At 37.4% G+C, this 72,089-nt stretch overlaps 2 protein-coding genes across 4 annotated transcripts in view; one reads left to right on the forward strand and one right to left on the reverse strand.

Moving 5' to 3' along the window:
* Window positions 1-3,439: 3,439 nt before the first annotated feature.
* LOC131572651 (interleukin-31 receptor subunit alpha-like) lies at window positions 3,440-33,438 on the forward strand. The gene is given in 15 exon segments (XM_058825899.1): window positions 3,440-3,472; window positions 3,932-4,065; window positions 7,266-7,432; window positions 8,494-8,633; window positions 13,431-13,572; window positions 13,735-13,817; window positions 15,047-15,257; window positions 17,364-17,522; window positions 18,569-18,691; window positions 19,244-19,396; window positions 21,638-21,781; window positions 24,747-24,843; window positions 26,803-26,866; window positions 30,805-31,078; window positions 31,081-33,438. Coding segments are annotated over 15 exon segments (2,124 nt in total). The 3' UTR covers window positions 31,281-33,438.
* Window positions 33,439-41,455: 8,017 nt separating this feature from the next.
* Window positions 41,456-72,089, reverse strand: part of SREK1 (splicing regulatory glutamic acid and lysine rich protein 1) — a 36,219-nt gene continuing 5,585 nt past the window's right edge. Inside the window, exons 1-12 of one of the 3 annotated variants that reach the window (XM_058864592.1) lie at window positions 71,920-72,054; window positions 64,823-64,946; window positions 64,420-64,535; window positions 62,977-63,141; window positions 61,816-61,994; window positions 61,081-61,211; window positions 59,542-59,656; window positions 56,609-56,728; window positions 53,812-54,327; window positions 49,098-49,193; window positions 48,498-48,633; window positions 41,456-47,277 (exon numbers count right to left, since the gene is read on the reverse strand). In XM_058864592.1, coding sequence (XP_058720575.1) covers window positions 47,125-47,277; window positions 48,498-48,633; window positions 49,098-49,193; window positions 53,812-54,327; window positions 56,609-56,728; window positions 59,542-59,656; window positions 61,081-61,211; window positions 61,816-61,994; window positions 62,977-63,141; window positions 64,420-64,482 — 1,674 coding nt within the window. In that variant the 5' untranslated portion in view covers window positions 64,483-64,535; window positions 64,823-64,946; window positions 71,920-72,054 and the 3' untranslated portion in view covers window positions 41,456-47,124. Of the gene's footprint in view, window positions 47,278-48,497; window positions 48,634-49,097; window positions 49,194-53,811; window positions 54,328-56,608; window positions 56,729-59,541; window positions 59,657-61,080; window positions 61,212-61,815; window positions 61,995-62,976; window positions 63,142-64,419; window positions 64,536-64,822; window positions 69,189-71,919; window positions 72,055-72,089 lie in introns of those variants that run through there. The other 2 variants (XM_058864591.1, XM_058864590.1) reach the window with 2 other exon arrangements.

Raw genomic sequence — 72,089 nt, forward strand, 5'->3', positions numbered from 1 at the left:
GCCAATTGTTGGATCTCTCAGATAATAGGGGTTGTGATCCTGTACACATACTTTGTATCTGTACCCCCTCAGCATTTTGGAGCTTACTCCCAAGGCCAGTGAATTTGTCACTAGGAAACCCCCTGTAGCACTCAGAATTCCTTGATCACTTGCCTTTCATGACTGCCCTTCATAAAATCTGATAATACATGGTTGTTACATTAGTCACTCACCTCTACCGTGCTGAGAAGCATGCCTCTCTCTTTAGGAAAGTGATTAATTTTAGGCATTTTTTTTTTTTTTTCTGTTCAATACTCAACCTGAAATATACCATGGTTGCCAAGATAAGTTAATAATTTGCCTATCTCCAGGTAGGTCTGGATCCAATCTCTGATAGCAGCTGTCTAAGCCCAGAAGGGAAATTTCCCACAGTAACAAAATTTTCTGAAAATTTCCCTTTACTGCTGTAACAGTAACAGCTGTTATGCCTCTGCTGAGTTCTGTGTTCAGAATGTTCTCTGAATTAATGGTGTGGAGCAAACTTCTGACTTATGCTATGGTGATTTTTGTCTGTATTAGGGCCCCAGTGTGGGTACCAACAATGTAGGTATAGCATCCTCATGGTAGGGAAATTACACTGAAAGATGAAAGATGTCAGAAAGTGAAGACAAAGTCAGGGTCTTCAGCTGCTATTATTTCTACTATTTCATATTAGACTCAGTCAAACACCTTGACTTCCTTTTCACTAGTGTGAATATCACTAATTTGCAGTGAGATTAGGGTTTTCAAAGGAATTTGAATTACCTATAAGTTTAGTTCAGTTTGCACTGCTCTCATACTGCTGACATTGTCAAGAATCTCACTGTGAGTGCTTACACACTCCTGTTTTCCAGAAGAGTTTTTAGGATTTTGTAAGTATAATTAGTAACACAGAACTCAAGTGTCCTTGTCATTGTCATTAATAAACTTATTACTTTTGTTCAGCCAGTAGCAGTATAGGTGCTAGAATGAATAGGAAGTTTGAAGAGGAAGTGTGAAAAATAGACTGAAGACAGCGTAATGTTGATGGTAATCATTATGCTTCTTTACAGAGAAGATGAAGAACTCTCTGCTGGCAGCTATCTTTTTACTTGTTAGAGGTGAGTTTTCATATACTGCACAGCCTACTGCTGCTTATGAACAGTCAAAATTCTTAATGCTACTCAAGGATGAGGCCGTATGAACAAAATCATGACCAAAGTAAATTCTGTGGGTAGGAGAAACAACCACCAGCAGCATTTTTCTTACTTCTTTTGCGGTTGTCTTGACCAACAATTCCTTTTTTTTTTTTTTCTCTTCCTTTTTGTGCTGCCCAGACTCCTGCCTCTGCACAGACTGGGACTCTCCGTTCTGCCGGCAGCTGCCAGGTGGGTGGAACGCTCGGGTCCCGGCGCGGTGCCCGGGCTCCGCGGGCGCTGAGGGCTGCTGACAGCCAGGGACCGCAGGCTCTCGGGAAACACGGCCCCTAAAAGCATTTCCCGAGGGGAACACCGGGCCGGAGCAGCACGGGCAGGTGTGCCTGTGTGACTGCAGGGCGCAGGGCTAACCCGGGCGCTGTGAGTGAAGCCCGCTGAGAGCCGCCGTTGCAAAAGACCGCTGATGCTCTAATGTTCCTGTGTGATGGCTATCTCTGCTTTCCATTTAACTGGGAACTTACTGATGATGGCGAGAAGGAACAGTACAACACATTTTGATAGAGAGTATTACAGAGCAGTGGGTGGTCATCTGATGTACTTTGTGCAGGATTTATTACAGGCAGGAACATCCTGCCTGCTAGCAGACACAGCGGAGATGACAGGTTCTTGAGTACACGGTGACACCGGGCCAGACATCTGCAGGAGGACTATGTTCTTCTGAAATTAGCCATGGATAATTATCTAGTCCTTGCAATTAACCTGCCAGACTAAGCTCCACTAAATCATTAGTGAGAAAACCAGATGCTCAGGAAGAAAAACAGAAAGTTCTAGAGTGAAAAAAATTAAAGGTGGGTGGTTTGGGGTTTGGTTTGTTTGTTGGTTTGTGTTTGTTTTTTTATTTTTTACTGGAGAAACTGAACTGTGTTTTCAAAGGAAGAAAAAAATAGATTTTTTTCTTTCTTTGTATAACTCTTGGAGCACAGTCATGATACAATTGTAGTACTATACTAGTCTTTATATTATATTATATTATACTATACTATACTTTATATTAATGCATAATAAGCATGTTAAGGTGGGACAGTAAAACAAAGAAAGCACTAGAATAAAAATGAATGTGCATGTGGACACTAATATCCACAAACAACACAAGTGAATATAAAAGTGTGCAAGATTCATTATACTCATCTGGAGAAGGTAATATAGAACTTCAGTATATTGGGGGTGGGAGGATGCTTTGGGGTGTTACTTGAGCTAATACACTAGTTCCACACACAAAATCTACTATTTTTCCTTTGTCTGCTCTAATACCATAATCTCATAGAGAAAGACAAGGGGATATTTTGAAACTTAGAGCATGAGGAACAGTACAACCCCAGCTCCTCTGTAAGTAGAGACAGATCTACAATATGGTAGACATTATGTGAATCTGAGTTAAGAGAATTCTTATTTCAAATAGTTTCAGGAGCAGTGTATTACCAATGCATTGACACAAAGTAGTACAGCAGTTCCAAAAAGGTTTTGTTTTCAGATGTTTCTTCAAAATGAAAATAAAAAACTAAGTGTAAGGCTTAATTCAGAGTAAATCAGGAGAACAATGTGAGAGCCGTTACTGTTTTCCCTGCTGCTGACAGACATATTGTTCATGGGTGAGGAGGCCAAGATATGGTTTGGTGGCCAGACTAGAAAAGCAAAGAATTCTGTAATGCTTCACATTGCTATGGAAATAAGGGAGCCATGATCTCTACCTTTCTGAAAGGAACCTGTACACACCTGAACTGAGGCAGCATAACTTTATTAAAAAAGCATTATTTATTTAGTATGGGAGAAGTGTCATAAGGTGAGGTTATTCAAGTCAGTGCTATACTCACTTGACACAATTTTTTTCCAAAAGACTTTTCAGCCTAAATATGCATTTGCCATCTCAATGATGAAAAGAATGCCAAGGATACTTTGTAACTCAGGTTGTGGGAAGAAATGAGGAAAAGAGAACTGATCTTTTAACTCATAACCTAGGTTATGAGATAGCATAACTATCCTACAACACCAGCTCCAGACATATTCATATTTACTTACCACACAGAAAAACTTTCTTATTTAAGATTGATAGGCCTATTGGCAACTTGTTAAACCCAACAGGTATGAAGAATGTGTGACTCTACACGTCAGGAAAAATTCACCTTAAGCATCCCATGCCTGTTGAGGTCCTTGTCTACTTTTCTGAACAACAGCAACAGAAAAATCTGAGTCTTTTTGAAAAGTCCTTTAGGTGGTACTTTGAGACCATGGCTGATTCTTCTGAACTGATAGTTCAGACAGTAAGACACAAAGCAAAAGAAGAACAAAGGTCGTATTTTATCATTAGCATTTCTGATAAGAGATTTTTAAAATACTGACATAAATTTAACCACTAATGACAAAAAACAAGTTCCTTTAATAACGTCATCAGTGTTTACTTTCACATCAACTGAAAAAAGGGCATGTTCAGTTGCAAAAAATAGCCCCATATTTCTCTTTAAGAAATTAGTAACAACTAATTTTATACGTAAACTGATGCCCATCCTGTTTTATAATTCATTCTTTATAAAGCTACCAGTATAAAAGTAATATTGTTTATACCCAGCAATAATGTGTAGTTCTGAACTTCAGATACAGATTGATAGTTTTGAAGCAATTCTGGGGTCTAGTTGACCAGTTCTGGCCTGGTTTATATCTGGTTTCGTTACTCATAGCCCCTTTGAGTCAGTTAATGGTTGTCTATGATGGGTCTTTTCCAGTGCACATGTTTTCATCTTCCAGATTGGGACAATGAATTGGTGTGTTACAAAGAATTAAATGAGGATCTAACCTGTACCTGGCTGCCACTACCTCGTGCTGCAAATACAGTTAATTACACTGTATACTTAAAATGGTAAGTCTGAAAAGTAATCGCAGAAAACAAAAGGCTGTTATTGCTGTTAGATGTGATTCCCACCATCTGCCAGAGTTATACTCTGGTGCATTTCATCAAGTTATAGATTGTTACACAATGCTGGTCAATATGTTTCATCACTTCTCATCAATACCTATTGATTTGTAAGAGCTTGGTAAGAGAATGAGTGGTAGGTTGATTTTGGCTAGACACCACAAAACCTGTTCTATCCCTCCCCTCCTCAGCCCAACAGGGCAGAGAAAATATGACAAAGGATCATGGATCGAGATAAGGACAGGAAGACAGCTCTCAGCAATTACTGTCAAGGGCAAAACAGACCTGACTTGGGAAAATTAATTTAATTCATTAACATTCAGATCAGAGTAGAGTAATGAGAAATAGAGCTATAACTTGAAACACCTTCCCCTTCTCTGTCCCTCCACCCCTCCCCCTGGTTTTTCTTCTTACTGGGCTTAATTTTTCTCCTGAATTCTCTACCTACTCCACCCCAGCATTGTGGGGGGATGGGAAATGAGATTGTGGTCAGTCCATCACATGTTGTGCCAGTCACTTCTTTTCTTCTGGCTCTTCCTCTGGTCCAGCATGGGAATCCTCCCACAGGGGACAGTCCATCGTGAGATCCTCCAGCATGAATTGTTCCCAAGGGACTGTATTTCTTCATAACCTGCTGCAGTGTAGGTCTCTTCCATGGGGTGCCAGCCCTTCAAGAGCAGCCTGCTCCAAAGCAGGTCCCTCATGGGTTCACAAGCCCTGCAAACCTGCTCCAGTTTGGGCTCTCTGCTGCTCCCATATGCTCCCATTCCTCTCTGCCAGCTGCTGTTGTGCCTTGGTCAGCAGCAGATCTATCCTGAAGTCAGCTGGAACTGGCTTTGTTGGACATGGGGAAAGCTTATTGCAGCTTCTCATGGAAGCCACCTCTGCAGCAATCTGCTCCCCTGCTCCAGAAAACTTGCCATGCAAACCCAGTACGAAGTCTTTATACATTTTACTGTGCCTCCAACACACTCTTTAAAGCATTATTGACAAAGATCAGCTTACTCAATTGCCTTTATTTGCAGCTGTTGACTTTTATTGACTATTCAACACAGATTTATTCAAAGTAAAAAAAAAAATTAAACCAAAAATGCAAACATAAACAGACATTAAGCTTTCATTTTATGCAGTATATATTTTGTTATAACATGTACACAAGGACTTGTCAAATGTAGCATGCTTTCTGGCAATTCTGAATTATCAAGTAGTGGTTTAACAGATGGAATGAACTTGAAGGGTTAATTTTGAACTGATTACCTCAAATACGGTATCTTCAGTTGCAGCTGCATTATAAAATTGAATTTCTTCATTTTATATCTAGATATTTGGAATCTCCCATGAGATTAAGGGTGTGTTCAGAAATAGAGACATGAGATCAGAAAACCTGATCTTTGCCATGAGACTGTATCATGGGGTACATTGAGTACAACACTGTATGCCGTTGGTATTTTGATATTCATTGCTGATTATTTTGCCACGGAACCACCCCTTGTCATTAAAAATAAGCTGTGGTTAGAAACATCTCCTAAAACTGAGAAAATGTCACCACACTGGGAAATTCCCCTGGGTGATCATCTTCACATTGCAGAGGAGTAAAGCAACCACCTAAAGGCTGAGGTTACTCCCTCATCACCTTCAATATTTTCTCACTGGAGGTAGCAGCAGGCATCAATTTGCAACAAGCACCACATTTCACTGCATTTTCTGTCTTGCCTCTTGGGACTTCAAGGAATCCAAATCTTTTGGGAAGGCAGAAACATCTGTGAGGCAGCTTTGTTTCTGAAGAGATGTTATCAGTTGAAATATTTGTAAGATAGTTGCTCTTGAAGTCCTAGGCCAGAACCAGACTGTGCTGTTCCCAAGCTGCATGGTTGATGTCATGAACAGGCAAGGCAGAAAAAAGAATGGAATAGGATGTCATTGATGGAAGAGGGAGACAATTCCCTGGCAGAGGTGTTGATGTTTTCATCAAGTCAGAGTCAGGACTTTAACCTCAGTCTCCTAAGCTTCCACTCAGTGGTCTTGAAGATAAACCTCCTATCTCTTCCTCTACTGTGTTAAAAGGAAAATAAAAAAAAAAACACATGTGAAAGGGCTTTTAACTTGCCTAGAAGAGGGTATCACCCCTTCCTGCGTGTAACATCAGTTTGATGTTGTAATAGTTCCTTTCCTTGCTTCTTATGATTTAATTGTCAGGAAGAAAAAGATTAAAGATAAACACATCCACAGAGAAGTTCCAGCCAAGAATTCAAAATCATGCTTTGAAATTTTAATGGCTGATTCACAACTAGCCTGAAGCAGAAGGCAGGAAAACCTTCAAGTAGTTTTGCTCAGGTATTAAATATTGAATCATGATGTGTATAATTTAATATTTGAAATGCATAGCTAGGCAATTAGTATGCTAGTCCATCTCCTTAAGAACACTGAACTTCCACAATTTTAACCTTGGAAAAACCTGTCCTGTGTGTGGCAGAGACTAAATGAGAGAGACAGGAAAAAAAAATAGGCAGCAAAGTTGTAAGGCATTAAACCTTTTGGACTTCCTGTGCTGTGTGTATCAGATATACCAGGAGAAATCTACAGGGCTGAGGACTCAGGTGACATTTAAATATCTCTGTAAAACTGATGATTGGCAGGAACAGAAGCCAGAAGGTAGGCATATAACTCATAAGAGGTTTTTCATAACTTTATGGTAATTTAGATTCATGTAACTGGGAGATTTTTTCTGCTCAAAAGGAATTTGGGTGCCCTTGTGATAGGAGACAAGGTTTTATGAAGTAATATCTAACCTAATTTTATATCTTCAAAATGCTCTATATAGCCCACTGTAAGTACAAAGAAGGTCATATGGATTTTTTGTATCATGCTATGCCTTAAAAGTTTAAGGGATTCAACAGTTCTCCACCACACAACACAAGGATTTGCAAATTTAAATTTACTGGGGTTACTGGGGTGCTGGAATTCATCTTGCTGCTTCAAGCTGCTCAAGGTGAACCTGCATGATTTCCAGAAGTGTAAGTATGTGTAGTGGTACCTGGAAAGCTATCAATTACTGTAATTTTGCTTTCTTGCTTTCTTGTGCAGGAGAGGAAAGAATAACTATAATCCAATCAAATATTTTTCATTCTGCTTCCTTTTCTCTGCAGGAACAAAATACGAAAACTTTTTCAGCAAAAAACATCATCACCTTCCATCACAATAGAACGGAAGAATCTCTACATTGAGAGATTTGCATCCATTTGGGTAGCAGTGAATTATGCTCATGACACCTGTGCAAAAGGAAAGAATATCTCAATTTTACCAAGCAAAGCAGGTACAGCATTTTTAGAAGTTGTGCTTCTGCAGTGCCCAGCTAAATCTGTAGTCTGTAAAGATTATTTCCAAAATTTCAGCTCCCAAAATACTCTTGTTATTTTTACTGATTCAGAGAGCTAAGTTGCTGTTTGACTTCCTTGAATGAAGTTAATAATGAAGTTAATGTGATGAAGTCTATCACATTTTATGGGAGGAGGGTTTTATGTTAAATATTTTGCTGGAGTATTTAATATTCATATCCAGAAAAACATACAGTAATATTTGTGTACTGTACCTAACCAGCTTTCTGTGCTCTCTTTGATGGTTTTTCTGAATTTCTTTGTATTGGTTTATAAAGAGCAGGTTGACTCAGCACTGTGCACCTAGGCAATCCTTGATATTGAGCATTCGAATTTTGAGAAAATTTTCAAAATTCAACTCTTTTCTAAGGCCACTTATCCATTACACAGTGCTACAAAATTATATGAAAAAACAGCCCTATTAGATGATTATTTAAAGTTTCCCTACCTATTTGGTCACTGAACTAATGTTAAGAACTTTGCAAAACTTCACCTTCTCAGACTAATCATGGTCCAAGAAAAAACAATGCTTCTCACTGCTGGGGGTTACTACCGGTACACCCCAAATTATCAGTATAACCTTTACTGCAGACTTTTGGCCACATTGTCTTTATTGGAGAGGTATATTTATTGGAAAGTATATTTGCACTTACTGAAATGTAAAGCTATTCTGGATATTTTCTGTACTATTCACTATTACAGGTGCTCCTGACATTTTGATTTTGCCTTCCAGCCTTACTCAGAATAGTAACTGCTTAGAAAAAGAGTGTTCCTGAAATCAGTAGAGGCATTCACAAAAAAAAGGCAAGAGGAACAACAGTATTTTGTTGATACCATAAAGATATAGTAATTATTCATTTCCAGGGTTTTTTGAAGTCTCACATTGTTCAGTATTCTGTGCCAAGTCTTTTTATTTTTATAGACCACACTCAACAGACATAATTACCAAAGCTTTCCTGCTTCTCTTGCATTTTTAACAGCTGTATATCCCCCATTTTAGGAAAGTGCTTGTCACCATCTAACATAAATGCTTATCAGATCACAAACCAATTGATAATAAAGTGGGACCTGACAACAGCTCATGCACAGTATGAGCTGAGATACAGAGAGGCACTCACAGAATCTGCTCCATGGACACTGGTAAGTACTTCCAGATGACAATCTCATGAGAACATAAGGTGCCTCAATAACAGCTCAGCTGCACATGTTACATTCAGCACAAACATTATAAGGAGGCACAGCAAGGAGTCACTTTGTAGGCAGATCCCACTAAGGCACCTTTTTGGTTCTAACAAATCATGAAATGTTTGGGAAAGAAGGAATAGTAGCTTTAAACAAAGTAAAACAGAGTAGCATGTTGTCTGGTTCATTAACCTATCAGTGAGCCACTACAACTACCAGTGATGCAAAAGCTGAATATCAGAAATGCCATGTAAACTCAGATCTAAATCATGCTTTCAGTGATTTACAATATTGCTTTTTAGCTGGTATCATTAGATTTTCAAACAGATCAGGTTGCTTTGTTTTTTAAGGTATTAATTCATACTTTACAAACTTTTGGTTTGTGTAAGTATTCCAGATTATCTTCTTCGAAATAAGATAAATAATTTCCCTGTAATAGAGTCATAGAATCATAGAATAGTTTGAGTTGGAAGGGACCTTGAAGATCATCTAGTTCCAACCAGCCCTGACATGTGCAGGGCCACATTCTAGTAGACCAGGATGCCCTATCCAAACTGGTCTTAAACACTTCCAGAGATGGAGCATCCACAACTTCCCTGTTCCAGTGCCTCACCACCCTCACAGAGAAGAATTTCTTCCTACTAACTAATCTAAACCTACTCTCTTTCAGTCTACAGCCATTGCACCTTGTCCTGTCACTACGTGTTCTTGTTTATAGTCTTGTCCCTTCTTTCCTGTAAGTTCTCTTGAGGTACTGGAAGGCAGTAATAAGGCCTACCCAAAGCCACCTCTTTTCCAGACTGAACAATCCCAGTTCTCTCAGCCCTTCCTCACAGGAGAGGTACTCCATCCCACTGATCTATTTGGTGGTCCTCCTTTGGATTCATTCCAACCAGTCCATATCCTGCCTCTGCTGGGGTCTCTGTCCCTGAAAACTGGGAAATATACTCTCCATCAAATTCATTAGATTAGGAAGCCACTGTTATTTCATTAGCAGTGCTGAATGCATGGATGATTCTCTTCAAAGCATGCATGTCCAGAAACTTAAGAGACCAGGTTAAGTTCCTGAAACGATTGTATTTTCATGTTTCCTGAACACACACATATATGCTAATTATTTCCACTTGTTTGGCTATGGTTCCAGATCTTCTGACAAATCTTTTCTCCTTGGGACTATCTCAAATATGTCATCAGGTCATAATGTACTCCTCTTATCATTCTTTGCTCTGACACACAATCCTTGTTCTCAAAACTGAGATATTAGTTAGTACATATTAAATCACTGATAGAAGTAAACAAGAAAGCATTAACTGGAACAAGTTTATTAGTCACAGATGTAGGGAGTTACATCTGTGCACAAGGCCACATCAATCTCTGGTATTTGTACTAAGCACTGTATGTACAAAATTAAGCACTAACAACAAATATGGGGGTCATGCTCTATTGTGCTGAAGTTAAAAGGATTTCCAGCACCTTCCTCCACAGCTGTATATACGTTGCCTTACAGGTATGTTCAGTAACAACTCCAATGCTGATGCAGCCCTGCAGGTGGGGTGTCAGCAGAGCAGAGCAGAGGGGCAGAATCCCCTCCCTGGCCCTGCTGCCCACGCTGCTCTGGATGCAGCCCAGGGCACATTTGGCTCTCTGGGCTGGGAGTGCCCATGGCTGGGTCATGTCCAGCCTCTCACCCACCAGCACCCCCAAGCCCCTCTGGGCAGGGCTGCTGTGATCTGTCCATCCCCCAGCCTGTGCTGGTACCAGGGCTGCTCTGACACAGGTGCAGCATCTTGCACTTGGTCTTGTTAAACCACATGAGGTTCCCATGGTCCACCTGTGGAGCTTGTCCAGGTATCTCTGAATGGCATCCCATCCTTCAGGAGTGCCAACAGCACCACTCAGCTTGAGGTCATCTGCAAATTCGCAAAGGGTGCACTGGACCCCTCTAAGATATTCCTGAAGATATTTGATAACATTGGTCACACCCACTATGGACCCCTGGTGAACACGTCTTGTCACTGATGTCCACTGGCATTCTGAGCCACTGACCACTACCCTCTGGATGTGACCATCCAGCCACTTCCTAATCCACATAACAGTTTGCCCATCAAATCCATCACTATCCAATTTGGAGAGAAGGATGTTGTGGGATACAAGATCAGTTCCAGATGCATTTTAGGATATGCAATATGGCACAGCAACAGGGCAGTACAAAACTAAAGGGAATACATAAGAGATGAAAAATTAGTCATAATTTCAATAATGTCTGCATGTAGCAGCAATGACTGCTTACCCTGCCCCTTCCTATCCAGCATATCAAGCAAATGCCTCTCCAGCAGGCAGGCATGTATGCATGATTTGTATCACTAAGTCTCTGAAATTGTCTGTTTTTCAAGCTCTGTTATTTTTATATTTGTTAATCAGGTTTTAAATATGCATTTATCAAGTGAAACATAACCTCAAAAAGAAAACTATTCCACTTCTTGGGAAACTGCTCACCCAGGAGCCTCTTTGCTTTCTTTTTATTACAAAAATCTCCCTTGTTCTTCCTTTTGTCTCAGAAGACCGTTCCCACTTCTCTTGTAGCTGACTGCCAGTTTATTTAGTCACTTCAGAAGAGGTACTTTGAGAGGCCCACGTACGAAATGTTTTGTCTCAGTACAAAGAACACGCTGGTCTTGGGAAGGTCCCCTCGTTCGCTTGCATACAAGTCCTAGGGTAGCCAGTCACCCTTGCACAGCCCATCCAGTAGTGCAATAGATAGAAAACCATGTGCAGACAGTCTGGTATGTGGCATGTGGAAGAGCAGACAGGGGATTAAAAGCAGTACAAATGCATTTTGTACGGGGGAGATGTAAGATTCACATGAGTACTGTAAAGGACGATTAGAGACAGCCACACTGAGTGACATGAATGAGTGAAGACTACAAGTCATAAATATTCATTTTCTCCCAGGTCCCAACTGATTCTATGAATTTAGGCTATAATCTCTTCCTGATGGTATAAACAGGCTACACTTGCAGATGAGCAAGTGAGTATGGCCATACATGCACAGAGGATGTATAAAGCTGGTGTTTATCAAGAGTAAGATAGCGGTACCTGTAATGTAATTTAACATTTGGATTTTAAATCTATTCCACTTCCTTCTTATTCTGTAGAGATATGGAGTCTTTCTGTAATATTGTGGGTAGTGGGATTTATTTTGCAACCAAGCATTTTTTATTAGCAAAGTTGTATGAAATTGTCATGGACAGAGTAATACCCTTCACTCGTAAGAAAGAAGTTGCTATACGTTTATTGATATAAAACAGAAATCTAACAAAGTTTGATAGTAAATGTGACAGGGGTTTAACAATAGGAGATGGCAAGGAGCACTTGATTACTTCATAGAGAATAGAGTCAGACAGAACTGTGAGGGACACCTTTTACTTGGGTCATGATACTTGAAAAAGGCTCCCCTTGCATTCTAAAATTCTTCTTAGAGCCCCTGCCAGTCTAGTTGCTTCTAAATCCATACTTAGTCCCAGACCTGGTCAACAGTTTATGTCTAAAGGATTATACGTGCACAATCAATCCTTTGTATAACTTAACTGAGATTTAAAATTTTCAGTGTGTTAATTTCCAATTGACTTATCAAGTATCTGATGAGATGAATACTCTCATCCTTGAGGAGTAACCTTTTTAAGTTCTGTTATATAGCCCACTGAAGTGCAGGAGAGCTCAGGAGGCTGTGAGATGTCCATTATTTAATGGGTAAGACGAGAAACTTAGAGACATATATGCATGCTCACTTCAAATATTGCTTTTTTCCAAAGCTGACTTGAGTCAGATCTTAATCAGCACTATGATTAGGTGGATGAACTCTTAAAATTAACACTTGTCTTTCATGTTGTTGTCTGTCTGCCTGAGCCAGATGCTGTTCCAGACACACCTGTTATGACTGCTGATATTGGCTATCACTTGGTCAGGATTACAGGAAATAAAGATAAGGATGGAGGGGAAGTGGAGGGGAGGGAGGTGAGCACACTGTCATAGAAGTTAATTAAACATTAATTAAAAAATAAAGTACTGTAGAAATTGAAAGAGAAGAGTTAGTCACCTTACAGTGGGCCTTTGTTGTTTTTGTGGGGTTTTAGCAAAGAGTTTAAGTGATAATAAGAGTTTTCTATTGTATTTTCTCTTATTTTCTCTGCATTTTTCAGCTCAGGGTTTTCCTTAGTCATGGTGGTGTCTTTTTTTTAAGAGAAACTCCATTCCCCTGTACAGTTACTAGGGCTCCACTGCCATCATCAGCTGCAGATAAAATATCTTCTGCAGTGCTAAGGCATATAGGCAGCCACACACTCAATCCAGCCATGCTGTTTAACACATCAGCCATGTGGATCTATTTAGACATAGTGACACTTCAAAAAATAAGGACTTTTTTTTTAATATTTCATTTACCCTTGACTTCTTGTTCTTGAGAAAGTTAACAAGGATCAGAGTTAAGTAAATTTTTATTTTTCAGTATATGTAATGTCTAATTGATTTTAAAAGTAATATTTAGACCAGGTTACTTACTGTCTTGAGTGAACAGAACAAGTTCATGACAAAGAGTGTTGCCTTGAAAGACTGAACATACCTTGACTAAAATGCGCAATAATTCCTATTTGATGACAGGAACCTCTACTTTCAGCTAAGTCAGAAGACTGGTCTTAGGCTGAGAAGACAATCTAAGATAATGTTTTACTGCTGTTACAAAAATTTAATTTTTTTTAGGTGCCTGTAGGAAGCAATGTTGTCAATGTCACCATTTCAAATTTAAATGCTATATCTTCATACATTGTTCAGCTCAGATGCGTAAACAAGGATGGCCTCAACTGTGTTTGTGTTTGGAGCAGAGAGATTTTGGTCCCTCACAGTAAGTGAAATGTAGTTTCATCCTATTGGTAGTAAGTATGAATGTAAAAGCTTTTCCAAATTCTGTGCCATATCGAGTAGCATTTTCAGATAACTCTTGAGAATATGAACATCAGAATTATTCACCTGTGTGCCTGTCTCCAACTTTCTCCATGTTTACCAGAACTCATGAACAAGCCCAGAATATCATATAATGTAACTACACAAGTCTCTGCAGGAAGAAGAAGTGTTCTTCTGAGATGGGAGGTAAGGTTCACTTGGAGTCTGGATACCTTCTGTTATGTATATGCTATTTATCTATTGTGTTGAAGGCAAAAACAGACTTTCTCATTGTATTAAGTCTACACTTGAAATGTGAAAGGCACTAAATATTGTATACTTGCTGCAGAATTCATTGCATCTATAAGCTAATGATTCAGGTGCTAGAAACTAACAAGGAAAAATTAAATTAATTTATAATCTTGAAAATTTACTAAAACTTCCCTTCTTTTCCAGGGAAAAACATGTTTTCATTTTAAGAGCTTCCAGCTTCATCTGAAATTACTCACAAGACATGTGTGTCTGCCTTTTAAATTATTGAATGTCTTCCTGTCTATGTTACTCCAAAAGTGTCCAATTATTTCATTAAGATAACCCAGCCTCACAGCATCATGGTGTCTCCACACTATTAATTTTAATGCCAGAAGTAACAGATAATCTTGATATTGGAAATAATCCTCGAAGAATTCACAGGCTTTCATGTATTAAGTTTCTGTCTATATTGCAGTAATTTCAATTTCTGTGCACTCATTTTCCAATCTCTTATTAAAATTAGTACTGTAAAATAATGAGTGAACCACAACCAGAAATTTCTACCAATGGATATTTAACACATTCCAAATTTGTAGGATAATTACTAGCAGTTCTCTTTAAAGAGACACCTAACCAAACCCTAGCAGATGAGGATCCCCAGAGGCATAAATTTCAATTAAACACCTCTCATTAACTTTCAAGCTCCTGATAATGAGGGATATGTTCCACTGAAATGTAGAGAACATTACAGCTGCTTCACTGCTGTTATTACTAATTGCATACCCATAACTAAGATCTCAATTAAGGAAAATTCTTAATCCTTTACTGAAATCCTCTCAATTTAAGCACGCTCTTAATTTTAAGGAAATGCTTTGCTTCATTGATTCCTAAGGACCTAATTAAAACAGTATGATTTTATCCCCATCATTATAGGCTACATGTTTATACTATTAAATTCCTCTTAATTTTCTGCGCAGGACATAACAGCATTTAAATAATAATAATAATAATAATAATAATAATAATAAGAATAAGAATAAGAATAAGAATAAGAATAAGAATAAGAATAAGAATAAGAATAAGAATAAGAATAAGAATAATGATAATAATAACTATACTATTACTTTTACTATTACTATTACTAATACTAGTACTAGTACTAATAATGTTTTTCCTCTTGCTAGGTAGCACAAAGTGAGAACGTCCTTGGATATTTTGTTAATGTGGAAAGAATACCCAACAGCTGCAATCACCCACCAAATCACATCTCTCTCAAAGACAGAAAAATTCTTGTTAATCTCTCTATGGCTTACTATAGAGTTAATATTTCTGCCTATAATGAAGCAGGAGAATCTCCACAAGCCATCTACATTGTCCCAGAATTCTCTGTAGCAGGTACTTACCTTATCATCTATTCATCATAATGGTGGGGAAGTTTTATAACTCTAAGGTACCTTTTGATAGACTTTGGGATAGGTGAAAGTATTCTCTTGAATATTTATTAGGCTAATATTTTCATATATTAGGAGTCAGAATTGTTTCTTAAGAAGATACTTCAGTAGAAGTTAACAGACTAGTAATTTAATATTCATTTTAGCACTTCTATTTTTGTCAAGCTGAAGAAAGTACCATGTGCTGGATCTACTTAGGAAAATGGTTTATGTACTGTCCTCAATATCAAGTAGTGTCAATGATTCAGTAAAACATCACAGAACTATGTGCAAGTCTAAGTTCTTGAGCTAAATAACTATTAAGAGACCTGCTACCGTCCTTTATTTCTATTATTGTAACTGGCACATAGGAAAAGAAATAGATGTACATGTCACATTCTAATGAAGATGTAAGCTTTTCTGAGACTTAAATAGACAGTCTTCTCATTTAAATAATAAAACTTATTGTGTAATGTCTTCCTTAGCTAGTTTCATGCATCTGGAGGCATATTTACTGCAAAATTAATAACATATTCAATACGTCTGGAGGCGTATTTACTGCAAAATAAGAAGAACCTCTCTTACAAACTAAGATATTTTTTAAATTAAGCTATAGCATTCACAATAAAGAAGCATGCAAGTACCCTTGTTGGTCTTCAGATAGCTGAAAATGATTGCTTATCCAGAATTTTCTAACACTCCCCTCATGCTGCTCTCTTTTTCCTTGCAAAGAGGCAACAGCTTAACTTTGTCCTTACATTTCAGTCTCTTAGCTCTCTTCTGTTAAATATATCCTATCAGTTAAAGCCACTTTTTGACTGACAATTAGCTGTCTACTGAACCTCTAAGCCTGTATTTCATGGCTCTCTACAGATGCCAGTTTCCATTTCACTGTACTTCAGTGCAGCTTTTCTGTACCTGTCATGAATTACTGAGAGGATACTTACATTAAGTGAATTCTTAAGGTAAATTCCTTCTCAGCATACACAACTTTTTCTCAGCCAGTACAGTCATTTTTTTTACAGAATCACTTCTTTACAGAATCAGCTGGTTTGGAAAATAGCTCTGAAATAATTGAGTCCAATTTATGACCTAACACTATTCTGCCAACAAGACCATTGCACTAAAGTGACACATCCACTTAAACATCTCCAGGAACAGTGACTCTACCACCCTCCTGCACAGCCCATTCCAACACCCAATCTCTCTTTCTGTGAAAAAATTTCTTCTAATGTTGAGCCTAAGCCTCCCCTGGCATGGCTTAAGACAGCGCCTCTTGTCCTGTGGCTCATCGCTTGGGAGAAGAGACTGACTCCACCTGGCTACATCCTCCTTTCAGATAGTTGTAGAGAGTGATAAGGTCTCCCCTGAGCCTCCTCTTCTCCAGGCTAAACAACCCCAGCCATCTCAGACAGCCCCAGCTCCCTCAGAATTAATTTGCCTTTCTTGTATCCAGTCAGGGAACAAAATGGAGAATGTTTATGTCTCTCACAAGTTCCACTTCTTACCTCATAATGGCAGGCTGTCCTTTTCCCTCCTTGGTGTCAGTCAGAGGTCCTCCCTAATTTGATAACCTGTCTTTCAAATAACCAAAATCAAAGATCCTTTCAGAAAATTCAAAATGTATGAAATTTGGAATCACCTAGCTATGATCTATCATTAGCCCCTTCTCCTCCACCCCTGCTCAGACAAGCACTATCTCAGAGTTACTCTATGTATAGCAGCTACTAGTGGCTCACAGGAGGTTATTCAACAGCAGCAGACTTCTTCCTGTGGCTTTGAACAGCCACATAATTTCAAACAATCAGAAATCAGGAAAAGTCTTGAACAGCAACCAACAGTGTAGCCCACCACTGCAAAGTAGTAAATGCTAAGTTTCCTCTACTGAAATACTAGTGTAAACCTTACTGTGATAAGTAAGTCACTTACTATGATAGCTGCTTAATGAATAATAATGAATAATAGCTGCTTAATGAATAATCTTTAAAAAACAGAGCAAAAGGGAGAAAGAACAATAGGGGAGAAAACTGCTTTCCTGTTTATTGACCTTTAATTGTATATTTTTTCACAGACTTGCCTGGTAAAATCCATGTCAAAAGCCAGGGAACTAATGCAGTCGTCACATGGACTCCAGAATACAATCCAAAATGTTTTGTGGTTGACTGGGGCACTGGTAAAGAGGATATGCACATGAAAATAATAAACACACCTACCAGAAATTTCACATTAGGTAACAGCAACCACTACACTTCATATGGAGGCACCCTTTCATTTCTTGGTTATTTTTGGTTGGGCAGAGTAGGATTTTTGTTCTGTTTTTAAGAGTAAACTGAAGATCCTTCCAGATAAGTACAGCTCTTAATACTTGTCCAGTACTGAGTCATCATCCAATGCTTAGCAACATTAAGGCAGATAAAAAGCAGCATTTTCATGAGGGTTCTTCTGGATACTGTTGGGCTAGAAATGCAGCTAAGCTACTGGTACAATGTCTCTCCTTGCCCACATTCCAGGCAGACCTATACACTACTGGCTTCAAAAAAACTTTTCATCTTGTACCTAGGTAAGCTGATCTTTCAATAAAAACTGCTCTGTTGCAGAATCCCTAAGATTAATTTCTATTTTTATACCAATGTCTATACTTGTCAAAGCCTAAGTTCTCAACTCCAGTATTCTGCTTACCATGCTAGACATGATGGACTTCAGTCAGGGATTTCTTTATGGAAGAGATATTGAAAATCTTGATTAAAATCATATAACTCTTACAAGGGCCATTCAGCACTGTTTTTTATGTACAATAGAGAACATTTAGCTTCAGAGTTCTACAAAGACTTCTAGAGAGTGCATTGTTTACCTTGGTCTTTCTGCAAAATCTGTAGTGTCTCATTACATCTAGGTTTTTTGCTTGGGTTTATATATTCTAGCTGAGTGGGCAATAGCTATACCTACGTAACTACAGATAACTACAGCCATTTTAGTTCCCAATTTCTCCTTCAACAGATAAAGTCTCCCATAGGGACACTATAAACACATCTGTTATCTTTTGAAAACCCAGGTTATGTCCCATTCTGGCTTTGAAATAATTTGCATAAAGCATCTAGAGACACTGAAGAAGGATGTACATATTTTGTACTCAATGTAAAGCACTATACACTCATGCTGTGCTCTGAGTCTCAGCAAGAACTGTACAGAAAATCTATGAAGTTGCTGCCTTTCCTATTCTTCTTTATAATTCATAACTTTTCAGTAAATCTTGACATACCTTTCTTTATTTTCCAGACAATTTTCAGCCATATAAGTTGTACAAAGTAATGGTACATGCATCTGATGTGTGTCAGTGTGAAAGTTTCGTAAGACATGAAAAGACTTTTGGAGTGACCCACTTTTACTCCATTGAAGGAGGTATTCCTCCCCTTTGTATTACCCCTATTTGCAGAAATAAAAGGAGGACTACACAAAATTTATTTTCTAGGTGACTGAACAGCTTTCTCCAGTTAACATTACCTTTATTCTTAGATGTTATGTCCTGGCAGTGAATGACCTGAATGCTGTTCCTTACTGACAAGTCCACAGAAATATTTTTATTATGTGTGACATTACCAAAAATAACAGAGACAGAGTCTGAGACCCATGTGGCTCAAGTTTAAATTAAATGAGATTTTCCAATCCCAATAACATAGCATTTGCAAGTTATTGCAAGTTGAAATGAGTATGGCTGTTGCTATTGAAGTACAATATTCATAATGATGCAGTCACAATTTCTACCTACTTTGGTATCGTTTAAGATGAGGGGGTTTTTACTTTGTGGGATTTTGCCTTTCTCTTGCACCCTTTACATTGTATTTATAGCATCTAGACTCTGACAAGAACTCTCTTGGAAACAGCTAGGTTTCAGTCTTGTATGTCCATTGCACAGGCATTGATGCAGAACTCAAATGTTTATGTTTTTTTAAGTTCCTAGGACTGGTCCCGCTAATGTGACAATTCTGAATATAACAAAGCATTCTGCACTTGTAAAGTGGAGTGAAATAGCTGCAGAAGATCGTTTGGGCTTTCTCCAGGGATACAGGATCAGTTACACAGATTCATCAAGGAAAAACTCTCCAGGTAAGTCACCATTGCCAGAACAAAGCAGCGCCTCAGAGTCATGGTAGAAAAAATTCATTTGGACCAATAAGTCTACTGAGTAATTTACAATTTCAGTGCAAGTTGAGTGCTCTGCTCTTAAAGGTCAACTCCTAGTTAGACTTTTAATGCTCACACAAACACTTAGAATATTCTAGATATTATCTCAAATTAGATATTGCTATTTCATTAAAAATTACATTTCTAAGACTACAGCAGAATTCTCTAGGAACACTTAAAGACATACATTTTCACTTCAGTCACAACACTCATGTTTCATTGCACCTCATCCAAGATTGAGTCTGAGCCTTTCTATAAGATGTAAGACATTTTATATTTCATTTTTCAACTCAATTAGCAGTTTGTATTTCTTATCTGTTTCCAAAGATACCATTATAAATTTAACTTTGGAAACATTATCTTAAATTTGTAGTTTTTATGTCTAAGTTTGGACTTGATAACCTTAAAGGACTGTTTCAGCCTTAACAAATTACGAATTATGAAACTTCTACACTTTGGAATAAATTAATAGTCGTGAATTCAAACTACTTGAGTTTTCAATTTTAAAAAATCCCCATATTATTTTGATAAACATTTTCTTTCTGGTCTAGAGTGGAAAGTCTCTTTGTCATAAGTGATAATACATTAACTTTGTACATACTGACTTTCAAATAAAATTGAAGACATGGTAGGGAAGATAAATATCACCTGATATTTATGACAACTGGAGTGAGAGTAAAGTATATGATAAGGGCTACTCCTAATGTTAACTGTTACAGTCAAGATAAAAACAACTGTTCGGCATGTTAGATTTATTTTCCTCACATGAAGTATACACAGCCTTCTGTATTCATCACCCATGATGGTTGGACCCTGGCTGTATACCAGAGCCACTGGATGCCAGAGCCACTCTATCCCCTCTGCAAGTGGACAGGGAAGAGAAAATGTAACGGAACATTCACAGGTTGAGATAAGGACTAGGAGAGATCACAAATTACCATAGGGGCAAAATGGACTTGACTTGGGGAAATTAATGGAATTTATTGCCAATGAAATTCAGAGCAGGATAATGACAAGTAAAACAAACCTTTAAAATACCTTTCTCCACCACTCCCTCCTTCCCGGGCTCTAGCTCTTCCCCACCAGCAGCACAGGAAGACACAGACTGGGAGTTACAGTCAGTTCATCACAGATTGTTTCTGCCATTGCTCAGGAAGAAGAGCCCTTCTCCTGCTCCAGCATGGGTTACCTCCCATGGGAGACAGTTCCCCAACATGAGCTTCTCCAACATGAGTCCATCCCATGGGCTACAGTTCTTCACTAACTGCTCCAGCATCCACAGTGTTCACTTCCTCCAGGATGAAGTCCTTCAAGCACAGCCTGCTCCAGCATAAATCTCCCACAGGGTCACAAATCCTACCAGGAAACCTGCTCCAGCACGGGCTCCTCTCTCCGTGGGTCTGGAGGTCCCTGCCAGGGCCCTGCTCCAGCACGGGCCTCCCATGGGTTCACAGCCCCCTCTCAGGCACCCACCTGCTGTGGCCTGGGTCTCCTCCAGGGGCTGCAGGTGGATCTCTGCATCCCCAGGGACCTCCAGGGACTGCAGGTGGATCTCTGCATCCCCAGGGACCTCCAGGGGCTGCAGGGCCACAGCTGCCTCACCATGGTCTGCACCAGGGGCTGCAGGGGAACCTCAGCTCTGATGCCTGGAGCGCCTCCTGTCCCTCCTTCACCAGCTTTGGTGTCTGCAGGGCTGTTCCTCTCACAAATTGTCACTCTGCTCTTATATTTGCACAGTAACATTTTTTCCTTCTTAAATCTTTTGTCACAGAGGCATTACCACCATTTCTAATTGTCTCAGCCTTGGCCAGCAGCACATCCATCCTGAGGCCAGCTGGGATTGGATCTGTTGGACATGGGAAGCTTTTGACAGCTTCTCACAGAAGCCACCCCTGTAGCACCCCTGCTACCGAAACCTCACATACAAACCCAATACAGCCTTGGTGTGTTAAAAGCTCATGTTTTTAACCTCTGGATTCAAAATGCACATAAATATTTTGGAGAAGTCTTATACCCATCCAAAGAACATCAGCACAGTCTGGCTTCCTCCAGATGAGCACTGGGGCATTAAAATTTTGCCTTTTCCCCAGTCAGCTACACTGACACATGCTCAGCCATGAGACTTCATCTAATCATCTCCTCCTAAAACCTCTTGCATTTCAGCTGTTACTCTCAACTCTTCTATCACAAGTTACCATCTTACTGGACTGAAGGAAAAGACCACCTATCGTGTGCAGATTTCAGGATTCACTAATGCTGGAGAAGGACCTCTGACTCTTTCACAATCTTTCAGCACTCCAAAATATGGTATTGTGGAACCTCTGTGCATTACCTGGCATGAATCTTTGCTTTATGCTTTCTCTGTGCTCACTCTTAAGATTTATTATTCAATCCTCAGTTACTGAGAGCAAACACAAAATTGTTCCTCTGCAAGAGGTAAACTTTGTTTCACAGAACAACTCTGCCTGTGTTTCATTATCTAGTATACAGGGAAGCCTTAGCTAGGATTCTTAATCTCTGAAATCTTTGCTGACCTTTTTCTGCTAGCTGTGTCTTTATTTATTGACAATTACTGTCTAGATTTCAACAGTTGAAATTTCTGCCTGTGACTAGTAATGTTCAGTCATCTGCTCTTGGCAAAATCCTGAGCAATCACGTAAAATTGGCTTCCTGAGCCATTAACTGCAAAAATAAAAGATTAAGTACCTTTCAATTGCTCCTAGTGTGGGTGAATACTAATCAAAGTATATTTTGCTTTCTGATAATTTAAGTACATTCTAAATAACAGGTCCTTTAGGTCACTGGCAAAGATTTGCTTTTCTCAGAAGTGCCTGGATAGGCTAAGACTCATACAGTTATATTTAAAAAGTCTAAAAAACTTAAAATCATATAGGGTTGGCTAAACTTAGTCTTTCAAACATGTTAAATATCTCATCAGTTAAACTAAAACTAACACTGCAACAGACTTTTTTTTTGTTTGACCACAGCTTCCCTTAATTAAGATTTCTAAATAGCAAAGGAAAAGAACATGCTAAGATGGTATCAGTAACCTGTGATATTCAGAGACAGAAGTACACAAATGGTTTCTCCTCATAGCAGCTTTTTTGTATTAAGTGAAGGAGGTATAAAACCATACAACTGAATAGTCAAAAGTGTAAAGCAGAGATAAAAAAATGAGAAATTTTAAATCTTCTTCAAAATCAACAGGATTTGCACCCCTCTTCCCCCCCTCAACTGAAAACTTTCCCCTCTCAACACAAAATATTAAAGTCGCTCCCTGGAGCTTTACTTCAGACTCTATTTCACTCATCCTACCAAATACATACTTGGAGAGTATTCAATTTTTCAGTAAAGTAACAAAATTGCAGAGTGAAATTAATACAACATTTTAAAAATTCAAGGAATTACACTGAATTTAAACATTACATTCACTATTTTTGCTCTCCCCAAACATTTCACAGGTTATTTAATCCATTAGAAGAATGTCAGGTTTCTTTGCTATAAAAAACAAATTTCAGCAACAAAGCAATTCACAGCTTTCCAAATTATTTTTTTAATATTACATAGCTGTTAGGTTAAAAAAAAAAAAAAAAAAAAAAGACATTTTTGTTTGGGGGTGGGTAGGAAAAGAAAAAGCAAGTGAATTTTTTTTGCAAATATGGTTTGTCAATATCAGTAGCACAATCATGAGCTGATCACACTCTACTGACACTATTTTTAAACTTTTGATGTCTGCATCTATAAAGAAGACATCTGCACCAACTCAGTCTTAATATCACAGTCAGTTTTGCTTCCTGCGTTAGCCTGAGCATTTTATCAACTTTCATTAACCTCCCAGACACTTTCTCCTCTTTAGGTTGGTGGGATATTGATAGAAAGTATCTCGAGCAAGTATTAAGAGGCAATAGGAGATGTAGGTTTGCATCAAGGATTGACAAATGGCTGCTTGCAGATAAAAGATAAATCTTAAAAGGTAAAGTATGGACACCAACTAAATACACAAACTGTGTTATTGCTATCAGGACTAGGTATGACCTCCCAAATGAACCCTAAAACAAAACAAAACCCAACCAAATGAAAAACCCCAATCAAAAAAAACCCCAGAAAACAAAACTCAAAACCAACCAACCCAAAAAACACCCAAACACAAATAAATCCTGAAACAGATTAAAAGCTACTTTCACTCAAATAGTTTCTTATTAAGCTATGTGTGCATGAGGGTCCTGACTTGTTAAACAAGCTAGAGCTCACGTAGCAGCATGAGGTGAAAAAAAACATCTGACAAGTTGGAGAGATAGGCAGAGAAGAGCTGTCAGAAATTCAGCGAAGGCAAATACAGGGTCCTGCACCTGGGGAGAAATAACCCCAGGTACTTTGGGCTGACCTGCTGGGGTGCAGCTCTGCAGAGAAGAACCTGGGGGTCCTGGTGGACAACAGCAGTGTGTCCTGGTGGCCAAGAAGGACAATGGGACCTTGGGGGGCATTAGGAAGAGCATTGCCAGCAGGTCATGGAAGGTGATCCTGCCCCTGTACTCATCCCTGGTGAGGTCTCACCTGGAGTGCTGTGTCTGGTTCTGGGCTCCTCAGGACAAAAGAGACATGGAGCTGCTGGGGTGAGTCCAGTTGAGTGTTGCAAAGATGTTTAGGGAACTGGAACACCTTAGTAGTGAGGAAAGTCTGAGAGATCTGGGCCTTTTTATAATTGAGAAGAGGCAACAGAGAGGAGATCTAATCAATGTATACAAATACCCTATGGGCAAGTGTCAGGAGGATGGGGCCAGACTCTTTTCTGTGGTGCCCAACAACAAAACAAGAGGCAATGAGCATAAACAGAAACACAAGAATTTCCACCTGAACATGATGAAGAACTTCTTTACTGTGAGGGTGATAGAATACAGGAACAGATTGCTCAGAGAGGCTGGGAAGTCTTCTTCCCTAGAAATACTCAAAACCTGCCTGGGTGCAATCCTGTGTCACTTGCTTTAGGTGAATCTGCTTTAGCAGGGGATTAGAATAGATGATCTTCAGAGATCCCTTCCAATCCCAGCCATTCTGTGACTCTGTGATACCTCAATATCTTAAAAATATAAACCCAAAAAGCTCACACTTCCCTGAGAATATCAGGTTTAGTTTTAACTAGATTTTACTTTAATTCCAGAACATGTGTAAAGTTGGCTTTGACTTCTGTTTGAAATATTTCTCTCATGAAGTTAATAAGGTCTTTCTGTACTTAAGACCATAAATCTGATTCAAGCTTTCTGTTTCCCATCAGATAAAGGAGAACTTGAAGGTTTTGTGATTGGTCTTTGTTTCAGCATGATACTCATTCTGGTTTTTGCACCTCTCACTTGTTCTCTGATGTTTAAAAGGTAAGAACATAATATTGACTGGAGCTGTTAGCAGCACTCTTGTTTTGCTTACCTCTGAGTTTCATAGCACTGGGCTTTTATTGTCATAAAGGCAGCACAACTCAGAAAACACACAGCACAAAAGTCACCACAGTAATTTCACAGTGAGAGCAATTACAAGCCAGTATAAGCTGATTAAAATGGAAAAACAAGTTTGTAAAAAAGTTGTACAACTTAGCTTTTGATTCCTTCATTTGACTACCTCCTGTCATGAACATGCCTAGAAAGAGATGGGACCATTTCTCACATTGGGAAGCATGTTATAGATATATAAATAAAGCATGCATTTGATTATTTTTATCTAAGATGTTTCTTGCAAACACATTTGCATATTAAATGTATAAAGTATGCATATATGCACATAATAAGAAGAAGAAATACCTGAATGAGTAGGAACAACAGAAGATAACAGGGATGCCTGTAAGATCTGGCAGTGGTCCTCTTATTTTAGGAGAAATTGTTTTCTGCAGTAATAAAGTATTCACCCCCACATAATAATCTGAGGTACAATATCAGCGACATACACTGTGACTAAAAGGTTTGCATAGTAATGTGTTCTAAAATTAATTTTCTGGCAGACTTAATTGTATACAACCACTCATGTTAGTATTTGGTGTCCTAGAACACTACCCTCCCTTTTTCTCCTCTTCACAAAGCACCAGTCTCAGAAGCTGAAAGCAGAGCTGCTAAAGGACAGATGGCACAACCCGTGGCTTGAAAGTCACACAACACAACATAGCCTGCTTTAGTTTAAACTCCTGTCCTTGCCACTGGGAAACAGACTCCACATAAAGCCTCCTGTGCTCTTACCCTTTCAGGTTGTATTTTAAGTTGCATTGTGTCTGATACTGCAGTTTTGACAGGAACTTCTGAGACCTACATGGAAGTTTTGACCTAGAGCAAACTTCATTGTGTTCAATATAAGAACACTTCACACTTCATTGTCTGGGCCCAATAGGAAAGAATAGGAAAAAAAAACAAGACAGAAAACAACCAGGCAGCACACGGGAGCCCTGTGTAACACTACAAAATAGCACTTAAATTTTCACATTCATTGTAATTTTGAACACTTTGAACTGAGACAAAGGGTCCCAGTGATGCCCTCATCTCAATTCCCTTCTTGATTTGTAAGAAAGGATTCACCACCCAGCCAAACACCCATCTTCACAGGATCAGCAAGAGATCCAGTAATATTACAGACCTTACCTCCAACCACAGCCTAAAAAGAGGCAAAGTACCATAAAACTAATGAAGTCTAGATTTAATTTCGAAACTGTAAAATACTGAAGCCAACACTAAAGCAGAGTGATAGACTACTTAAACTTTCAGTCTCTCTTACAGTTTTGTTGAGGCTTTTTCTATGGAGGTGAGATACTGTATGTAATAGGTCCCAGAATAAGTCAAACTCAAAACAATCAGGAAGGAGCAGGAGTTGTATTGATCAGAGATTCTTCCAGACTACCCATGCCATTGTGCATGGGCTGAATGCAACAATATCTTGCTCTTCCTTTTCAGGGGAAAGGAAACTTCTAAATCAAAGCCCAGGGGCAAATACTTACTGAAACAAACTTCATCCTCTATGTCCCAAAGCTCTTGTGGAAGATGGAGGTTTTGTGGAAACAACAAATTAGATGTATAGAAATATTATATTAAATGTACAGAAAGACACAACATTGCCAGACTTTCACAGCTCCTTTGTCATTAAACAAAGACGCTAATCATCATTAACTCAGCATTTCACTGTAGACTACCAAGATTGGTCTTGCTTTTAATTAGCATTATGCTTAAATGTCTCTGTAGAACACCTTTTCTGATGGTTACAAAAATGTTAATATCTTATGTATGAACAGCAATTAATTTAAATGCATAGGAAATTTCAGTCATTTAACCTGATGTTAAATGTAAGATACTTTTTTACAGGCTAAAAATATCATACTGGCCCAGTGTACCGAGCCCAAGAAACAGCAGTGCACTCCAAGATATGGCAAGTACTCTTCTGATGGCATTAAAAAATACACAGGAGAGATCTTTGATTAATCATGATGCTAGTTATCTGTTCTTTCACACTTCACTGTAGAAAATGTCTAATATCAACAGCTTGGAAGCCAGAGTAATATTGAAAATATAAAATGGGGGGTGGTTGTTATTTAGGCATAGGCTGTATATAATTTTAAATTTAATAAAGGTCTCAGATTTTTTTGAGTACAATGTAGAACATTTTTAAAGGTGTGGTTCTTAAAAGAGCAAATCAAAGCTGAATGGGGTAGATGGAGACTAAAGAGAGAAATTCAGTTTTTATATGCAGTTAGTTTTAACAAACTCAAACTGATTATTAAGTACAAGTTATTCATAATATAAAGTAGTGGACTGTGGCCTAATTCCAGAGATGTATTATGACAGAGGTCATGTAACATGGTGTTTTCTGAAGTCTGCTCCTGACTCTTCAGTCCCTGCTTGCCTTTTAAGCAATCCAGGGGCTCTGACTGGCAGCTGGTAGCTGTCTGAGGAGCACCCAACAGGCACCAGCATTCAGCAGCATGCTCATGTCTTGGCCACATCTTTCCCATATGTTTTGGTAAGTATACCTAAATTTCAGCACCAAAGAAGCAGAGAAATCAGCTGTTAGGAAAAGATACAGCTACTAGAAGCAGCTTCTGGAGACCACATTATCCACTTTTGCCTATTAGTGGATTTAGTTGTATCTTCGCCTTTTTGCCTTCCCCCTTTTAATAAGATTTCTGCTGCAGTTTTGGTGACATCTGATACTAAAAGTCCTCATTTTAGAACACCCAAGTTTATCTCTTAAGTCTCAGACCACCTATGATTGTGTTTTTGTAGCAGGAGTTAGTACTGTGTTCCTTGATAAATCTCTTTTTCTGGAAGACTTGAACATAATTTGGCACTTGACAATCCAGTAGTTTCTCTCATGAGCTTTAACAAGCAGACTTCTATCTTGCCAAATTTTGGGCATTAACTAGTAAGTATCTACAAGCCAGACACTGTCCCGAGCTGGGATACAGAGTGAAATAATCAGAAAGAACATTTCAGAAAACCCTGATAGTCTGCTGATAATCAGAAGTTTTGCTGAATATCAGCATTGCTTCCTGCAACAGAGCAAGTATGGATTTTCATATTACAGATCAGGACTTCCTCTCCTGCTTTCTTCCTTTCTTCCACCTAAATATAGATAAAGAAGGTATGAGATCAGAGCTGTTATCAGGTAGCCATTTTGCAATGAAGGATTGCAAGTGAAATACACTGAGACTGCATGCAACAGAAAGGACAAGTAGGTTTTATGAACCACAGTGCCATGTTGACATAAAATGCTTGAAAGCAAAATACATGAATGTAAAATGCCTTTAGATTTTCCTGCAGAGGAAAAGCAACTGCCAAAGGAAATGAAGTCTGTATTAACCATGCCTGGTAGAATAAAATATAATGTTGATAACATGTCAGACACAGAAATACCAGACACCAGATAATGGTTTGGGAGAAAGCAGAAAAAGCACTATGTCAAGAGAAGTACAATAAACAGCTTACCAGATATATTGTCTAGAAGTAATTTGGTATTCTGAACAATTAATGAACTGTGGAGAAAGGTATTCCCCAAACAGGCATGGCAAAACAGAGGCAGGGAGCAAATTTTGCCATATTCTGTACATTCATTAGGTTTCTAGCTGTTCCAAGACTTAGCCGCACCAGTTTATTTGAGCAACGTAGCAACTCTTGACAAAAACACAAAAACAATCCCAAAAGGCGTCAAGAGATCTTGTTGTCCAGACAGGGGATTATTTAACAAAATATAAGTCAGTGGTATGTCCCATGGCACAGAGCAGCAGGAAGAACTGGAGACACTCTCATTTATAGAGACCAGGAAAATGAACTATGGAGAACTAAAATGTCGGTCAGTCACCCAAATCAGTCCCTGTTCTTCACATATAGGCAAGGTTCTTCGAAGAGGCTTCTTCTTCTTCACATATTGCCTCTCTCATACAGAATCATAGATAGCATTGCTGTGCTGTTTAGAAAAGATCTCAAGTCTAACTAACCATTAACCACCACCACTGTGTTCACCGCTAATCCATATCCCCAGGTGACACATGTAGACTTTTTCCAAACACTTTCAGGGATGGTGAATCCATCACATCCCTGCACAGTCTGACCACCCTTTTAGAGAAGAAATGCTTCCTAATATCCAACCTAAACCTTTCCTGGTGCAACTTGAGGCCAGTTCCTCTCATCTTGTCACTTGTTACCTAGGCTAAGAGACCAAGCCTCACCTGGCTACAGACTCCTTTCAGGCAGCTGTAGGGAGTGATAAGGTCTCTCCTGAGCCTCCTTTTCTCCAGAATAAACAGCCCCAGCTTCCTCAACTGCTCCTCACAGGACCTGTGCTCCTGAACCTTCCACAGCTCTGTTGCCCTTGTCTGGACTCTCTCCAGCACCTCAATGTCATTCCTAACCTGAGGGCCCAGAACTGGACACAGCACTCGAGGTGTAGCCTCACCAGTGCCCAGGATAGGGGGACAATCCCTGCCCTGCTCCTGCTGGCCACACCATTGCTGATCCAGGCCAGGATGCCATTGGCCTTCTTGGCCACCTGGGCACAGCCTGGCTCATGTTCAGCTGCTGCCACCAGCACCCCCAGCTCCTTTCCAGCCACTCTGCCCCAGCCTGTGGCACTGCCTGGGGTTGTTGTGACCCAGGGGCAGGACCCAGCTCTGGGCCTTGTTGAACCTCACACCACTGGCCTCAGCCCATGATCCAGCCTGTCCAGATCCCTCTGCAGAGCCTTCCTGCCCTCCAGCAGATCTGCACTCCCACCCAGCTTGGTGTCACCTGCAAACTGACTGAGGGTGCACCCCATGAGATCATCAGTGAAGATGCTAAACAGTACTGAGCCATGGGGAACAGCACCTGTGGCCAGCCATCAGCTGGATGTTACTCCACTCACCACCACCCTCTGGGCCTGGCCATCCAGGCAGTTGTTTACCCAGTGAACAGTGCACCTGTCTAAGCCAGGAGCAGCCTGTTTATCCAGGAGAATTCTGTGGGAAATAGTACGACAGGCTTTACTGAAGTCCAGGTAGACATAAAACCTATCTTAAATTTGGTAGCTTTGGAATTTGGGCTGCTCTTCATAAAAAAGTATGATAATGAAGGTACATATCATACAGACCTTTATTCAAAACAAGGCAGAAGTTAACCATGCAGTGATGTCTACTTATCCCATTACAAGAGAAAAATAGAGGTATTTTATTTGGTATTGCTGAGACTTCAAAAAACAACATTTTCATTTCCTGGTCAGATCACAAATTGTAAGAAGAAAGAAAATAAAAAACAATGCACACTAACTTATTTCTTGCAAAAATAAAAAAAACAGTGTAAACAATTTCAGAGCAAGTGGGGGCAGGGGAGAGAAAGAAGGAAAAAATCTAATAGCTATACCAGCCTGCCCATAATTTAAAAAACATTACGGCAAATATGGTCAAACACAGGACAATCTAGGTGGATAATAAGGAAACTTGGTGTTACCAACTGTTCTCCATTTAACCATCCAAAATTTGCAAAAACTTGTTACCCAGGTATGCTCAGATCACAACACGGCATGAAGTTTAATAACAAACTTTTCATAGCAGCTGACAGGTTAATCTTGTCTGGCTGCTGTTCAAGTTCCTGCCTTTTTATAGTAATATATTTGCTAAATATTTTGAAAGCTGTGTTCTCAGAACAGCACATTTTTATCACCATTTTTGGTCCCAAGTAAACATAAAAGCAAGAAAAACTTTGATGAAATACTATGGGACTGGAGAAGATGGTCCTTTAAATTACAGAAATAAGTATTTTTATTCGTATTTCTAGAACCAAAGATGAGATAAAATTAATTAGCATATTATTATTTTTCCTTGCTTTGTCTCACAGACTAATTGGAAACCTGTTTCAAGGTCACTGCTTCAGGCACTGTCAGACAATGATACCACCAGCCTTTTTGTCATAGAGCATGAGCCAAAGGCTCCTCTGATGCTAGACCTCCTCACAGATGGTGGAGAAGACAGCAAGCATGACATTTGCATGTCAGGAAAACCCAGCAATAACACAGACATGAGCCCAAGGAATGAAGAAATCCCTGCAGAAGCAGTTACAAGTGAAGAAGACACCATTTCCATTGAAGTACCATTCTTGAGTGACTATGCCAGCATGAGTTTAGTCAGAAAGCCCTGATGAGCCTAGCTATGAGCATGCCTGAAAGAACTGCTCATCCTCATCTGGAAATGGAACTAAGAAGTAAGCCAGCACAAACTGTGCATAAGGCTTTGTTTTCTTCCCAGGACTACCTTCAACAAAGCCAGGTGGTACTTTTGCCATCTGGACCAAATTTAATGGGACAAGCCAATTAAATCTGAAGCATCTTCACTATTTTCCTTACCATGAAATCAAGTTCTAAATCTTGTTATACTTCAGTGGAGCCACTGGGACCATATGGGAGAGTGAGCTTGTGACAATAGTTATCTCCACTATGGTAAGTTTCCTTGGTGAAGTAGACTGATTATATAATTAGATTAACTATTTCACCACAGTCATTCAGTGGAAAGTCCCACCATCTTCACACAGGCAAAATTTCAGGGACTTACATGAACAATCTTCCAGTAAAGTACCTCCTGCTTGGTATTTTTTCGCAGGGTACTCAGGAGCCATTCAAGGATCCGTTACTCACTATGACCAGTTTCAGATTTCTGATTTTCAAATCTCATAAGTTCTTCAGCAAAAAAAATTCCAGCAAAAGTATCTACCACTCCAAAGAAGCTCTCATCAAAGCTGGCTGAAGAAATCAGTGCATATCTTTCAAATTAGGAATGGAAAGTTTGTTTATTGATCTACATAAAACACCATAAATGTTTTACATTCTAGAACTTTACAACTTTAGTCATTGTAGATAAATAGTGCTGCGTAAGTGAAGATGATAATAAGTTTCATTAACAGTTTTGGAGTCATTACTTGCATTAAATTAAGGCTATTTTCCCCTACAATTACCTACACATTCAGAAAAAACCATCCATAGTTGGTGATGAGGTGTAGCTGCAGATATGTTTTCACATTGCAATGACAGTAACTGTTAAACAGACTTCAGGAGCTGAACAGATATTTCAAGCCATACCTCCAAAGATTGCATGGAACAGGAGCCACTGGAAAACCGGGGAAAAAAATATCTTCCTCAATATGCTTTCTATGCAACTCTATCAGGTATCTCCACAATGCAAGGAGTCTGAACCATTTTCTGGCTTACAAGAGTTACTCAGTCATGAACTTTGCAGGCATTAATGATCTGCACTAATTGTAGAGGACTCAGTTTATTTTTGTTGTCTCAAGTTGAAGGAATAGTTTATTAAAATTGCTTTGTGGAGAAAGTGATCACCTGTATTGTAAGCATCAGAGAATCCACAGATGGACATTCTTTAAATGTCTCATTAAAAGAGAAGATGAAGGATGATTGGCATGCACACAAATATTTCCACCCATATTAAGCAGTATGAATTATAGAATAGCCACGGTTGCAAAAACTCAGAAACTCCATATCCCCATTTCATTGATTTAGTGAGAATGCATAACAAAACCTAGTTTATTCATTTTCCTTATTTATATTCACTCTCTCTTTAGCTACATCTCTCTATATCTCTTAAGACTGCCAGGAACAAACCTGTATTTCACTGTGGGTTATGCACTGTTTTGTGTCTTAGCACTTAAAATTCATTGCCCTTCCACAAAGTAATGTGCACTCGTGGTTGTTAAATCTCATAATTTAAACAAGGGGTAAGAGAAGCACTCTGGAGAATTCACACAAGTTTGGACAGTCTTTTATATATCTTTCTTCTTTCTTTGAACTTTAATCTGGTGGCTTTGCCTGGTTTGAATTTAAGAGAATGCAAATGATCCCGCTATTGGAGCTATTGGAGTGGAGATATTTTTACTTGTAATATCTAGTAGTGGTGTTGAAATGCTGTTCCAGACAATGAAGTCCTGAAATATAATCTTTATCAAGTAGCCATAATTTGTCCATTTCCAGAATACAAGAATTATCCATGCTCCTTATTTACAGCATTTCCTTTCTGGTCAGAGGAACTTATTTTCCTGGTGCAGTTTGTACCTGCAATAGCTTTACTCCTTCCTTTAAACACTGAATTCCTCTTTTCTTACTCTGCACCTACCAAACCAATATGTATTATGCATAAAATATGTGTAAGTAGGTAGAACGAAACCAAAGGCTTGCAAGCAGTTTTAGTATATGAAACAGCCTTGATACGTGAATCTTAACTCATAGCTTGGGCTTTTAACCTGGTGATTATCAACTCCACTGTACTAGCCATTGTGTGACATCTTGCTAGAGAAAATTCATACAGCAGAACAGGAGAATTGAACTAGAAGCACCCATGGATATTAAATAGAAGGTATAAATGTATTCTACTTTCACTTATAAAGCTCACAATATTGATCTCATTAAAGCAATATTTGCACAATATCTGTAAACAGTACATTTGGGAGAATAAGAGATACATGAAAAATCCTGGTGTGGAGATTAGATATTAATTAAGAACTCCTCCCATCATGTTGTATCCTTTGACACCAAAGAAAGAACATTTTATGTGGAGAGAAATAGAAGAGTACATTTGCTAAATAGTTGCATGCAGCCGAAAAGGAAGTTTAGTTGGAATAATGTACTTGCTCTGGGACACAGGATTAGGAGACATACATACCATGCTCAGGTCTTCAGGTTAGGGAAAAATAGATTTCTCTGGGTGTTTTTGTTTGGTTGTTTTTTTTTTCGTTGGCTCTTCTGTGGAGATTTTTAGTTCAGTTAGAAGGGTCCTACAACAATCGTCTAGTTGCATTCCCTGACCTCTTCAGGCAGTTTAAAAAAATGTGTGCATATACTGGTGTGACTGCAGCAGCTTTCCTATATGGATAAACATGTAAGATAGTTCATTCTATGTGCAATAGTACTTTTCAAGTGGTTTCTGTAGTGTTCTTAGTTTCAATATATGTTATGTTAAGTGAAATTGCAGATACAAAGGCTCAGGACCACAAAAGACAAGGTATTTTATAATTAATTCTTTTCCTTTTTTTCACAGTCAGCATAGCTGTGGATGACCACTGTCAGCATTAGTGAGAATTTAGACGTGGTAAAAGCTTACACAACTGTAGACCTGGAGGCACATCAGCATAGTGATTGATAGCATGGAATATAATACTGCAAGGTTACAGAACTTCAGCATTCTATATTTACAGAGAAAGGAAAGTAATACTCAGTCTCTAATATAGTACAAAGTTAGGTTAGTACACATGTATTTTTCTGGCATCCAGAGTAGATGTTTTTTCTTGCATGGACATTAAGATTTTTTAATATTATTTTTATTTTTTTTTATATTTTTATTTAGTGCTTAAAGTCAGACTACAGTGCAGTAGCTAGCTCTCAAAATTAACACTATGTCAGAGACAAAACAAGCAAGTTCTCACTCTGGAACAGGAGATTGCAGCAATCATAGTATTGTAGAGATTTATTCTGTATTAGTTAACAAATGAATAATAATATCTACCAAATATCTAAGAATTCCCCCATAATGTAAGCCTTTGAGGTACTGTGACAACCCTTAAAGCTACTTTTATGGCACAATAGTATCTCCACTCAAGCAGAGTTGTCTGGAAAACAGAGAACCCAGGGGCATCCTATCAACCCAAGTCAGCTGCAGTTATTGCTACAAAAATTGTCAAATAATGAAGCATTTCATGAAAGACCTCTAGTTACAGAAGATAATCTTGACTCTTGTCACAGGCTCTTGGTTTGCTTGTTTCTCTCTCTCAGTGTCACTGTGTGTCTGCTGCCTGAATGATGTTAAATGTGTTTTGGTACAATGTTGATGGAATTTGTATCAACCTGGGTAATAAAGCCTGTGACATCTTACACCACTCACTTCTGAGCACTGTTTATAGAAGACTGCTAAGACAAATCACTCCATGCCAGTCGTGTTGGGATGGGAATAATCTTATCCTCATACCTATTTAATTCTACAGCAGAAGCACCATTTTGACAATAAAACTGAAATAAACCTGCTGAGCTAGAAATAGTCATTCCCATTACCCATCCTCAGAGACCCCTCCAGTGCTTCACAGAAACACAGGATCACTGAGGTTGGAAAAGACCTTTAGGATTGAGTCCAACAGCATACCTAAGACTGCCAAGCCCACCACTAGAGGCACTTATATCCTTAAGTGCCTCCTCAGATGGCAACTTAACCAGTTCCCTGGGTAGTGTGTTCCAAGGCTTCACAACTCTCCTTGTGAAGAAATGTTCCTAAATATTCAATCTAATCCTCCCCTGGGGCAATTTGGGGCCATATCCTCTCATCCTGTCACTTCTTACCTGTAAGAATATATTGATCCTCATCTCACTGCAGCATCCTCCAGGCAGTTGTAGAGAGTAATTAGATTCCCTTCCCTGAGCCTCCTTTTCTCCAGGCTAAACATCCTCAGCTCCCTCAGCCACCTCTTGTAGGACCTCTGCTCTAACTTCCTTCCACAAAGCCTTCCTCAGGCAAACTGGGCTTATTTACAGAAATGAGCGCGTGAAGGAAGTAATCTGGATTTGTTGAAGTGGTAGACACAGGAAGGACAAAGAGAAGTCCTGAAGAATGACAGGCAAAGCTACAGCCAGCACTGAGAGGGAAACAGATTAAATGGGTTCAGTTCCTTACTGGAAACACTGGGGCCTAGGCAAGCTGGAGAGTAGTAAACTTGCTATTTACATGAAAAATTACAGGCTGCAGCCAGTTTTTCATTGATTGCTAGCACAGAAGTGGATAGCAGAACAATAAAGCTCTTACAGATATTCTCTGGCCTTTCCCAAACAGTAATTTGGGGCCAGGCCCAGAGAGTGGTGCTGAATGCTGCTGCACCCAGCTGGGGGCCAGGCACCAGTGGTGCCCCTCAGGGTTCTGTGTTGGGGTCAGTTCTGTTCAGTGTCTTTTCCAATGATCCGGATGAGGGGACTGAGTCTGCCACAGCAAATTAGCAGATGACACCAAGTTGGGTGTGAGTGTTGATCACCTGGAGGGTAGAAGGGCTCTGCAGAGAGATGTGGACAGGCTGGATAGATGGGCCGAGTCCAACAATATGAGGTTTAACAAGACCAAGTGCCAGGTCCTGCACTTTGGCCACAGCAATCCCCTGCAGTGCTACAGGCTGGGGACAGAGTGGCTGGACAGCGGCCAGGCAGAAAGGGACCTGGGGGTGCTGGTGGCAGCAGCTGAACATGAGCCAGGCTGTGTCCAGGTGGCCAAGAAGGCCAATGGCATCCTGGCCTGGCTCAGCAATAGTGTGGCCAGCAGGAGCAGGGCAGGGATTGTCCCCCTGTCCTGGGCACCGGTGAGGCCACACCTCGAGTGCTGTGTCCAGTTCTGGGCCCTCAGTTTATAGGGAGGATGTTGAGGTGCTGGACCATCAAGTCCAGTGAGGGGCAGCAAGGCTGGTGAAGGGTCTGGAGCACAAGTCCTGTGAGGAGCAGTTGAGGGAGCTGGGGTTGTTTATCCTGGAGAAAAGGAGAGACTTATCACTCACTACGGGTGCCTGAAAGAAGGCTGTAGCCAGGTGAGGGTTGGTCTTTTCTCCTGGAAAACCACTGACAGAACAAAAGGACACAGCCCTAAGCTGTGCCAGAGGATAATTAGGCAACTAGAAAAAAATTCTTCATAGAAAGAGAAACTGGGCCCTGGAATGGGCTGTCAAGGGAGGTGGTGATTTGAGATCCCTCAAGGTGTTTAAAAAAAGGCTGGATGTGGCAGTCAGTGCCATGGTTTATTTCACAAGGTGGTGTTAGGTCATAGGTTGGACTTGATCTCCAAGGTCTTTTTCAACCTACTTCCTTCTGTAGTTCTCTAATTGCTACTGTTAAACTTCACTAGTAGTGGTTCAAGCCAAGGTACTCAGCAATCAGCAACCATTTCCTTTCTTCTGGGTTGTAATTAAATAACCATTCTAGCATTCATTTCATGCGTATAGCTACTGGGTATCACCAGAATCAGGATCGCTGAGACACAACAATGCCCATTTGGCATTACAGCTGTGGTTGCATTTTCAGTATCTGGTGGTCTAGTGGGTTCCATAGTCTTGAAATTAACTTGGCCACTGTGACTTCTGTGTGTTATTTTCTACTCACTTTTGGAAAGAAAGCTACATGTGTTTCTGCAACTTAATTATCATAGCTGTGTCAAAGAAGCTGTAATTGCCGATGCCCACACAACATACACAGATGAGCTATTTATCTAGGTAAAGACTTTTCAACACAACACGGGTCAGAACCTTACAGTTTAAAAAGGAATAGCATTTAGTCACATTAAAATTATAACTAGTTATGCTGGGTCATATGAATGTTCTTCCAATGCTGTAAAGTATTTATGAAAAAGATAAAATTTACATTGGATGCACTGGCTCAATGAAAATGAACAAGGATCCCACTATGAAAAAGAATACAAATATTTCCATTAATAACCAAGAGATTTTGTGGATGTCGAGAAAATCCCTAGCTCCAAAACCAGTTATAATAGTCCAGTAGCATGTGCTTCTATTCACTTTATTTCAATGTTCATTCACCTTCATCAGAAGACCCTTTGGATTTCACAAAAATGAGTAAGAAAAGCAGAAGTGTGGTAGCATACTTGAATTCACCTTATATAGTCTGTACCTCCATTGGAATGCTTAAGGAGCGTGCAGTTCCAAAAAGGGTTGTGTATGTACTCATAAATCCATTATACAATTGCTTTGAAGCCATTTGCTCTAAGAACATTTCTGACTCTGATATTTTTTAGGCATCAGAGTTTCTCCTCTCTTTTTCCATATTTGTCTAGTTGCAGCTGCAGGGTTGCAGAGAACTTTTTTAAGTCCTCAATCCACCAAGTATTTTACTGATAAATAGTCAGCCTGTTTTGTTTGTAATACTCTATGTGACTCATTTTCTGCTCTCCAGACCTGATGAAAGGACCTGATTCTAGGACACAGAGAAATAGCACTGGAGACCTACTCACAAGCACAAAAGAACATATTTTTCAACTTCTAAGGACAGTTATGTTTTGGGTTTGTTTGTTGTTTGGTTTGGGTTTTTGGGTTTTTCAGTTCAGTTTTTTTTTATAATATTGGTTGGTTATTTGAAAGCTCCAAGGGGCAAAAGAGATGGATGCAGAGAACAAAAGATCAAAGACACACTGGTTATTTCTCTTCACATCCCTACACGTGCATTGTCTATCCTTCCAGCAGCCCAATATGTCTTGTAAATACAACCAGCTGTGCTGCTCAGGTGGCCCAGTTTTGCACACTGGCATCATGGTACTCTGCCTAATGCCATGCTACAGAATCCAACTTTACAGTTCCCTTTCCTTTTCTTCACTGGCAAAACTCATTGCAATCATAAACTGCACTGCAGCAAAGACTACAGAGCGCTGATTTACTTCATTTTCTCCTCACTTAGATTAAATAAAAGCACCTTCCTGCTGTCAGGCATTCTAATTTACCTTCCTCCCTCCAAAAGAAATAGTTCAAACAACTACATTCCATCAATTAATTAGTGTTAAAGACAAACCTTCAACATACATCAGCCTTTGTCCCTGAGTGTCAGTCCAAGGCACCAGGTAATGAACTGAGCATAATATAGAAGTCAAAACAAACGTATTTTAGATATGACTAAAAAGGCCCTGCTACCTGTACATGGAGTATCTCCTGTTAATGTGTACATAGGTACATCACTTTTCAGTGGATTTCAGCAGATTACTACTGAATTAGAGTACAAAATTAGCAGTGATAGAGTACTAAAAATAGTGGTCCTTTGCAGTAGTCTTGCAACAAATCCTGTAGCACACTCAGTGTCTAAATATGCAGTATTTCAAACACTACCTGAAATCTTACTGTGATAGCTCAGGAAGGGGTGTTCCTGCACCGAGTTTTATACTGCAGGGCAGCATAGCCGTTTCCAGAAGATGCTTCTTCCTACATCAGCTGTCACATGCTTTCTGACATTCCAGGACTGATTCCGGCTTAAAATTATTTGTTTCTTCACCGTAATCCCCTCAACAACCCTTCAGGGGCTTGGAGTTTTCTTGCAAACCTCCTTTCTTGGGTCACACAACTAGCCTGTGTTCTCAGCAATAAGGGTAACACTTTAAAAATAATGTACTGCTACAGCAAACCCAAGACTGTGATCTGGAAATTTTTCTTAAGTGATACATAGAACCATATTTAAAAAGGAGGATTTCTGGCTTGATTCAAAGTATCGTACTGGAAAAGGTGTCTTTCTAAAGCAGCACAGCACAAAAGCAAGAACATCATGAGCTTTCTGAAAAGCTTGGGTTAAAGGTTATAAATTCAGAGTAATAAAGCTAAGTTTCTGTACAAGCACTAAATCAGAATCCTGCCTAAGCATCCATCTAACAGCAAGGCCTCATTGCAAATTACTTTCATTCCTCTAACACTGCAACTTCTACAGTCATTAATTCTTCATGATTTACGTATCTGGTCTTCCTATCTGAGGTCTCTAAGATACCTCAATTCATAGCTCACAATATACAAGTTCACACCTTCACAATACAAAAGGGAATGTGGAGACTGAGCTATAAACTGTACTCGCCAAAGCCAAAACTCCTCCTCCACCCAAACATTGTCACAGCTTCCAAGCAGCAGCAAGTTTACATGGTATAATTAATCATCATATCCAGAGACGTTTGATCACTAATAGTAGGCATTTTATATCCCTAAGGTCTGCTTACAAGTCAGAAGGTGAATCAACAGCGGTACCAGCAGGCTTGGACAGTTACTCCTCACCTCTTTATAATAGGAGATAGATATGAAATGAAGCTTGACTGCTTTTATGTAGCTCTTGAAAACTATGATCTGGAAGCTGACACAGCTTCTAAAATAATAATTCTTGCCTTTACGGTCTTGGTAGATCTCTAGCTGTCTCTCTTGATAAAGAGCATAAAAGCAAAACTTGCTAATCTTACATAGAGAAGATGGCAGAAGCCATGAAACATGATCACTTCAAAAGGGATATACTACTCTTTCCATTTGAAGTTATAAGCTGCTGTTGGAATAGTTACAGATCTGACAGAAGAAAGTTTTTTAAAAAGTAGTAGGATTTATTATCACCTACTGAATTACAACAGTTCTTACAACTATAAATTTCCCAAGGTACAAATGATCAAAAGGAATCTGATTTACTAGAATTTATGCAATACTTGGCTACCACTTTTCACCTAGCCATGACAGCACCACAAATGCCCATTTCTAATGCATTTAGGGCAATGCAATGCAGGTCTAACACTTCCTTCCATCAAAAGATTCTGAAGTATACTTCCAGTTAATTAATTCAGCATTGACACACTTTGGTTGAACAGAGTAGAGTACTCCAAGTTCTGATATAAAATTAGAAAAGTGAAGAACAGTGTTACAGTGACTTCCTGTGTGTCCCACATTACCTGAGAAACAGCCCTACAAAGCAGCCTCCAGCTCCCTCAGGCTCATACCATATCTAAACATAACTAAACAAATGTGTCACAATTGTGAGGATCTTAAGTGAATTAAATTCTCTCCTCACTGATACAAGTGAAATTTGGGTATGTCTATTAACATACTTGCATTTACAATTACCATGAGTACCCAAAACCAGCTTATGTAGAGGCTAGCCTGTCTCCTCTGTAATATACTTTTATATACTATATGTATATTTTATACAAAATACAATTTTGATCCATTGCAAAGTTATCTCAATGTGTTTCTCAGATCTGTTTTTCCCTGCTTTCACAGAGAGGAACAGCATGGTGAAATGCACTTCACAAGACCACAGATGTAGTGACTAAATCAACTGTGGTGACCAAATCAGTGGGAGCTAAGCCAGCCATGAGTTTCATTACAGACATGACCAACCTCAAAAATCACAAGATCAGATCACTAGTGAGCAAGTTAGTCTGTTAGAAGCACATCTCAAACTTTTGTGCGCTAATCATTGCTATTTAGATTTTTACCAACTATACAAAGCAATTGAGAAGCTTAGGCATTGAGAAGTAAATTTTAGTATGAAAATATCCACGGCAATAAATTGACAGGTACTGTTAGTGTCAGAAGCTCTGCTTGAACTCCTGATTCTTACTTTGACACAGTCTTCTACACAGCCACATTTATTAATTTTCTGTTTGAAAGTGAGACACTCTCTCTGGTGAAAGTGTGGTAGTTTCCTGTGCAGAAGAAAATCCCCTCCTCAGAGATGGGACTTAGAAGGCTCTTCTGTAACTAAACAGAGATGATATATTCAGTTACTTAACCCATTATCACCTTTCCTGTAACACTCTTGTCAGTATCAGTACAACAGACTTAGTTTCAAATCACTTGACTCTGGGGCAGATAAAGCCTAGAAAAGAAAAGAAAAAAGAAGAAAAAAAATAGAGAAGACAGAATTGTACAGTCATGTCTTGTATTTCATCTAAATTTAGTGGAAGTGAGTTTATGACACCATTAGAACTTTGGGACATGGTTTATTTATTAAAAAAAACAACAATGTAATAGCATTTAACATTTCTTTACGTGTATAATTTCCATAGTTGCTTCATTAATGCAAAAATATACTCTACCAACATAGCACAAGTTTGGTTACCTGTTAATTTAACTTAGAATACCTACGTTATTAACAGAAATATCAAACTTAGAGAAGGAAAATAGTATTTTTGCTGCTGTGGTGCTTAGTTTCCTCAGATATACCTGACTCCAGACTGTGACGGGTGCCACTTATGTGTAACAAATTAAGATACAGCTCCTGTATCAGTCGGGAAAATACCATAAAGGACCCAATGATAGGCTATATAATCTGTGAATGTTAAATTCCTCTCTTGATCTTTCTGTGCCAAATCAGTAATTCCTTTGATTGTTATGTAAATGGTGGCTTTTCTAGTAGCAATTTTTTAGTGGCCCATGATTTACTCATCAGTGCAGCAGCTAAATATTTGCACTAAAAGAACAGAGCAACAACTTCTAAGCCAGTTAACTGGCAGCCTCATTAAGGATATCAATAACTGCATGAAAGGGAGATTAAATTATGCTTTTACCACTGCTGATAAGCCTTTCAGGCCAAAAAAGACACATATAGCCTTTTCAATGGAAAAAGAATAATTTCATTAATAACTAGTATAGAATACACTTTGTACACCAAAAAATTCTGATCTCACATCAAATTTAGCACTAGATGAACATAATAAAATGTAACAAATTAAAAAATGAAGTGTAAGTTGAAACTTTCCAGAACAGTACAAAGAGCTAAATACTAATTTTTGCTATCCATGTTCTCCCATATAATGCTCAACAATCTTAAAACTGACTTGTCATGACAATGAAAAAAAATTTTGTCCTCTTAGATAGTAAGAGTTCACATGTTCAGGAAACAATCACTGAAGTTGGTAGATAGCCTCTCAACTGTAGTATGTTTTGTTTACTTGAATAAAACATAATTAAAGTATTAACAGCTGCATTTCCTCAGACCAGAGGGAAAGTAGCTGCATCCACATATTGAGAAGTTTATTAAACTGTATTACATTGAAGAGAATACAAAAGAAACCCTTGTGCTAACACGTTCATATCTTGCAGTAGGACTTAGCTAAAGATGAGGCAGTCCTGAATTAAAAATAAACACTGCATGCCATGACATGTTTTAAATCTAAAATTAAACAGATGAAAGTGTGGTTCTCTTACATTAAAAAAAAAATCCTTTTGTATGGTGCTTTTAGTTTTCAATATATTTTTAATTACACTTTTCAACATATAAAAATAAGCTAAACTACAAGCTGAAAATGCCTGTTTATGTATTAGCAAACAAAATTAAATTTCAGATTCTCTTTAGGCACTAACACCTAATGATATCTACATGTATTCAATTCTCCATACTCCAGCCTCTGGTGAGAAAACTACATCTCTCTGAACTAAATGTCTACACATTGACATGATTTTAGCCATTTACAGATTTCAGTGTTTATGCCACTACATCAAATTTTCACTTTCAAAATTATGGTAACATCAAAGATGATATTTGATTGCTATAAAATGGAAAGTACCAAGTAGCATATGCCCCAGATAATGATTCAGAATTCACATCTCTGATTGTTTTTACCACTATAATACTATTATCACACTAACATCTATAAAATTCAAGATTATTTTGTCTGGATTTTTTTTTCTCTAACAATACATGAACTCTGATCTTGTTTCACTACGAAAGCAATGCAGAGATGCTTCAGACCTAGAAGTAGACAACACACACACCATTATGGCATTACTGTTTGCAAGGGTCATACTCATAAATGAAAAATAACTAAATAAGGACTGGCAATAAGTATACACTAATTTATAACATGCAGAGCAGGCTTTACTTATCTCTTTCTTAGACAAAAACAACAACAAAAAAAAGCAAAACAAAACAAAAAAAATCACGTGTTCCCTAATCTATTACAGACAGCAGTACAAGCTAAGGGCAAAAGAGAGAAGCTACTATGTAACAGATCTGAAGAGTTTCAAAGTAATTTCAGGTATTGCCTAACTTGTAACTGGGCCAGAGAACACTAGCAAGCAATGCAAAGCACACTGCAGACTACAAATTTAACTTCATTCCAACACTGTAAATGGCACTGGAGTGTCCACAGCTCATTTCAAAGCTGTGTATAGGCTGCTGTCAGCCCACTAATATAAGGCTAGTTCAGACATATCTAAGTGAAACTGCCATCAAAAAAATTAGCAGGTGATTACTGAATAGGCAAAACCCACATCCCACTCATTTCCCAAGCATTTTTCAGATATTTCTAGTTTCTAAGCAAGTGCTTTTATAACCCCTAATTCCAATTCCAACTAAGCATTCTTTACATAACATACTACTGCTGGTGTTTGCAAATAAAATTCCATGCCTCACACCTGTGTGAATCCATTGACTCTGATGCAATCATTTAAGCCATAGACACCTCTATTTTGAATTTGATATCCTGCTTGATCCATCAAGCAGTTCTCTTCTGCTACCTTCTTCTTTCAGAATGCAAAGAAAAATCCTGTCTGCTATCCAGGACCATCTTGAGAAAATAGCTATGGGCACTAATGGAAAGTTATGTTTATGCGCTTTATGTGATCTTAGCAAAATGGCAACATATAAAACTCTTCTGAGTAATTTACACTCTCAAGTAAGGGCTGATTCAGATGAAACTACATGTAAAACAACACAGCTATCATAAACAACACTTCTCAAAACCTCTGCCCAAGTTAATCCCATTTACAAACTGCAAAACCAAATGGTCTGATGCAGTAGCACAGCACACAAGCTTGCTAACGATGAAGGCAATGGACTTGTCATGGAAGATGGACACATTCAGTGGATGATCCACCCAATCCTGTAGGAGCAGGACTTCATTACTGTGCCATGCTACCAGTTTATAAGTGTGCTACTCTCTGCAGAAATAAGCATTTTTATTGAGTAATAGCTCTCCAGGAGTGGCTTTTTAGGAACACTTGGTAAGACAGATTGTTAACTACCTCACAGATCCACACAGTATTTACAAAACAAAACCAGAAAATACAGTATTTGCAAGAAAGTATGACTTGAGGACGGGAGGAAATCTGTATATTTGGTGGCTGGTTGCTGGTTTTTCCTTAACAAAAATCCTAAGAACCCCAAGATACAATATATAACATGCTGTATACAGCTTCACACATGTGATAAGCTAGCTAGTAAATTAAGGCTGCCATCCGTAACTATTAACTTCCAAATGCATGTTTCTCAGCTAAGTGTATGCAATCCTTTAAATATTTTATAACTGATACGTCATAGAGCTATACTATTTCAGGGCAACAAAACCCAAGAAACCAAACTACTACCAGCTAAAACAGGATACACTGAACGAATTAGAGTTCTTTCCAACAGAGAAATTTAGCTTTTCAATGGAAACATAAATAATACATGTATGTTTTCACTAATTTCTTCATTTCAAATGAAAGATGCATTATGAGTAAGACCAGATGGTCTAAAAATATTCCTTTAATAAGTATGTACCAGCAGAAACATCCCTCTAAAATACTTATTTTATTAGTGAAATGGTACCAAAGATAACAAGTATACAAACAATCTCTTTGCTCTATGCTACTTACACATCATAAATAAGACAGCTGTTGTTGCAAGACACAATCTTTCACAGTCTTCCTGTAAGCATACAGATTTTTTAATTCTTTTATCAGAATTAGCTGTTTACCAGCCAATAGCATGTGGCTTATACATCACAAAAATGGCTGTTCTATACTTTACATGGTAAAGCATTTTCTGTTGTCTTAAATGTACACAGTGGCAAGAACATAAAATCTTATAAAAAATTGGGAGTGATTAAGCAGCTTCACAATCAAATTGGATTTCATTACCTTCGCAATTGGGCAGTTTTCATTCCCTGTAATATGCTTCCCTTCCACTGAAAAAAATAAACTATGCAGAAGAAAAGTAAAACAAGTAAAAAGCAAATAGCCAACACATGTAGTTTTTTATTTTAACTGAAAGAAATAACACTTCCCATGAGGTAAGGCAATTAAGTAATTTGATTGCATTAAAATAGTAGTAATAAAAATAATCTACGCGATTTTAGGTATAATTATGTCTTAGAAGTGTAACTTATCAGAAATCTCATGTAACCAATTAAATTACTCCAGAAGACAAAAGCCATGTTTTGCCATGACAAAAACACTTGTTTCATCACTCCCTTCTTGTATGCTTTCTCCACAAGAAATGATAAAAGAATCTCTATTATGTAAGCCCTGTGTAAATTAGAACCTTCTTCCTCAAATTATTTATCCCCCATTTCTTTGCATGTCATTCCTTTTATATCCCCCAACAGGTATCAGAGAAAATAACACAGAGGTAACAATTAAGGCCATCCAAATGTATATTAAATGTTTTAAGGGCTTTCTTTGATGCAGGTGATCAGAGCACACTTTGTATTCAGCTATTACTTTGTACAGTGGTGGTCCCCAAATGAAATCTTTTCTCTTACTCAAAAATCTCTTCTAAGAATAAAAAATAAAAGTAAAATGGAGCTTCAGTATTTTAACAAGTGAATCAAACAACCATTCTGGCAAGTCACTTGCATTTTTGTCTACAGTATGGTGGTGGCAAAGTAGCAAGAGAGATCATGTAAGATTTAGCTGAAAATGTGTAACAGCACATATACATTTCTAGAAAATACCACATTTTAAGAAGGCACTAAAGCTTCTGCTTGTGCTCCCATATTTTTTTAACAAAAAGGAAAAAATTATTTTCTTAATGGCACCTGTACTATTTTTAGCTGAACAGACACACTGCAGTACATTGCAAAACAAAGCTGTAAATTCTGGTATTGTCATATAGACGTGCTCACTTCTCTAAGGACAAAGAAAACAACAAAACAAAACAACTCCAAAATAACCCTGTAAGGTAACCTAACATCTACAACATGACAACATTCCTTTTAAGAACAGAAAAAGCGCATGCACTGTTCAAATACCTTAAAAGAAATATGAATTTCAGGGGTATTAGTAAGAAATTATTTTAAATAAGAAACCCTAAGAATCTCAAGCAGTGAGCAAATGAAAAACATTAATCTGTGAGTATTTAACATAAGAACAGTAAAACCGTGTTTATGCTTAAACCCCCTTTCCCTACAGTTGTCATTTACAAGGAAAGAAAGTGTGTATATTTATGCACCATTTTCAAGCACATCAAACAGCACACATTAAAGTTTTTGTGGATTTTTTAACCTACAGGGCAAAACAATAGAAAAGGCATCAACAAGCAATATTTTAAACAACCTTCAATGCATATCTTCAGCTTTTTTGGGGAAGTACAGGTTTACATCTTTCAGTTCCTAGTTATTTGTAACAGCTTATAGTAAAACTTAACATAAATCATTTTACAAGTACAGCCATCATGGAAATGCATGGATTTTCAGAGATGAATAGTTCTGATGGCATCTGCCTTTTCATGGTATTAGCTACTGGTCTGTGCTCTCTTGCTTTACAGCAAGAAGACAACAAAGCTATCACAAGAATTGGAGGAGCTACTAGTACTATCAACACATTCAGGTTGATTGCTTTGACATTTTCTTCCTCATTCTGGGAAATAAAATGCTTTGGATTTCATTCCTTAGTTGAATTAGAAGTCCATTCTTTGCATTAAACCTCTTCCATTTTAATTGAGAGGTTTTCTTCATCTGGTTGACAGTTCCCGTTCTGTTGTAGCTTGACTTCATCTGTCCTTTGTGTATCTCTATTTTCTACTTCCTTGTCAGTTTCCGAATTCTGGTCTTCTTTATTGTTATCTTTGTCCTACCAAAGATAAAATTATTTGACAACAAAATAATATTCTTAGCATTATAGGCTATGACTTCCAATCAACTCTTGGTAATTTTATTGTTTCAATTTTTAATGTATATCTTGTCTCTGCAAATTTTAGGACAAAGGTGTGAGCTTCTTTGCCCCTGCCTTTTTTTTAAATTAGTTTTTTTTCCAGTTGCCTGAAGTTCAGCACTCATAACAACCCATCACCCAAGAAATTATGACATAAAGTATGGAACAACTGTTACTATATTATATGTAATATATATTTTATATATAACATAACATAATCTATAGTAATGTGTATTATGAAATACACATTGTATTCTATTGCATTCTAATGTATTCTACTGCAATACATATTACTATTATTATAGTTACCAACAGTCTTTATTAACTATAATAAAGTCATATATAAAGTTATAGAACAAATGGCACCATGGAACATATGAGAAACAGTTCCAGAAATTAAGATTTCACCAAGATTTTTTAAATAGAACAGGACTAAACTTCTTCTGTCTTATTTTTTGCCAGATATCTGATGCATTTTGAGGGAGTTCTTGGGCAAGATTCTTACTTATTCATTTGAACAGTCATCTAAACCAGGTGTTTTGTAACAGCTGAATAATTCTGAGCTACAACAAACTACTCTTTAAAGATGTGCTGCTATTCAAATTCTAAGATAAAACAATTCGAAGAGGTTTCTTTTTTTAATTCCAGTACCTTCTATTTTGCAGGGGAAAATCCTATACTATTTCAGATATCTTCAATTTTACTCTTATAGAATCCAATATACAGACCAGGACCAATTCAATGAGGGAGAGTTTGAACTGCATCATGAGTTTATTTAAAAAGTAATCTTTTCAGTCTGACAGTCAAGCCACCCATGAACACTGCTTGTTCGTCAATGATCTGCCTGCTCCTAATAGTAGGGAGCCAGGCAAGTCCTAACACAGGGAACACAGCATAAAAGAGAAACAAGATGTTTCGGTAACCTAAGCACACAAACTCCTACAGGTCAACTGAAGTTCAAATATATAGACTTAAACTGGCCTACTAAACCCAACTAGCAAACACTAAATGGCACTAGTTTGGTAAGGAACAGGAGAAAAAGAAGGGAGTAAAAGAAAGAAAAAGTGCAGAGAGAAATTCAGTAATTGCTTCACTACCAACCACTTCATTCTGCTTATCACTTGGTGACACATACTTACCTTAAAAGCAGTGGTGCTTTTGTCAGATTTCTCCTTTCCCTCTTTTTCTTTACTACTTTTTTTCTTGGAAGTGGAGCGTTCTCTTTCTCTTCTTTCATTGTTTGTATCTCTTTCTCTTTTTTTTTCTTTCTTGTTTCTGTTTCAGAAATTTTTTATTCAAATTACGATTTGATCCAACCACAAACTTCAAACCATTTGACTGCAAACTAAACCCCCAGAATGGACTTTCAAAAAACCTTCCAAAATTTAACAAAAAAACCCTTCCCAAAGATAATGGGATTTTTTTTGGCTGAAGAGAGCTAAGCAGTGCATATGACCACTATGCGCTGTATTTGCACAGAAAAAAAGCAAATTAATCTTTATCAGATGAAGGGATTTTATTGATTTGAAGCAATTTGCACTGCTGATTTATTTGAAACTATATCATTGAAGAATACCAGAGCTCAAACTGGTTTAAGTTTTGAGTTAAATTAAAACTGAATCATACTGGCCAACTGAAATCATCGGAAATTATTAGCATAAAGGCAGTAAAACAGAGAATCTACTATAAATTCTTCCTTCTTTACTGATCTTTAACTTCTGTGTTTATATCAAACTGACCTTCTTGGAGAAGGACTTCGTGAAGACTTTCTTTTTGCTGTTTTTGATGTTTTAGGAGATTTGGAGGGACTTCTGCTCTTCCTTTTACGCCTTTCTCTACAGGACCAAGAAATTCAGTATCATCAAAACCCAAAAATAATGAAGGAGGTAGAAAACTCTTACAATGATCTAACACATCCACTGCATTTGACACTCTATATTATCAACAAAACATGAACTGTATGAACTAAAAAAATCTTTGTATACTTATTTAGTGGGAAAGGAAGGGCCAAAGTAGGAAAAAAAGGATGTGACCTCCCCAAAAAAAGTTTTTTAATTCTTTTGTGCTTGATAACAATGAAAACACACTGAATTTGGTAATACTGTATCAGTTAAAAGTTTCTTCAGTCAGGAAAATAGTTCAGTTAAATGAAGAGCCATATTAAGACAAAATATAGTATAACTTGAGCAATATGAATTTCAAAATGTAACTAACATACAACCTGAAGACCACTGCAACTTCAGTTTAACCTGACTGAAATTTAAATCCTAAATATATGAGCTAGAATTAGTTGATTTAGAGGAAAACAGGTAAAAATGAAGCCCAAGCTGTTGTCAAAGTCAGAATAAGTAAAATCGATTGTTTTTCTAGTGATCCTTGCTTAGCAAACAAAATGTCATCACTCTGTAATACATGGAAGAGCTTGGTATGTTTTACGTAACTAAATGGAGTTTTCTAAAGTTGCCATTATGGAGTCTGATCTTGAATACCACAAAACATTAAATAATTGGTCATTTATACTGAGGCACACATTAAATTGAAGCAAAAACAGAGCCAGTACAACTTCAATTAATATAAATGCAGAAGCCATCTGTCAAGATTATTTTTTCCTATCAACTCATTGTAAAGCAGGAAAAGCAGATTCAAAGACCAACTGAAGACAAAATAGAGAAGTTTAAAACTTACTTCTAGATACAGCACAAAAGCTATATTTATGGATAACAGCTTCTGCAATTTGTGAATGTTTTTATCTTCAGAATTTAGAAAAGCTAAGAAATCAATACTTATTAGATAAGTAACAAAAGAACACATTAAGTGATAGCCAGTATCGCTATATGGATTGATACTCGGACAATACCATCTACTGTGACTGTCTTGATTTTGGCCAGGATAATTTTCTTTCTAGTAACTGGAACGGTGCTGTGTTCAGATTCAGTATGAGAATGATATTGGTAATACACTGATGTTTTAGTTGTTACTTATCCTGAAATCGAGGACTTTTGTTTTCCATGCTCTGCCAGCAGGCATGTACACAAGACACTGGGAGGGAGCATGGCCAGGAAAGTTGACCCAACTGGCCAGAAGTCCGTGAGGGGTGAGCAATTGTGTAGTGCATGACTTGTTTGTCTTGGGCATTATTCCCCTCTATCCTTTCCACTACAATTATTACTATAATAATTTTATTTTGTTTCAATTACTAATATGCTCTTTCCTCAACTCTCAAAGCAGAGACTTGTAATGCCTAACAAGATTGAACAAGGAAGGACAGATGAGGAAAAGAGAAGTCAAAAAAGAACTGTCATGGTTTAACCCCAAATGACAATTACATCCTGAATGGCATTTCCTGCCTTCTTTTGCCCCCTTTGCTCCTCAACCTCAATACCCCCAACCCCACCAGGGAAGGAGAATAAGCAGGAAAAAAGGAAAACTCCAGCACTGTACCAGCTGCTACAGAAATTTTAAACTCTTTCTAAAGAAAGAAATTTTAACTCTCTTTCAATCAAAACCAAGACAGTGACTTCCTGAAGCTGCACAGGAAAAAATTTCTGAAGTACTTTGTTCAGCGAGCTTTTGATTTATCTTTGATAAACAAAAATATAAAACGGCCTCAAAATCATTAAGTAAGTAACACAGCCACTGATCAGCCGTTCACTAGTCAACATGCATTTTATTTTTAACATCTCCACACTAATCATCACCTTTATTTAATTGAGGATACTGGAAATTGATTATTCTCTCTCAGTCCTGTCAATTCAGCTACACTAACTACATTCCCACTTAGTTTTGCTTTCCAGCATACAAACCAAGCGCTTCAGCAATTGTGTTCAAACTAGAAACTGCTTATTCATGAAATTTTATCTTCAGTTTCTGCTTTTCTTATTTCAAGTTGAAGAATTATAACTGTGTCTCACTACACTTGTTCTCATCTCTATTACATTTGTCCGTAAGATTTTTGTGCACCCATTTCATTAAATCTCTTACACAACACTAACACAGCGAAATTTAAGAAAAATAAGTTCTGAATACTTTAATAGGGATCCTATGTCTCTTAATTATACAAGGAAATAACATTCTGCATGTCATCTGATGCTATTGGCTCTGCTAGCCTGTAAGATAGCTCCTTTTCCAACTGATTTCCGCTGGTGTGTCTCCTTTCAGCTAGGAATCACAAATCTTATTTCCAGTACTTGCAAACAGTCTGTCAGCAAAGCAAGGTCAGCTGCCTTCTAGTTCTTAGAAGGTCTTGTATGTCCTATTCCACCTTCCCCTCTTCTCCACAAAGATGACTATTTGCACCATATCTTACATTTTCATTTTACATGATCAGCAGTCAACTGCTGTACTGAAATTTCAGGCAACTGAAATGCCTATCTGTTGAATAATCTTCACCAGAAAGGTCTGCAACCATTTCAACCATGCAATGTCCATCACCAAAGAGAGACCCATAATGTAACCCAACCTCAGAATTACTTTTCAGTTACTGAGGTTACTCTGGTAACTGAAGTTGGAAGAACCCTCTGAAGATGACTTAGTCCAAGCTATCCCTTCTCCACCTTACAAAAGGGTCAATCAGAGTAGATTATTCAGGGCCATATCCAGTTAGATTTTTGGATGGAGGAGAGCAAGAACCTGCCAGCCAGCCTTCCAGCCGGTGAGTCTCAATGTTATACTGGCGTGATGGCATTATTCCTGCCCAGGTGTAGGACTTGTCCTTTCTCTCTGTTCAACTCCAAGAGATGACTATCAGTCCATTTCTCCCATCTGCTGAGGTTTTTCTAAATGCCAGATCAGCCACCCTCCAGCTGGTTCTCTGTTGTTTTCAAAGCTACAGAGAATGCACCCTCTCCCGCTAAGTCCCTGAGAACAACATTCACCAGTACTGGCCTCTGCATTGACGCGCTAAGGGTAGTTGTATCTGAAGAAAAAACTGTAAATCTGTAACAAAAAGTGTATTTTCTCAACTCCCAGCTCCAAAAGAACACTGCCCGTGTTTAAGAATATCTGCATCATACCAAAGTACAGTTTTGTGCTTTGCACTAGAAGAAATGAACTGATTTTCACAAGAATTCTTTGCTCGAGTACATGACATTGGAGCCTTCCCATAGTGCTTTCTTAACTAGTAAGATTCCTAAAGGGGACAAAATTATTGCAAACTAGAGTATCAGGTTTTGGTAACACCCAGCTAACTACACTTACTATTTGGCACTAGAAACCTGGTTTTCCACCAAGGTTCCTATATAAGCTAAATATTGTGAAACCCTTATTTTTCTGCAATTATCCAATTCACTGCTCTGAAGCCCATGGACTGAAAAATACAGTTTCAAAGCTAATAGAAGTATCTTTATGTGGGTCTTTCACTCATTTAAATAGAAAGCTGCATATGCTTAAGGAAGAAACAGTGTTTTTCCCATAAACCTCATAACACAAACACAATGTTCAGGAACCATTACACCCTTTTTTGCCTTCTACAAACCCTGAACTGATGAATTTTGAGGACTAGAGAAATTCTGCTTTTGTCTAGTAATATTATTACAATAGGCGCAACTTGTCCAATTCATTCAGCATTTCATTATCTCAAGGTTACAGATAAAATTTGGTACTTAAATCTGATACAATACTGCTGAACTCCCTAATTCCTGATGTAACAGAAGGGACCTTATCCACCCATGCTTCTAAATTTAACTTAGCTGCAATGCTTTTAGAATATGCCTGAGTTTGCTTACAGAGATTGATTATAATCTCCCAGCTTCTTTCTCCTGTAATGAATTTATCCAGACTTCCTGCCAATTAAGCTCCCCTCAGAGCCAAAACCAATAGCTACATTAACTTTATTGTTTTCCTGCTTACTGTTTGCAGCCATTAAGGAATGTTACTTTTAACTTACAGCTGGCCATCTAGTCAGATAAACAACGTATCCATGTCATCCAACTGAGATACATTCACTTTGTAAAAGGATAGTCAGCCAAGCAACATGCTTGCTTCCTGCAGTTCAGCTGTCCAGCCAAAGACAGGCAAATATTAGCAAACAACTGTTTGCAAGATCTACAGACCAAAATGCTGCAGTATGTAAGTAATAAAAGAACTATGTAACAGTGACTCAAACTTTCATCGGGGCAAAGATGATGCATGTGATGTTGGTCAGAACTTTTGTCTGTCCGTAACATACAGAAATGGGACAAGAATCATCTGATTACTGTTCTCAAGGTTTATATAATATGGTTATGTGAAAGCCAAGCACCAGCAGCCCAACAAGAAACTCTGTTCTATAAGGCATCATACTGAGCTTTTTATAAAAGAAGTTGTTTTAAAGGAAAATCTACAGATTTAACAAAACAGAAATAATACAAAATTACTTAGTAAGAGACATGGTGATACCAATACATAAAAATTAGGATGGTGCCTCACTGATCTGACAAGTCAAAAAAAAGCAAGCATGAAAAATTCTAAACAAACCTGCTGGAGCTACGAGATCTTCTTGAAGAGCTATAGCTTCTTGGGGGTGTTCTGGATCTCTTATCTTTCTTCTTTTTATCATCTCTCTCTTTTTCTCGCTCCTTCTCCTTATCCCCATCTTTTTCCTTCTCTTTGTCTCTGTCCTTTTCTTTGTCCCCTCCTTTGTCTTTATCTCCCTCCTTGTCCTTAATCTTCTCTCTGTCCTTCTCTCCTTCTTTCTCAGCATCTTCTTTTTCTTTGTTCTGATCTACCTCTTCCTTGTCTTTTTCCTTGTCTTTGTCTTTTTCCTTTTCCCGGTCCCTATCTTTATCCTTGTCCCTGTCTTTGTCTCGGGCTCTCTCTCTATCTTTGCTTCGCTCTTTATCTCTCTCTTTGTCCTTTTCCCTATTTCTCTCTTTATCTCGCTCTCTCTCCCTGTCTTTGTCTCGATCCCTATCCTTCTCCTTGTCTCGGTCTCTGTCTTTTTCTTTGGCCTTTTCTTTTTCCTTGATCTTTTCCTTGTCTCTTTTCTTGTCCCTGTGAAAAGCCAAACACAAACCCATTAATTCATCTTTGAACTTTCCAATTAAAATTACAACTAACTTTTTAGTATACATCAAGATAAAATGTGTGTCTATGTTAGAAAATAGTAATTCTTCAATATTTTAATTTTTCACCCCTGTTCACAATAAGAGAAAGCTATATATAGCTAGAAAATACACAGCCATATACAGCTAGGAAAAATTTGGAAACCAAACTGGAGAAGGGGAGGCCAAAACCAAATCAAACCACTATCCCTGAAGTGATGCTACTATGTTTGAAGAGAATATGTCTCTTCACCTCACAGTTACACAATTATACATATATAAGTTTTCTATATTTTGCCAGGAGTGAGACAAACACTACAACCTGTAAATCCACTCTTTACTAAGAATGTATCCACATAAAATCACCTTCAGATTAATCACTGCCAGATGAATAATGACAGCTGACTGACTGAAGACTTTATATTCTACAGTTTTCTCTCACACAGATATCCTTGAACTTCTTGGAATTCCAACAACACTTAATACATAGTAATAAAAAGAAAACATGGGCAAAATGTCACCAGATTCCCTTAAAAGACAAATATAAGATTGAAATTCAATCAAGACAATTCAACCATCCATAATGTCATTTACGAATTTGAAAATTACTGAAAAATGCTAACATAAATGCTACAGTAAAACAGTAGCACAGTAAAAACAGAAGGAAGGAAAACAGCTTCTTTGGGACAGGAAGTATGATACATGTTCCTAAAAAGAACAACGAGGAAAATTCCATCTGATTTCAAGTCATCAAGTCAAACAAAAACTAATTAGCTAACAATTGGTTGGAAGATTACATTTTAGTAATAGGACTATTTGAAAATGCAAGATTCCATTTTTCCTCTTTAGTATAGAGACACATAATGAAAGAACAATTGTTCAGAGACAGAAACAGGAGAAAGAAGTAGAGGACAAATTGATAAGCAGACCTTATTGTGTCAAGAAGAACCAGACTGACAGAAGTTACCTGGTATTGGTATCTATTCTACATTTTTACAGATTCTAAAAGAGACTCCTTCTCACATGAAAGGTCCTAAGCACTCAAACTTTCCTCAAACTGAAGAAGTGTTTGGCTGTATCTTCTTCTCAACTGCAAATAAACAGCAGACTGTTGTATACTTTATGACCTGACAACTTTGATTCCCAGCAGGTTCTGTCAAGTACTTGTTAGGAGTCTCAGAAATGGAATGTAGCATCATAAAGATGAAATAGCACACATTCCCCACAATAACCAGCCTTACAGCCTCCCAAGAAATGTCTTCTAGTTAATTTATCACAGAAATTTCACTGGACTTTCCCCTTCCAGCAAGCAGATGTCTCAAGAAGCTCCAGAAAACAGAAACAGAGAATCAAAAGGATCCACCAATAAAACCTACGCAGCCTAGTTTTTTTTCCACATAGGTCCACAGATCTGCAGCTCTTTCCCACAAAACTTATCTTATAGGACAAGAAGCAGCTGCACAACCTAAGTACAAATCTCTCTTTAAATAAATCAAGGGAATTACAGAAATTAAACTAAGAATGTATCAAGACTTGCATTCAAGAAGCTATTTTCACAGGCACTTCTGGTTTGAACTTATTCACTACTTCATCTCTCAAAAAATTATGCTATGATCTTGTTAAAATTTCACAGTTTAGTAATTAGATGATCAGACATAAAAACTAATAAACTAGATAAAATACACATGTATTACATCCTGACATACATATATGCCACACAACCAACATGCATTTGTTCCTGCTATCTGACATATGAGAAAAGTCAAAGATGAAAATAAAAGGTCATTCACAAGAACTTTATACATGTTCTCACAATACAGAATCAAGGTCAGTCTGAGCACAACCTTCTCAACAGATACACATCAAACAAGCATCCATGTTTTTATGGGTTCACAAGGTACACAGGATGTTCCTTAACTATTGATTGTAGCCTGACAAAATTACTCTTTTCAGTAACTCTTTTTAGATGTTAGTACAAATGTAGATGAGAGTATCAAAGTTCAAGTGCCTCAAAGAGATAATTTAATCCCTGGAGGCACCATACAGGCTACAAGAAAGAAAATTAACTGTATCTTAGCCAAGACCTCTATGCTCAGTATTAAAATTTACTTTCTATCCTTTAGTCCCAGGGATGAGACTCCACCCTTAGGGTCACCTAAAAGGTTTGTTAATTTTTTTTTTCAAAAACTGTATTGTGAACTAACCGTACCATTTAGTGGAACAGAACTCACCGAGAACGAGAGCGACTTCTTGATTTCCGTCTTTCTGTAGATCTAGATCGTTTTTTCAGGGGACTTCTGGATCTGCGTCTGTCCTTGTGTCTTGAGAGAGACCTGTTGCCAGATCTACTTCTAAATGAAGAATGCCAGAAGAAAAGTATTTTAATATTGAAACTTCATGCAAATGAAGTCAACAAACAAAATGACAGTATACATGTTTTGTGTCACCACATAGTATTATATGACACCATAATAACATCCTGTCTGCAAACGTTTTTGCAAATATGGATACTTTATGCTTCACTAGGTGCACATGCTCTACTTTGAAACCATTTAAATTATACCAGTGTTTCCTAATAATCTCCATGAATCTGGAAAACACAAGTTAATACTGTTGTAAATTAATAAATTTACAACAGCTTTTCTTACGAAATAACACTGCATAAAATCTCTGACTGACAATTTCTAGCAATAATAGTTACATTTTATTTCCTTTCCAGGCCTAGTCATTTACCGAAGTGTTAGTCATCAAAGAAAGATTGACTGCAACAATCTCATTTTGCTCTGTTCTCCATCCTTACAATTTAAATTCATAAAAAATCCCGATGATCTGTGATGCAGCTTTTAGTCAAGATCCTTTCCATGTAAAAGGATCTCTTAGCATAGATATCAGTTGCAATTAAAATGCAGATACTCTGATTTAAAAATTAAAAAGTTTTATGCAGATTTGATGAAGAACACTTAATTTTTTTTCCAAAATACTGCCTTTGGAAGACCCTTTTCCCCAGGGAAGCAAAATAAAAAAGCTGAGTTTTCACATTAAGTTTCAAAAAACCACATCATTGGATACTTGGCTTCACAATGTACCACAAAGTTTAACTTACCATAGACAGAAAGATCACCTGTATTACTCAATAAAACCTGAAGAACTGTGAGGTACAAAAAGTAACAGTTGCACCTACCTTCCACAGCTCAAGACACACACTGTAATGATGCCTTAGGATTTTAGATTTTTTATTTTTCATACATTTGCAGTCTTGCAATTCTTTACTGTATTTACTCCATATGTTAGCTACTCTTCTCCCATTTTGGTCAGACATAACAATTCCTCTCTAGGCCTGGGAATCAAGGACACCTGACATTTTCAGGCTCCGAGAAATGTAAACAAAAGTGAGTTGGGTGGGAGAGCATACTTGGGGTAAATGACTTTATTACCTGAAGCTGTAATTAGAAGATTAAACTCCAAAATGCAAACGGACTAAACTTTTAAAAGTGTGAAAACCTATGACCCATCGTCCATTTTGGGTGTTTTGTCTGCCCTAAATGTACCTGAAGGCCCTTCAATAAATATAATCACATTTTATTCCCTTAATTTTGTCTGGTGTCTGTTTTTAAGTAGTCCCAAATGGCATCAATAATATATACCAAGAGGAGGGGAAGCCATTTTTTACCCACAGCTTTGTTTTTACCAGCAGAGAAATACAAATCAACTGCAAGGCCAGTTAATTATAACAGAATAAAAGCACACAACCTTCAATAAATTTGATGTCCCAGAGATGAAAATGATGTTATATAAAACAGTAAAACAGGAAAGCAGTAAGGATAGATTATTTTTAGGGATGAAGATTCCTCACCAGATCAGACTGGCTTTTTTTCAGCATGTTCTCAAAACTGACAGTGGCAATATTAAACAATTTAACAAAACGTGATAAATCATAGTAATTAACATTTATTTAAAGAATAGGTTTTCCACATTTAAAAAAAATGTGCTCATCTTCTAAAATTCCACTTGGTTTGTGACAAAACAAGGTAATACTGAAATTACTGAATTGTTATACAGAAAACAGTTTGTTTTTTGAGTTATGTCTTGAATTAGGGATATCCAGAAAAGCAACCAATAAAGAAGTGACCAAATGGTCCTTCTTGCATTAAAAAGGTACTTAACATTTTGAAGTCATTAGAAAACACATGCTGCAGTTTCCTGCTATTGCAAAATTGAAGCCTGCACTTGTATCATATTTATTAGTGTAACTGATGATAACTCCCTCTCACCAGATTTTCTGTATTTAAGAATATCCTAGTAGACTCACTTAAAGACATGAATGAAAGGATGCATCACAGCTGTTGCTGCAATATGGACAACACTCACCTTTTGTAAGTGTAAGCAATCAAATAATATTCCAAATGTTGGGTATTTTTTTTCATTTAACATAGCCAAGTATCTTTAGATTGATTTACCTAGGTTTTCAGTATATACTCCTGACATTGAAAGAATCTGGACCATTTTGAAGCCTTTATAATTATCACAGAACAAGGCTGTTTCATTCTCAGAAAAAAATCTTAATGGTTACACTTAAAGAATGATCTAATAATTTGCTGTTTCACAACTGAACAAATTTAGCTAAGCAAACAAAACCTGAAAAATAAGAAACCACTCCTGAAGCCTTTTCCCTATGCTGTTTAAAAACCTAGCTTCACATTTACAGGACAGTAATAAAAACACTGCATTTATTAACTCAATTTTTAGAATTTGAGGACAATAGGAATTCTATGCCAAAAACCAGCCAGCTTATCTGCTCAAGGTGTTACCAGTAAATTATATGCAACATCCACAAAATGCAGGTTTCTCTTTAAAATACAGGTCACAGCATTTTATTTGGCTATGCTGCCTAATGTGCAAAACATAAAATGTACCAAAAACCCACAGAACTTACTATTTTACATGGCACAGGAAGTGCCTTCTAGTATGTTTTAACTGAAAGTAATCCTAAAAACATTTTGGATTAAAAGAGTATCTATTCGGAGACAAAGCTTCTGATTACACTCATCTGCTGGGTGCAAGTTAGTAATCTCTACAGGAATACTTGTTGATAACTAAAAAATATCAGTAACAAGTACCATGCAAAAAATCTCAGTATCATCTTAGTCTGAAATACAAAGCATACCTGTGTTTTGAGTGTGATCTTTTCCTCCTAGATCGGGATTTTGAGCTAGACCTGGATTCTGAACGAGAATGGGAACGAGATCGACCGCCTTTTCTTTCACTGCTCTTTCCAGACTCTGAGAGGAAAAAACCACTTTGCAGTGTAAGCTCAGAACATTTAAAGATCCCAGTTAACAATCTGGCACAAGTGGAATGTACCACATATATTGCAAGGGGCCTACTCTCTGCACATCTTCCTTCTTTGCAAATATCCTTCAGAAACATCCAAGAAAGTCATTGCATATACTCGTTGAGTGCAGCCATCCTGCAGCAGTACACATAAACCAGATAATTATAAACAGCTAGCTCTAATATGAATGGGATTTATGTTGCTGCCACAATGCACAAGATCATAACATGTCTTTTTTTGTTTATTATTTAATATAATAACCTTGGTTGGTTTTTTTTTAGGAACTTGAGAAAAAGAGAGCAAATTTAGAAGGCATAATTTTGAAAACAAGCATAAAATATAAATAAGTATTACTGTCTGTATTTTTAGATAATTCAAATACTGTACAAATTCTGAAGTTTTATTCCTCACTGTTTTGTAGGAGGAAAGGATGAACAGAACAGGCTGAAAAGTCTGACGAAGGCCAGAAAGTCAGTAGAAACATTAACAGTGAGCTCATCATGGTTCAGAGTCTAATTGTTATTCTGTTGGTTAACAGCAATAAAGTGCTAGAGTTATTTTACTTCTAACCAAAAAATACAGCAGAAAATAACGTCCCCCATAAAACCCTCAAGACTCTATACTATCTAACCAACACAAGGCAATATCTGGGTTTGTTAGTAAAAAGAATGGCAAAAAGTTGCTGATGAAAAGAAGTAGGAAGTTTACTAAGTTGAGATTTTTCTTACGCCGTGGTTTTGCAATCAGTTTAAGCCAGCATAAATCACCACAGGAATGCCTGTCTAACCTCTCAACACAACACCACCTTCCTCCTTGAGTTGGCATCTCAGTGTTAACAGGGAACAGGGAAACAATCTGGATGAAAACAAGTCCTTTAAAATATGTTAATATTTATCCCAGATTCATTCTCTGATCCCATTTGCTTTGAGGATGCATAGAGGCTTGAGCCACCATGAAAAAATAACCAAATTAACCTGCTGCAGATAAGGAGAGCATAATATTACTGCTCTCAGAACCATGCTAGCTCACTCTGATCATGAAACTATGGCATTAATTGGTGCTAAAGGAAAACAAAAGTAAGAAAGCATTTTCTTTTAAACGTTTTCAAGTGCTCGTAACTTAAAAAGTGCCATCGGTAAGCATTGATTTAGCGTTAAATTTGCATGTTTGAAAACATTCAGTGAACATGCGTCTAAAATGAGATGAAAACCTTCATTTCACTGCTCAGATTCATGAACAGAATATTGATTATTTTGGTTTTTTCCCCCCCAACATGTACTGAATTCCTATGGATACCTTTCTCTTGCATCTGAAAATGCTCTTAGAAATGTGTACCAAGGTAAACACAAGTAATAAACACAATATACCTACCTGGCTCAATAGCAGCAGATATAAAAGACTGGGCTTCCCTTACTCTCTTCATCACTTCTTCTAGCTCCTTGGCAGCAGCTTGTGGTGTCATTTCAGGAGGCTTCACTATTGCATTATTGGAGTGATTTATCCTAAATTAAAGAAAAATAACAACCTTTCACTCTTAAACATTTGAACAGGGCAAATGAAAAACGAGAAAGGAAAACATCTCAACTTCGTGTACAATTGAAACTTAAAAGTTCAGCAAAACTACAGATTTGTAACACTCATCTGTTCCAAGTATACAAAGTATCTTTTAATACTTTGAAATCTTACCACTTTTAAAGAAAGGCAGCACAATACTCTTGTGTTTAAATATTTTTAGTAGAAGCCTAGGAAGTTACTTCTCTATTTTAGATCAAAACTCCACATTAACACCTACTAACTACATTCACATCATACTGAAAATTTAATTAGTACCATGGACTTTAAAGATTTTTTCACTAGTATAGCTTACACTACCTCAAGATTAATATGAATGCATTTTACTCAATGCTATACATATTCTATTGAGAGAAATTTATATCAAACTGTGAAATTTGAGTTAATAAAAATGTTTTGGTTTGTTAACAACAGGTACTCATACTGAAAAAAATATTAGTCACAGCATTTTGCTACACATAACTCATAAATGTGTGTACAATGATATAAAGAAAGCTCTCATTCAACAGAGAATGTGGATAATTAATTTCTTACTTCAGTGGCCGGTCTCCAAACATAACTCCATTAAAGGCAAGAGCTCGAGGTACAGAATTTTGGTCTGCAAATTCCACAAAAGCAAATCGTGTTGGTTGTGTCTCATCACCTGCCATTCGCACAAACTTGACTTCTCCAACTTGCTTAAAGAATTCAAGCAGCTGATCTGCTGTTGTAGTCTAGAAAGAGTTGAAGAGCTCGGCTGAAGTAAACTGTACAATGAAAAACACCTATCTAATATATTGGGTACTCTAAGAGCCACAGATTTTTGGAATGATATGTCATCATTATTAGAAAGGTGACATGAATTTGGGAATGTTACATTAAGTTCCATTAATCTAAAGAATATTCTACAATTTTAAATAGTGCAGCCACAAGCACTTAGTCCTTCACCTAGGTAAAAAAAAATGAAAGAAATTTGCATGGGATTTTGCACTTTTCAGGCAACTAATCTGAAATAACTGATAAGAAATTTCCTTATACCTGTTTCCAAGCTACTAATTATAACTTTTTATCAACTAAAACAGAAAATCCAAACAATATTAAAGTACTTATATTTATGTGGTTTTCTACTAGCTTCCAGTTTGTTTCATTTTATCACAATCAATAGTACCTTCACACTCAGTAGCTGCTCCAGAAGTCAAAAACCCCAAAATGTAATACTTATATTGTTATTAGTCAAAAGCAAGTATTTTTCAATTAATCAGATCATCTCTCGAAAAACCAAGCTGCTCACTGAAAGATATTTATGCTAATTTTGCAACTTCCAGTAGGACACATCATTCCATCTTACTGTACCTAAGCAACTGCACTGTACTGTGGACAGCTACCATGATCTCATGACTTCTGAGGATTGCTTATCTAACACAACCAAATGTACATTTAATCAACACACACAATTAGAAGTAGGTTTCTTTAACTGACCTACAGTGGATTCTCTGGTATTCTGACAAAGCCTGATCTAATCTGACTAGCATGTGAATCTCCAAAATTCAAAACATCACGAATAATAAAAAAAAAATAAATTAGGGGGTTATGCTTAAATTCATGCTGTCATTAACTAATGGAAGCTCTTTAAACATGTAAGATTAGAATTCAGAGATAACATTTTCACACCTTCTGCTAGTATTTCCACAACGCAGAAACAAAAAAAAAAGGTACCTGGGAATTCAAGTTTCCAACATAGACTGTTCTCCTGATTTCATCAATTTTGGATGGATCCACATTTCCCATAATTGGTGGTTGTGGTATTTCTCCCAGTGCTGTAATGTTAGGATCCAATGCTGCTGCTGGTATAGCCCCTAAAGTACCAAGTGAAACACCAAGCTGGAAAACACAAGTACAGCATTCACTTTGCAGCCAAGCACCGGTGAAATATATTCCACTTCTTAATGCTTGTTTGACTGGATGAATTTCTGCAAAAATAGATCTAATGAGCATAAGCAATACACTTTAAGGTCACAGCACAGCAGGTTTTCTAAAGCAGAAAACTACCAAGAAGTAAGCTTCCTTATTTAAGGTACTCTGTGCGTTATCAGTTAACATGAAAGAGATCTGGACAGGAATATATATTAATCACAAAATACACAGGTTCTAATGCTTAGAGTCAATTAAATGCAGTAGGATTCTTTCAGACATTGCTAGTAGTCTTAATTTTTTGAAACAAGTATTTGGATGAGATGAAGAATGGCTGAGATCTTGCCCAGCAAGGAAAGAAGGGAAGTTCCAGCACTCAGGGTCATGAAAAGGACCAAAGTGTCTTTTGGACAAATGAATCACCCAAGACAAGATTAATTACAGTTGAAATGCAAAGAATATTCTGTCTAAGTTCTTCCACTCATACCTAGAGAAAAATACAGCTTTTCATGTTTGGAACTGGAAATGGAAAACTCTCCTGCAAAATGTTATAAAAAGTCACTTAAAAATCACTACAAAACTGGTCCATTGAGCTCCTGGTTTGAATTTTCTCTACCCAAAAAGCAACTGCCTTTTGAGGAAATGAATTTTCTAAGAAGTATGGGGAATTCTTAACAAGCCATCGGAACCTTTTTTATGTAACAAAGGAAAAATCTACTCTATTTTAACCTTAAATTTTTCTTCAATAAACCACAGCAACCTGCTGATGCCAAGAAAGGCTTGCAGAGGCAAAAGGAAAAACAGCAGAACCAAGCTCCTCTACTTTTCACAGTGAAAACATTGTTAGACAGTCTAACAGTCAAAAATCTTGCTACAGAGATATCAAGTGTCTACTGCAGCTTTTAACATTCTGAAGAACTGCTGTCAATGTAACTTAGGCTGTAATAATTTTTTTGTCAGTGAATAACAAATCATATTAATTGGATCAAATTAATGGTCCTACAGGGTAGGATGGCAATTAAAAAAGAACAAGAACCAAAACCAGTATTTACCCACTATTTTGGAAAATAGTAATCCAAAAGAAAAACCCTGGAAAGGTAGCACATGGACATCTTGTGATCAGTCCTCAGGAGCTGCCACAGCTAAACCCTCACTGCAACATCCATGGATCAGGTAGCCTTTGATCCTGTACACAAAAAAGGCTACAGAGAACAGAGAAAACGACAAATAGATAGACACTGAATTTACCGTAGTCAAGGGGGTTGGTGTAGGTATAGGAAGCAATCCTGCACCAGGCATCAGACTTGTCATAGTAGGAGCAGGCGCCAATAGAGAGAGGGCTTTGGCTTCATCTGGGATTTTACCTGAAGAAGCAAATGAAAGCATTACACAGAGTTGGAACACTAGCCAAATGTTACTCTTTCTATGATTTTACAATTACCCTTGCATTTAAAAATGTAATAAATAACAATGAATCTATCTACCAGATCCTTACAAAGAAACAAATAACTTAAGTTTTTCCTTTTACCCTGCTCTATTAGGAAAAACAAAAGTGAGCAAAACTTCAAAGACTAGCAATCTCATTAATGGATTATTATTTTAAAAACTGAATAATGTATATAATTATTTAACACTTTGAGCTATGGGTCACCTGTACTGGAAACTTAACGTTCATGAACCAAACGATATCAAGCATGGACGCTTTCCCAGGGCGGTGTTTTCGCGGTGATCGAAAGTTGTTTTACACATGACAACCGTTCGTGTTGGCTGCATCACTAATAGCACACAGAACATCAGATACAGAAAAGAAGAACATTTTTTAAAGTTTAATCCCCAGAAATGGCAAATAACCAAATCAGTAAAAGAAAGAAAACAAAACCAAAACAAAATAAAAAAAAAAAGAGAAAAAAACGAAGAAAAAAAAGAGAAAAAAAAAGAAAATAAAACAAAGAAAAAAGAAAGAAAAAAACCCCAAAGTATGTGCTGATTGAAATTTGTGCTTTTCTTTATTCCTCTGGTGCTACCTAATTAGAATGTAAAAATAAATAAAACATAAAATAATAAACTACTGAACTACTGTGACTGCACAGAATACATACTACAAGAGAAGTTGAAGGTAGAGGAAGGAAGAGTAGAAAAAACTTAGATTTGTACTCTCTCACATTCTAGTCACCTCAGTTTATCTGAAACTGGTAAGTTAACTCTAAATTTACTGAGACTGAAGAAAATCATAATTGATCAGGCTAAACAACTTTGGTAGAGTCCTTTAGTATTACCCCATGGATATTAATAAAGTAAATGTTCTTATTTAAACCTTGCTTTAACAGTCAAGTAATATATAAAAAGCTGTGCCAGTGGTTTACTGATTTGATTCAAACCGCACATTTTAACTACAAAACATCTAAATCCAAAATCTGAAGACTGATATATATTCTTATCAAAAAGGAAAATTTGAAGGTTTCAAAACACCATGCAGGTTTAGCAATATGAATTCTAACTGACACTACAGAAAACATACTACTTTAAAATATGAAAAGAAACAAGTGCTGCAAACCTGCTCTACAGATCTGCAGGAAACTCTGGGTTACAGCTGGATATGACCAAATGACAAAATAAATCTAAATGAAACTTAATTTATATGTAGCATGAATGGAACAGAAAAGATAAAGTAATGGTACCCATTTTTTTCCATGCTTCCTATTTACATTTATTTTTATTTATGTTAAAATTTGAGACACCTTGCTCTTTAACATGTAAGAAATCATTTGATTTTGCTATCTAAGGGAGAAAAATTGGAAAATTATTAGCACTTAGTAGTAAAATGTGCAATAATGATTTCCAGGGCTTTTTTAAAAAACATGCATGAATTTAAGCCACCATCACAATGTTCAGCACTCTTAACAGATCTCGTCTTGAAGTCGGGCATGCAATGAGAGGTGTACCTAATTTGCCTGACTGCTCAAAAGTATCAGGCACTTTGTGAACCCTGCCTAATATGTAGGCCTACTAACAGGCTTTTGAATATACAGTTCCAGCAGATGTGCATGCGAATTAGGCATAGAATTATGTACCAGTTCTTCTGAATATCAAAGTATTGTAGTTTTTTCAAACTACTAATGAACCAGAACTTATCCTGAACAGTGAGCATCTTGCAATTAAACAGCTACTCATGCAGGTTTCTATGGATCAAGAGACATGGCACAATTAAATCCAATGGCAGAAATGGCTCTTATAGTGGTGTGCCTGCATGCTAACTGAGATCCTTGGTCACTACTGTACATAAGTATATGCCTAATTTAAGTATGCACTTACATACAGCCAATTCAATACACACTTAACCAGTTAAACTTACAAAATGCTTAGGCATTTAGCCCGTTTAAACAGGAGCTCAGTTAGGCACATATAACTAAGACAATGACTCAAGTTCATAAAGTGACTTCAGTAGAAGCCTAAACTTTTAGTATATGGATCATAGCACTGAAAAAACTGAAATCATTAACTTGCTGAAACATTGTCTAATAAATCCACTGAACATTTCAGTTAAGTTCACCACTATAGCAGCTCACAGAATGAACAGCATGCATATGTAAATTGTAAAGTTTGCAGCATTATTTCCAGAATACTTTGGTCTTTCAACAATGTTAAGTTCCATTTTAAATACAAAATCAAGCTGGTCAGTCCCATACCACAAAGAAAGATTCATTTATTTACAGACAGAACCCTGAAAATTTGCCTGTATATTCTAAGACACTGTCTCTTCCAAATAACTTTTCCAGTTTTTATGACCAGGTCAAATTTTAATAAATCCTACAAAACACTTCGTGAAGAAGAAAAAAAAATTCATTATCTAGAATATCTACCTTCATATTCTTTAAATAGCTTTGAAAAACAAATCAACATGTGAATCCAAATAACTGCATGAGTTAAAAGCTTTAAATTTTGCAGTTTTACCTCTATAATTGTATTTGTAAAGGAAATACAAGCCCACTAAATACACTTAAAATGTTGCACATTATGATGCAACAGTTTACGACAATTTAGTTTAAGAATAATACCTTCATTTTTAGAACAAGGTATTTAAAATCTGAATAAGAATGAGGTGAAGATATTTATTTTCTAATGAGGGAAGCAGTCAAAATAAATATGCTGTACCTACACCACATCCTTAGAGAGATTTCTTATAAGCTCTTCTGCTTAGTAAGCTACAGATTCTATGATCATTTATTTGATTCTTCGCCTTGCAAAAGAATCTGGGAGGAAATGTACATAGCCCCAGTGTTGCCTAAAGACACAGTTGTGATTGCTACTCTTCTGTACCATTAGTCTAAAGAGCCCTAGACAACCTAGTCCATACTAGTACCCATTATGCTGAAGACTAAACAGAATAATCTGCATCAAAAAAGTACTAATCACAGTATTTTTAGTTCTCAAGTGCTCAAGAGAAATTAATTTCCAGCTCTTTGTGGTGAACCTGTAGAGTTAACCCTCACATTCAAAATTGCTTCTGCAATGAGTTTGCTTGTTTTAAAAATGCTGAAGAGATCACAATCTACTTTAAACATTAAAAAAGTTAATTATTTTCCTGCTACTTTATGTCAATGGAACACGTACACTTAGAAATAAAATAATTTCTATGAGATCCAACTCATGAATCTTAGTTTGGATTCTGGATCTAGCAGAAGGGAATAAAGAGATTACAGCTACTGGCAATTACAACTGTCACAGCCAAATCCAACAAACATCACAAATCAAAACTCTTCCCAGCTGCAGTGCAGAATGTGGTAAAAGGAGTGAAACCAAGAGATCCCAGTGCAGCTGGCTGGGAAAAGCAATGCCTGAGGACTAGACACACCACTTTGTCCACCACCACTTCTGTTTCAGGGCTTCTGTTTCACGAGAAGTAAAAACATCCTTTAGGGATGAGAACCATCTCAATCACTCCAGCATGAGCTGCCAGGGCTTCTGAGACTCTGAGATGACTGGAAAAACACTTTTTTTTTTTTCTTCAGTTTTTTTTTTTAAACCTCTTCCTGAAATAATCACCACTAGAGCATGTCAAAGTGCAACACACACACACACACACACACAAAGAGAATTGATTCAATCTTCCACAAGTAACAGTGTTAAAAGACAATGTCTCACATAACACACTCCAACCAAAACTTCAGGCTGCAATTGTACTTATGAGTGGTAAATAGTTTTTTCTGAAAGTTACAGGGAAAAAGAAGGATGAAATCTTACTACCACTGACCTCATTGGAGCAAGATTTCATCAGAAGCAAACAAATATTTCATGACATTCAATATTCATAAAAGTGCAATTTCAGAAATAATTAGTTTATATCATCATGTTGGACATAAAGTAAGCCTTCTTTTAAATAGCTGGTGAAACAAAATAAAACACTCTGCTGAGGAAAAATAGCAGAGAAATATTATGGCTTTACTTTCTAAAGTTGCTTTCTCCAGAAGTAATAGTTTTAACTGTCCTCTTCCAATATAAACTTAAAAAATGCAACATATGGAAGAATATATCTTGGAACTGATAAATTTTTCACTTCTTCTGTCTTTTGACACAATGTAGTCATCTGTTGAATTTAGATACTTAAAAGAATTCCAAATCAAATTTATCCTTAATTCAGAGCATTAAAAACTAATCATATTCTAAATTCTCTGTATACCATCCACCATTCATAAGCAGCTCCAGGTCAACTTCAAAATCAAACACTGTGAACCCTTTACAGACATCATTTTACAGAACTGAAGTACCAGTTCACAAGTACAAGGGAAAGAGATTTAACAGAACAAAACAAAAAAGGGACAAAATAAAATAAAAATAAAAGAAACAAAGGAAAGAAAGCAAAATAAAATAAAAACAGAGACAGGGCGTCCATCTTCAGCAGGTCAGACTTCGATCTCATTTCCCCCATGAAGGTTTCACTTGGCGGCAGGTTTAGTGGCATGGCAAACAATGCCTAACTCAGGCAAGTGTAACAGGTCTGCCTTGGCCAGTCTAGTCATCTAATAATGCACAAATATCACACAGAGAAAACATACAAAACCAAATTAATAGTCAAAATCCATCTACCAGATAATGTGGACATAAAATTTAGAAAGATTAGGGTGGCATCTTTGTTTAGCTTTCAACCTTTGCATTTTCAAAGTATATTTAAAGAAAAACCCACCAATACACACATACAAAAAGTCATATTTTCACAGCTTAATACTCTTACTTCAGTTACAATTACACTTTTGTTCAATTGTTCATCAAATGTTACATACTTTTCTTTGATACCATTCTGCAGTGACCTCCTCCTTGATTTACCACTGTTAGATACACTTCAAATTTCAGATTTTATTCTTTTTTTTTTGAACCAGGCTTTCAGATTTCCATTTTACCTCTGCTCTATGTTTAACTTCACACATTAAATGTTTTATTACTGGCAATCTTGGCCAGTGGTATAATTTTACCTCCTGGTAGGATAAAAAGCCATCACTACTTTTAAAACCCATGATCCACTCTACTGACTCCATTAACAATGCATCATATGATACATAGTAAAAAACCCTTGTGGCGTGGTCTCCAAAGCCATACTTATTCCACACAGTAAGCTCATCAGAAAGTTAAATTTCTTTAAATTCACATCTTTTTATAAATAACTGATTCTAATATAAAGGCAACAGCATTTTGACAATAAAAAAAAGGGACCTCAAAACCCAATCACTTGTTCACCTAACTATGCATACATTTCTGTGGAGTCCAGAATGACTCTGAACAGTGACAATGTTTTCTCAGTAATGCCTGATCAGCCAGTTATGAGTAGATTTTTAAAAAGATTTGTTAGAATTTTGATTTATTCTCTCATTCACTGTCTACCACAAAAGACACAGGAAAATATAGCTTTACCTGCCTGTTGCCATATCATGTCAGGCAGTGATCTCATCACAAGAAAAACACCAGGAAGTGTTGTTCACTCATTAGGCAGCCATCTTCCCTCTCTGGCAGTACTGAACCACTGTTAAGATCTTATCGACGAAATATAAAACTAAGATTCTGAATAATCTTTAGACTGTTTATTTAGGGGCAATCCTTCAATTGGAGACTCTGGTCCCCTAAGCCTCTACAGAGCTTCCAGTGCATACAGCAGTATTCTTTTTGTACTTTTATTCTATTTGTAATTTAAGAACAAGTTAAAAATATGAAAACAAAGAGCCTCCAAAACAAGACACAAAAGGAACTAAAAACCTAGGCTATACAAAGACAAATATATGTGCTGTATGTATATGACCTGCCTAAGAAAGCTACAAGAATAAGCAGTACACTGCAGGTCAATATGGCCTTTAGTGAAAGTACTTTTACAGTTCGTGAAATTTTGGAGACTTGTCAGTTTGTTAATAACGTCACAGATGAATATTACAGCAGCACTCTACTGTATCTATAGATACATATTTATATCTAGATAGTGTAGAACACTATCTAGATCATAATATGGGAAACATGCCAAAAAATGGTACTCTGGAACCATTGTTAACAAACTGCAAGAAGTCAATTGTAATTTTTTTGAACCAAAACCTGACTCTTGCAGTTACAAATGTTAATAAGAGGTACTTCTTGATCTGTTACAGTTTACAGTTCAACCACTCTACATGTTGCTGTTCATGGCAAAACAGCAACCAAATTAAAAGTCAGGTTCACTCCATCAGCTAGAATGATTCCATTTTAAAGAGGTAAAAGGTGCAGCACCAGTCTGAGGCTAAATTCCACAGTGATCCAAATGAAGTCAATGAGGCTCTGCCTAACTCCACTGATATGCCTGCCATAGAACCCTGCTCCATGTAACTGTATTCAAGTCTAGGATGCTTGTACTAACCACACAAACTGTCTGGTACACAACACATCTGTAAAAGCATGGCTTCAGAGCCAGTTAAAGGACCATCTGTCAATTTAGCATCCATCAAGTACTTTATCTCATTAAGAGTTTTAAGAACATTTTGTAATGGGAGTTTTCTGGACAAATCACTGCATATTTAAACAGACATCCAAAGCAAAGAAGAAGTACCAGTATACAAAAGAAAAGTTTTTAATGCCACTTGAAGTAACATTTTCAACAGTAACAATAAGGAAAAATTGTTTTTTAAAAATTAAACTAGCAGTTTATTTTATTTAGTTTATTTAGTTTATTCTAGTGTTATATTCAAACAGTATTTTGAATGATAAGACTCTTAGATTAGATGACTTTAAAATGGCCAAATGAATATATCATGTCTATAAGAAAAAACTGGGATTCACTCTAAAAAAATGTAGAAATAACCAGTATCTTTAAAAAAGCACAAAGCACCAAAAAACTCTCTACAGCAAAGGTGATACATTAAGACTCAAACTGCAGTGTTATGTGTCAGGAAATTACTTAATCTTTTCAGGGCTCCATTGACTTCAGTGAGAACTCTGTGTGTGAATACACTTGCTAACACAAAATATAATGAATTATATTCCTTTCTTTTCCTTAAAAATATGCAATAACAATGGAAACCTGAGTTATCATAACTTAAACCAACTATCTTTTTGCTATTGCTAAATTTCAATTAAACATGTATAACTGTTTTTCTTCATTCAATTTTCAATTTTGTTTCAAGGCCTTTTTTTCAAAACGCAATAAAATAAAATAACAACAGAGCATCACCTTACATGGAAAGCTTAAAACAACAGACACAACAAAGACCAACACTGGGAAAGAATGTCTAAAATACCAACCTTCTGCACAGGGTACAACTATCAAAGCTCTGTCAATAAAAACCGTGTTAGTTAGATGCTGGGCCACACCAACACTCGATGCTTCACGAAACTTAATATAACATACTTTGGAGGAAAAAGCAAGAGGTGCGTTGCTGCAAGATAAAAGGAAAAAATAACAATTAATCATT

This window comes from Poecile atricapillus, chromosome Z (genome assembly GCF_030490865.1).
Source record: "Poecile atricapillus isolate bPoeAtr1 chromosome Z, bPoeAtr1.hap1, whole genome shotgun sequence".
NCBI classification, from domain to species: domain Eukaryota; kingdom Metazoa; phylum Chordata; class Aves; order Passeriformes; family Paridae; genus Poecile; species Poecile atricapillus.